Source organism: Sus scrofa, chromosome 10 (genome assembly GCF_054392235.1).
Source record: "Sus scrofa isolate SSC_HxYL_T2T_F1_AM1 chromosome 10, Sscrofa_HxYL_maternal_Yorkshire_Landrace_v2.0, whole genome shotgun sequence".
Classification (NCBI taxonomy): domain Eukaryota; kingdom Metazoa; phylum Chordata; class Mammalia; order Artiodactyla; family Suidae; genus Sus; species Sus scrofa.
Genome location: NC_139392.1, coordinates 36906588 through 36978676, shown reverse-complemented (window position 1 = coordinate 36978676; position 72089 = coordinate 36906588). Strand labels below are relative to the sequence as shown.

The 72089-nt window shown below is 35.2% G+C and overlaps 2 protein-coding genes and 2 pseudogenes across 2 annotated transcripts; all 4 read right to left on the bottom strand.

The window, feature by feature from the left end:
• Nucleotides 1-14853: 14853 nt before the first annotated feature.
• Nucleotides 14854-15778, bottom strand: LOC100622603 (olfactory receptor 4A47-like; annotated as a pseudogene).
• An 18921-nt stretch (nt 15779-34699) lies between these two features.
• On the bottom strand, nt 34700-35632 carry LOC102164683 (olfactory receptor 4A47-like). Its single transcript, XM_021081690.2, has one exon. It carries the CDS (start codon nt 35627-35629, stop codon nt 34700-34702), a length of 930 nt encoding a protein of 309 aa, XP_020937349.1. The 5' UTR covers nt 35630-35632.
• Nucleotides 35633-45236: 9604 nt separating this feature from the next.
• On the bottom strand, nt 45237-45638 carry LOC146398992 (olfactory receptor 4A47-like). The gene has a single exon (XM_084979567.1). It carries the CDS (start codon nt 45636-45638, stop codon nt 45237-45239), a length of 402 nt encoding a protein of 133 aa, XP_084835693.1.
• A 24882-nt stretch (nt 45639-70520) lies between these two features.
• Nucleotides 70521-71493, bottom strand: LOC146398991 (olfactory receptor 10AG1-like; annotated as a pseudogene).
• Between the last annotated feature and the right edge of the window lie 596 nt (nt 71494-72089).

The following is a 72089-nucleotide window of genomic DNA, read 5'->3' as shown; positions in this document are numbered from 1 at the left end:
CTGTACCAGTTTACATTCCCACCAATAGTGCAGGAGGGTTTCATTTTTTCCACACACCTCCAGCACTTGATATTGTGGACTTATGAATGATGGCCATTCTGACTGGTATAAGGTGGTATCTCATGGTAGTTTTGATTTGCATTTCTCTTATAATCAGCAATGTTGAGCATGTTTTCATGTGTTTGTTGGCCATCTGTATATCTTCCTTGGAGAACAGTCAGTTCAGGTCTTTTGCCCATTTTTCCATTGGTTGATTGGCTTTTTTGCTGTGGAGTTGTATAAATTGCTTATATATTCTTGAGATTAAGCCCTTGTCAGTTGCATCATTTGAAACTGTTTTCTCCCGTTCTGTAAGTTGTCTTTTTGTTTTCCTTTTGGGTTTCCTTTTCTGTGCAAAGCTTTTTAGTTCGATTGGGTCCCATGGGTATATTTTTGCTCTTATTTCTATTGCTTTGGGAGTCTGACCTGAGAAAATATTCATGATGTTGATGTCAGAGAGTGTTTTGTCTGTGTTCTCTTCCAGGAGATTGATGGTGTCTTGTCTTCTATTTAAATCTTGAAGCCATTTGGAGTTTTTTTGTGCATGGTGTGAAGGTGTGTTCTAACTACATTGCTTTGCATGCAGCTGTCCAGGTTTCCCAGCAATGCTTGCTGAATAGACTTTGTTTTTCCCATTTTATGGTCTTGCCTCCCTTGTCAAAGATTAATTGACCATAGGTGTCAGGGTTTATTTCTGGGTTCTCTAATCTGTTCCCTTAGTCTGTCTGACTGTTTTTATACCAGCCAATTACTGTGGCTTTGTAATATTGCTTGAAGTCTCGGAAAGTTATGCCCCCTGCTTGCTTTTTGTTTCTAAGGATTGTTTTGGCAATTCTGGGTCTTTTGTTGTTCCATATAAATATTTGGATTGTTGGTTCTAGTGCTGTGAAAAATGTCCTGGGTTATTTGATAGGGATTGCATTGAATCTGTAGATTGATTTGGGTAGCATGGCCATTTTTACAATATTGATTTTTCCAATCCAGAAACATGGATTATCTTTCCATTTCTTTACATCTTCTTTGATTTCCTTGATTAAAGTTTTATTGTTCTCAGCATATAAATCCTTTACCTCCTTGGTCAGGTGTATCCCGTGGTATTTGAGATTTTGAGGTGCAATTTTAAAAGGTATTGAATTTTTGTATTCCATTTCTAATATTTCATTGCTGGTATACAGAAATACAACTGACTTCTGAATGTTAATCTTATATCCTGCTACTTTGCTGAATTTATTATTCAGTTCATGTATCTTTTAGGTTGAGTCCTTAGGGTTTTCTATGTATAGTGTCATGTCATCTGCATTCAATGACAGTTTTATCTCTTCTCTTCCTATTTGGATGCCTTTTATTTCTGTTGTTTGTCTAATTGCTGTGGCTAGGACTTCCAAAACTATGTTGAAGAGCAGTGGTGAGAGTGGGCATCCCTGTCTTGTTCCAGATTTGAGTGAGAAGGCTTTCAGTTTTTCCCCATTGAGTATTATATTTGCTGTGGGTTTCTCATCAATGGCATTGATTATGTTCAGGAATGTTCCCTCTATACCCACTTTGGCGAGGGTCTTGATCATGAATGGATGTTGGACTTTGTCAAATGCTTTTTCTGCGTCTATTGTGATGATCATATAATTTTTGACTTTTGTTTTGTTAATGTGATGTATGATGTTGTTTGATTTGCATATGTTGAACCATCCTTGTGAGCCTGGTCATGGCGTATAATTTTTTTTTTTTTTGATATGTTGTTGGATTCGGTTGGCTAAGATTCTTTGAGAATTTTTTCTTCTATATTCATCAAAGATATTGGCCGATAGTTTTCTTTTTTGGTGGTATCTCTGTCTGGTTTTGGAATTAGGGTGATGTTGGGGTCATAGAGTGTTTTGGGGAGTGTTCCTTCTTCTTCAACCTTTTGAAAAAGTTTAAGGAGGATGGGCATCATTTCCTATTTATGTTTGGTAGAATTTGCCTGTGAAGCCATCTGGTCCTGGAGTTTTATTTGCAGTGAGTGTTTTTATGAGCTCTTCAATTTCATTTCTAGGGATCGGTCTGTTCAATTGGTCTGTTTCTTCTTGATTCAGTTTTGGCAGGGTGTAAGATTCTAGAGAACTGTGCATTTCCTCCAGATTGTCAAATGTGTTGGCATATAGTTGTTCATAGTATTCTCTTATGGTATTTTGCATTTCTGAAGAATCCATTGTGATTTTTCCTTTTTCATTTCTAATTTTGTTTATTTGAGTTCTTTCTCTCCTCTTCCTAGTGAGTCTAGCCAGGGGTTTGTCAATTTTGTTGACCTTTTCAAAGAACCAGCTCTTGGCTTTTTAATCTTCTCTATTGTTTTTTTTGAATCTCTATTTTATTGATTTCCTCTTTGATCTTTATAATTTCCTTCCTTCTGCTGACTTTAAGTCTTTTTTCTTCTTCTTTTTCTAATTCGTTTAGGTGGAGGGTTAAGTTGTCAATTTGAGATCTTTCTTCTTTTTAGAGGAAGGCCTGTATCACTATGAATTTCCCTCTGATCACTGCTTTTGTGGTCTCCCATAGATTTTAAGAGATTGTGTCTTCATTATCGTTTGTCTCAAGGTATTTTTTAAATTTCCTTCATGATTTCCTCATTGACACATTGGTTTTTTAGTAGCATGTTGTTTAGTCTCCATGTAGTAGGTTTTTTTCTCATTTCTTCTCCCATGGTTGATTTCAAGTTTCATGCCATTGTGGTCAGAGAAGATACTTGAAATAATTTCTATGCTCCTAAATTTGTTGAGATTATCTATGTGTCCCAATATGTGGTCAATTTTCAAGAATGATCCATGTGCACTTGAGAAGAATATGTGTTCTGATTTTTTTGGAAGTAGTGTCCTGAAGATATATATTAAGTGTTACTTTTCTATTTTTTCCTTTAGGATCTCTGCTGCTTTATTGGTTTTCTGTCTAGAGGATCTGTCCATTGATGTGAGGGGGTTATTAAAGTCTCCTACTATGATTGTATTCCCATCAATTTCTCCCTTTATATCTGTTAATATCTGTTGTATGTATCTGGGTGCTCCTTTATTTGGGGCATATATGTTGACGATAGTAATATCTTCTTCTTGGATGAATCCCTTAATCATTAGTGTCCTTCTTTGCCTTTCTTTATGTCTTTTGTTTTAAAGTCTATTTTGTCTGATATGAGTATTGCAACTCCTGCTTTCCTGTCATGTCTATTGGCATGAAATATTTTTCCCACCCCTTCACCTTCAATCCATATGTATCCTTTGTCCTAAGGTGAGTTTCTTGAGGGAAGCAGATTGAAGGTTTTTGCTTTTTTACCCACTCAGACACTTTGTGTCTTTTGATCAGAGCATTCAGTATGTTGACATTTAAGGTGATAATTGATAGATAATTATTTATTGCCATTTGAAACCTTGTGTTCCAGTTGATTCTGTGGTTCTCCATTCTTCCTTTATTTGTTGGTTGGATGGTGTCTGATTATTTTCTGCTGGAGTGTTGTTTTTTTTTTCCCTCATTTTCTTGTGAATGCAATGTTTTTTTTTTTTTGATTTGTGGGTGCCCTGTTTTTTATGTATGCTAACCCCTTCCTTTAATTGTGTGTTTTTGCCTGATGGTCCTGTAGGTTCAGACACTTCATTACTATACTAAAATTAAAAAGGGAAACAAACAAACAAACAATTTTTTTAAAGAGTCTATTAATTTCCTTACTTCCCTTGCCCACATTTTATGATTTTGATGACTCTTTTTTTCTTTTTAATTTTGTTTTTTTTTTTGAAACGTGTTCATGATTAAATCTGTATGCTTGATCTCTGATTGTGGATTCCTCAAACACCCTAGTTCTTCCTCTTTTTTTTCCCTCCCTTTACTTCCTTTCTTTTTGGTACAGAGAAGCCCTTACTATATTTATTTTAGCCTGGGTTTTGTATTTCTATATTCTTTTACCTTTTGTTTATTTGAAAAATTTTTATTTCCCCTTCTATTTTAAATTATATTCTTGCTGGATAGAGTACACTAGATTGCATATTTTTTCATTTTAGCACTTTAAATATCTCTTGTCATTCCCTTCTTGCCTGTAGAGTTTCTGTAGAGAAATCCACTGATAACCTTATGGAGGTTCCCTTATAGGTAACATTCTGCTTTTCTCTTGCAGCCTTTAGGATCCTATCTTTATCATTAAATTTGACATTTTTAATATGGAAGATAGAATAATGGAAATCACCCAATCAGGTCAGAAGACAGAAAACCAAATCAAAAAACAGGAGAGCAATATAAGAGACTTATGGGATAATATAAAGTGGTCCAATCTATGCATAATAGGAATTCCAGAAGGAGTAGAAAAAGATAAGGAGATGGAAAATATATTTGAAGAAATTATCAATGGAAACTTCCCAAATCTAAAGGATACTGCATTCAAGATACAAGAAGCACAGAAGGCCCCAAACAAACTGAACCCAAACAGACCCACACCAAGACACATCATAATAAAAATGGCAAAAGGTAGTGATAAAGAGAGGATCCTAAAGGCAGCAAGAGAAAAACAGAATGTTATCTACATGACATTTTTATTATGATGTGTCTTGGTGTGGGTCTATTTGGGTTCAGCTTTTTTGGGGGGGCCCTCTGTGCTTCTTGAACTCAGTGTCCTATAGATTTGGGAAGTTTCCAGTGATAATTTCTTCAAACAAATTTTCCATCCCCTTATCTTTTTCTACTCCTTCTGGAATTCCTTTTATGCGTAGATTGGTCTGCCTTATATTATCCCATAGGTCTCTTATATTGCTCATGTTTTTTCATTTCATCTTCTGTCTGCTGTCCTTTTTGGGTGATTTCAAAGATTCTCTCTTCCACATCATTAATTCGTTCTTCTGCATTATTCGTTCTGTTTTTTACTGCCCTTAGTTCAGTTTGTATATCTGTCAATGAATTTTCTAATTTTTCTTGGCTCCTCCTTATATTTTGTAGTTCCATTCTGAGGGTGTCTGGATTACTGTTCATATTTTCTCTTAATTCCTTCAACATTTTGACTATTTCCCTTTTGAACTCCAAGTCTGTTAGACTGCAGAGCTCTGTTTCATTACTGACTGCTTTAGGTGAGTTTTCCTGTTGGTTTAACTGGGGGTGGTTTCTCAGCTTCTTCATCTTGCTTGTTGTTTTCATTTTCTTATTGGAGTTGTACTCCCCGTGGCTGGGCAGTGTTTGCCTTGGCACTGGAATGGAATGTTTCTCGAGGGCTGGCATTTTTGGTCATCTTCCTTGAGGCAGGGTGGGTTTTCTTGGGGGTGGGCAGGGGTGACAGTGTTTCTCTGAAGCAAAGGAGGGCTTTCTGAGGGCAGACAGGACTGGGAGGTCACCACTGTGATGGAAGCAGATTTCACATGGCCATGTAGAGCTTGCTCTGGTGTTTTGTGGCTGTGAGGCTCTTCCAGGGAGCTGTTGGTACTGGGCAGCTGTTCCACAGGAGTGCTGCACCCCCCCAAGGGTGGAATCAGCTAGCTGGGCCACTGAGAACCCAAGGTCCTCTTCCACAGGGCAGCTGAATTGGCAGGAGTGCCTCAGGATGGAGGCAGATATTGCACGTTCAGGCTTAGCTTGTTCTAGCTTTTCTGGGCTACAGGGGCTCTTGTCAGGGGCTGGCAGTGCTGGGTAGATGTTACACAGGAGTGCAGCACCCCCCGATGGTGGGAGTGGCTAGCTGGGCTCCTGAGAACCCAAGGGGCTTTTCCTCAAGGCAGCTGGATTGGCGGGACTTCCTCGGGATGTAGGCAGATATTGCCAGGCCTGGCTGAGCTTTTTTAGATTTTCGGGGCTGCGGTCCTTTTCCAGGGGACTGGTGGTACTGGGTGTTGCTCTGCAGGGGTGTAGCCCCTCCAGAGGGCAGACAGACCAAGGCAGGCAAAGCCCTTGTGGTGGTTGGATTCCTGCAAATTGTGAGGCCAGCCCTCCAGGATGGCAGGCAGTCTCAGATCCAGTGTGTGAGCATGGGGGAGGTGAGGGGGAATGCACTGGGAAGCACAGTTTTCTGATAGCTAGTGGGCAAGTGAGCTTGCTATGGCATTGGGGAGTATTCTATGGTGGCCCACCCCTTCTCCTCTACCCTTCCCAACACTGGCACCTTGTCTCTCCTGTAGATCCAGCTCTTCTGCCAGGTTCTCTCTGATGTGGCATTCCACTCCCCAGCACTTAGCATATTGCCTCCTCCACCCATGAAGCTCTGCTTTCTAGACTCCCAGGAAGTCTCTGCTCCACCAATCTGATAGACTGCTTCCTACACCCTCAGTGTGGACTCTTCCCTGCCACCCCGACTGACAGGTTTCTAGTTCCCGAAGCAGCCGCAGCACCACCCTCCCCAGCCCATTCCCAGAGATTAACTTCCAGAGCTGAGGTCTCGGTGCCCAGCCCCCACCCAAGCCTCTCCGTTTTTGGTGACTGTGCCAGTAGTGTGGGTGATCTGTTTGGTTCTCACTCTGCTCTTTGGAACTCAGACTTACTGCTGTGCCCTTCTCTGCATCTGGAGATCCCTCTGATTCTGTTGATCTTTTTGTGGAGTAGGTGACTTTCCAGGATGTGGCATCACTTTCTACTCCACAGTTCCCTTTCTGGAGCACCCATCCAGCTCCAACTCCCATTCTCTCACTCTCCTCTTTTCTCTTGTTTTATTAAGTTATGTCACAAGATTCTTGTCATTATTGGAGTTTAGGTTCTTCTGCCAGTGATTATTGCTGTTCTGTGTGAGTCTTTTAACCTGTAGATGTAGTTTTGTGTGTGTGGTTTGTGGGAGAGGGCGAGAATGTCCCCCTACTCTTCCACCATCTCGCCTCTCCCCTTTTTTCTTTTAATCCAGATTCTTAATTCATTACTAATTTTAGATTAGTCAGAACTAAATCTGATCTAATTTAAATTAGATCTAATTTAATCTAATTAGATCAGATCTAAGATTTAATATTTAAATTGAAGATTTAAGATCAGATTAAATTCTGATCTAATGTAAGGCATTGCATACTATTTACTTACTCCCTAACTTAAATGCATACAACTTTTCTAAGTGCAGTGTTAAATTAGTTATTTAGTGTTTATAGTCTATGAGGGAGAATGTAAAAATAACACAACCATATGCTTCATACCTAAATGTAATCATAATAAATCCTATAGGGAAAAGGAAAATTTACCTCATATTTATGAAGACCTTTAAATTCCAAGATTAGCCAAAATGCAAAATTTTTCTCTTCATTCAGGATAATGAACTTATCCACCACATTACATTATATGACTTTTTTTTTCTTCAGTGCTTCATAGCATTAGTCAAGCAAGAATTTTTAGAGTGTAGATTAAAGCATGGGGGATATGACTGTACAAAACACACTGAATGATTTTTCAAAGGGGAAAGTCTTGCATACATGAAAATACAGGGAACAAATCTAAAGACAACCACAGTGATGTGGGAACTTCAGGTCTGGAAGTCCTTCTGCCTCCCCTACTGACTCAGGCAGGTTCTGTAGAGAGTGCAAAATGACTCCATAGGAGATGAGTAACAGCAGAAATTAAATAGAACAGATCAGCCCTCCATTGGCCACAACTAAGATGCCAGTACAGATGAGTTTCAATAAGGTGAATACATCACACACAAGGTGATCAATGACATTGTGGCCACAGAATGGGAGCGCATAAATACTGTTCAGTTGAATTACTGTGTGCAAAAAACTTCCAACCCTGGACACCACCAGGAGCACAACACACAAGCTTTTCCTCATGATCACCAAATAGTGAAAAGGCTTACATTTGGCCACATAGTGGTCATAGGCCATCACCAAGAGAAGGATGACCTCTGACCCACCAAAAAGATGTTCAGTAAATAGCTGGATAATACAGAATTGTAAAGATATGGTATTTTCTCCAAAGAACAAGTATGAAATCAATCTAAGTGTTATAGAAAGAGAATATGTGATATCCATTAATAATAAGCTAGCAAGAAAGAAGTACATTAGTGGGTTCAGTGTATTACTGACATTTATAGTTGCAACAATCAGCAGGTTGCCCACCATGGTCAAAATTAGAAGAAAAATAATTTAACACAAAGAACTCTCTTCTCCTTTGAATACTGTGAGAGGCCCAGGAGGAAAAAATAAGTCACGATGTTCTGACTAGTAGAGTAAGTGTGGGCTGTAAGTATATTCATACAATGCTAATTTTACAGTGTAGGAATATCTCCATCAAACTGGAAACTGAGGTGGCTTCCCAGAGGAATCCATGTTTTAACTGAGTTTTAAAGGAAAATTGAAGAACAAGAGAAGATGAGAAGGTAATTCCATGAAAATTTTCACCAGTTATAAAATCAAAACCACATAAAACTGAAGACCCATATAATTCATATATCCTATGTGAGTAGATAAAATTATTAATAGAAGAATATGTCCTGAATTTTCTGAAACCACACTGAGAATTCAATCCTAGGGTCTTGTGTTGTACATTCCTCCTTTTCCTGACCAGTACAAGCTGAGGCCCTTTCATTTGTGTCTCATACCCTAGTTTTTCACTTATTTCCAACTTTTTTTCAAGTAACATCTGCACCTTGGACATCTGTAATTGGATATGAATTTAGTATGTATAAAAATAAATTTAAAATTTTCCACAATAAAAACAGAGTTCCCCATTTCATTTAATGGTACTACTTTCCACATAATTGCTCAGACAAAAAAAAAAAACTAACCATTTTTTCACATATAATTATTATACCATTGTTCTATTAGTACTTATTGATACACTTATCACATGTCCCTGTCTTTACTTTAAAAATAAATCACAAATATAATCATTTCCCTAGTCCTGCATTTACCTCCTGGCCCATGGCAATAGCTTCACGCTATGTCTCTTCACTTTCATTGTGGCCTCCAACATTGTATTCTGCTGAAGCAGATCAGATGATTCTCTTTAAATCATATTCAGGTTTTAACACTACACTTCTTAAAATTACTACAGTGGATTCCAACCATAAACACAATTTAATATATCTGTTTTAAATTTATAGTAACATAAATTCTAATCTCTATTTCATAGCTGAAGAAACTTAATGCAGAAACTTAATTTTCCTGAGGTCATACATTTTTAAGTGGTAAAACTAAAATTTCATCTATATTTGACTTATTTTAAAGAAATTTAATTTCTTACCAAATAAAGAATATCACACATTAGAAGCATGATTTCCACTGTTTACTCTTAGTCTTATCTGTGGAGTCATGTTCACAATCTAAAGAATGAGTTTTAACTCAGTCATAAGTATATGGAATTCTTTAATCCAGTTTGACAACAGTGGGTAAAAGGCTGCATTATTACTTGAAGAAAAAGTTTAATTCATTTGCATTGTCTCCTCATTTTCTCCATGGATTTTTCTGATTACTGAGAATATTATTTTTACTTGCACTATATTTTATTTAAAAGAAGTTTCATGGTGCACACACAAAAAGACACACACAACAATTTACCATGTTAAATTATTTATGAAAAAGGCAAGTAAATCATATTTACATAGAAAGATAGCAAGCAGTCATTTCCCAAGAAACTGTGTCTCTAGTAATTTACTGTCTTACTAACTTCAAAATATAAAAATACCATTGAATTGTTCTGTCCTTTTCATTCTACCATGTTGATGGAGCCAGCAGAGTTTACTTAATATTTTGAGAGAAATTCTTGTGATTTTCCTTTCTCCATGCTATACTTTAAACCTAACAAAGGACGTCCTGAAAGTTTTATATCAGTTCTGAAAAGGATATCATCTTTTTCCTTGTATTGATCAGTGGACTTTTTATCCCTTCCAGTCATATTTATAATTGAGTTTTAGTATTGGAATATCCAAGACTGATTCATACTTAATTAAATTCACTGGGATTTCCAGTCACATAATCTGAGTTAGAAAGATGTAATGCAGGGAAAAAATGATCTAGAACCATGATGAGACCAATGTCAGTCAAGAATAAAATTCCAGTCCAGTCATTTGGTTCAAGTAGATGAGTTAATCAGACATTTACCAGCCTGACACAACAAGTGTTTCTTTTCCTTGTATTTGATATTAAATTTTTTCTGCCTTCAGGCTTGGTTAGATATACAAAATTTCCTTAACAATTTAGAAGTCATAACTAATATTTTAATCTATTAAATTATTGCTATTTTAAAATTAGGTACATGTTCAAAGGAAGAAACTGTGTTATGAATGAGAACAGAGCAATTAATAAATGGGAAGATGGGTGAAGGAGGAGAAGGGAATCATACAAAATTTCCTTTCTGTGTGGATCTCATGTTCTTATAACAAAGTAAAATAGTAAAGGAAAATTTTTAATATGGTAGGTATAGATTTATTCACTGCTTATAAATAACAGATTCCTGTTTCAGAAATTAGAGGAAGACTCCTACTCTGTATAAGGTAATCAGAAAAGGCCTTTCTAAAACTCTGATGATTAAACTGAGATACAAAAAAATAGGAAATGGCTATCATTAGAAGCACTGTTACAGAGTGTAAAATGAAGTAAAATTTAATTACTTAAATAAAATTATCTCTTTAGAGATGATATGATCTATATGAATAAATTCTAAAAATTCAAAGGAATTTCTTTTAGTAATGTGTTAACAGAAAAAGTAGTAAGAGTGTGTACTCTTGTCTTGTTCCTGATTTTTTTTAGGAAAGATTTCAACATTTCCATATAAGAATTAATATGAGCTGTGGAACTTTTATGTATGTCCTATTTTATATTCAGGTAATTCCTTCTGTACCAAATTTTTGGAGACATTTTTATCAATAAAGAATGATGAATTTATATGCCATCAGTGAACAACACAAAGAGGAAATTAAGAAAAAAATCCCACTTATAACAGCACTTATCACAACATTGTAAGTCAACTATACTAATAAAAATTTTTAAGATAAAATAATTAAGAGTAAACTAAAACAAAAGGCAATAGTCTTCTACAGGGAAAACTACCAAATATCACTGAAAGGTGTTGTAGAAATCTAAATAAAAAGACCTTCATGAGCGGAATACTTAATTTTTTTAATTTTGTTTTTTAAAATTATTTATATTTTAGGGTTATAGCTGCAACATATAGGAGTCCCTATGCTAGGGGTCAAATTAGAGCTGCAACTGCCAGCCTACACCACAGCTACAGCAACACAGGTCCCGAGCCATGTCTGCAAATTACACCACAGCTCACGCCAGATATTTAACCAAGTGAGTGGGGCCAGGGAATGAACTGTCATCCTCATGTGGGTTCAATACCCACTGAGAAAAAATGGTAACTCCCTGGAATACTTAATATTATTAAGATGTCAAGACTAGCTGAGATGATCTACATATTCAATGAAGTCCTATCAAAATTCAACTTTTTCAACTTTATCAATATATTCTTCCCCGAGTTTTCAACATTTAATTTTAATGTCTTTTTGTTTCTTTATATTGATAAATTTAAAATTTATCAATATATTGATAAAGTTGTATTTTTTTGCAGCAATAGAAAAATACATGTTAAAACTCATATTAAATCTCAAGGGAATTCAAAATTAAATCTTGAAAAAGAACAAATTTGGGGTTTCCTATTCATGAAACTAAAACATACTACAAAACTATAGGAATTCTAGAAGTATGGTTTTGGCCTATAGGCAAAAAATTTATATTAAGGAGTGATCAACATGGACTAGTAAGATGACCCTAAGCTCACTTCCTCCATTCAGGAAACCAAAATTACAACTATATACATAGCAATTACTGAAGAGAATGACCAACGACTGGCAAAAATATTTAATACATCTTATAACATTACTGTTTAAAACTACAACACAAATGTAAAGAAGGAACTACAACAAAACAGAGCAGGAGACAATACCGCCAAGACTCATACTCCCAAGTGGGGGATATGCAAACAAGAGAACAGTTGCAATTGCAGGGATTCTCTAAAAAATCTGAGGGGTCTGAGCCCCACTTTGAGATCCATAGCCAAGGAATCCTGCACCTGGAATCTGAGGACCCAAAATAATTTGCCTCACAAGGGCAGTGGAGCTGACTTTTGGAGAAGCCAGAAGATGGCTATGGGAAGTGGGCAGAAGCAGTCAGTTGAAAAGGGCTAGGGTCAGACTCACTGCTAATATAACAGAGCCTCCCAGAGAAACATGTAGCAATTGAGACTCACTCTGTGGATGTAGATACAGCAGCAGCCCTTTGTGGGAGCTTTCCTAGTATGGCACTGGTGCTGGCAAGCTCAATTTTGGAACACTCCTTCCAGCTTTATAGTGATGGGACCCAGCCCTGCCCACCAGCCTGTGTGCACCTGTCCTAGGAAGCCATAGACAAGATAGCTAGCTAGGCAGGAATACAACCCCACCTTCAGCAGCCTGGCTACTGGAGGAATACCTCAGGCCCTAGATACCCACAACCATCTTTACCTGCCCTGGGTGGCACCAGATCCAGGATCCCTTGGTCCCTTGAGCCATCTATGGGAAGGCTAACACCACAGTCTTGGACCTGCTGCCATGCAATCAGAGACCTATCCAGTATGTGCATAAGAAAAATAAGTCAGAAAGAGAATGATAAATACCACATGATATCACTTATAATTGGAATCTAATACACAGCACAAATGAATGTTTCCAAAGAATGGAAAATCATAGACTTTGAGAATAGACTAGTGGTTGCCTGAGGGGAGAGGGAGGGAGTGGGAGGGATCAGAAGCTTGGGGTTAAGTGATGCAAATTATTCTCTTGGAATGGATTTACAATGAGATCCTGCTGTGTAGTATTGAGAACTATATCTAGATACTTACATCAACATGAAAATGAGAGGAAATAGTAATTATACATGTATATGTAGCTTGGTACCCATGCTGTAGAGTGGGAAAAAATTAAAAAATAAAGGTAAGCAGTTAAAAATTTAAAAAAATAATTCAGAGTTCTCTAAACATACAAATACGTTCTCAATCAAATCTTATGCAAAATATCCACTAGATGTAGTTTTTAGCATACAAGTCTATTGGAATTTAGTTTCAAAACATGAATATGAAAAAAGTAATAGATCAGATAATGAATAGTATCAGTCCTAGGTTTATGAGATATCAAAATATATTTTAAAGCAATGTAATTATAGTCTTTGTTAAATGGCACATGAATAAAGAGATCCATGGAAGATGACAAGAGCCTGAAATGCCTCCAAACATACATCTATTATTAAAACACAAAGTTGGAATACCAAAGCAGTGGGGGGGAAATAACCATGAATCTATAAAATATCAATCTGGAAAAACAATTAAAATGTAATCTGTTCTTGACTCCTTGCATCAAAATGAAGTGTAGTAGATTTAAAAATTTTAAATATAAAATATAAAGAAACAAAAAGACATTAAAATTAAATGTTGAAAACTTGGGGAAGAATATATTGATAAAGTTGAAAAAGGGAAATTCTAAGCAAGACATTAATGCCATAAAATATTTATCAGTTTAATTACTTATGTATAAAAGTATTTCTTCATGGCCAAGAATTTTATGCACAGTATAAAAATAAGAAAAAAAACAAATCATAAGATAGAAAAATAATTCTATGTACAAGGTATAGGAGATAATTTATTTATTATATATTTAAATAATAAAAACTATGGAAAAAGATGAGTGATCAAATATAGTACATAAAATCATTAATAGGCAATTCATTAAAAAGGAATACAAATCATTTTAAGCAGGTAAATAGATGACAAAATTCAACTGCATTTATTTATACATGATATAAAAATACAAATGAAATAGTTTAGTTAATCAAAATTTCATATATCATAAAGTTTCATTAATCATGTGTTGTTCAGAATGTGGTCAAAAAGGTATTTTCCAGCCTGAAGGAAGTAGTCAGTTTGGTCATACTCATGAATGATATTTTGGCAATGCTCTGAACATGGGCAATTTCAATATGTATACCAATTGTCTAAGCAATTCCACTGATGGGAACTCACACTTAGAAAATTTCAAAAAAGATTTGAAAGAATTTTTTTCGTAGAAAAAGACTGAAGACACCAAAAAGAAGACTAAATACGCCAATTTTAATATGTCTTTGTAGAAGAGTTAAGCACATGAGGAAACAGTAAGTGGTAGGTCTATATGGAGTCATATAAAATTTTCAGGAGGCTGAGAAGTAAAATGCAAAAAATAGAGTCATAAAGGCAAACATATATATTCAAATATACTTATTTCTGCAAATATTATTACTTGAAGAGTTTTAGATACAGACTAGAGTGACTGCCTCTGAAAGAAATGGGAGACCCTAGTAGGGGATGGGTATGAGATTTATTCTACAATATTTTATTTTGCATAAATTCAATTTTTAAATGTCCTACTATCCATTATACTTTCAACTTTTTAACAATTAAATATGATGGTCAAAATATCATATGCAAATGAAACTGAACAAAAAAGGATAATCTGTATAGCATTACATATTTTAACAATTACAATAAAATTAATGAAATTAAAACAAAAGAATATGCCTAACATAAAACAGAATTAGAAAGCATTAAAAGCAAATAAGTAATTACTGAGAAATGAATGTAAATTTATGAAATTTTATTGACTAATAAATTATATGACTTCCTATTTTAAATGAATTTCATGTTTCTATGTGCAGTGATAAACAACACATTATAAAATCTAAAAAAGGAAACCACTATTAGTAACACAAACCTATAGCTGTTTTTTAAATTATAATTATCACAAATCCTTTAGAGAAAAAGAAGATTTGCATCAAATTTATGAGGAATTTTTGCATTCCAAGAAGATAGACCTGATGTTGTATTACTCTTCTTGATGAATAGTGAACTTATTTACTACTTAATATGATATGATTTTTTCCAGAGCTTCTTCATAGCATTAGTCAACTCAGAATTTCTTAGACTGTAAATTAATGGGTTCAGCATGGGGTTTATGATGGTGTAAAACACACTCACCAATTTGTCAATTGGTAAGTTCTTAGCAGGTCTCACATATATGAAAATACAGGGAACAAAGAAGCAGACAACCACAGTTATATGGGAACCACAGGTCTGGAGAGCTTTCCATCTTCCTTCCTGAGGCTTGGGTTCTCTAGAGAGTGCAAGATGACTCCATAGGAGATAAGTAAGAGCAGAAAAAAAATAATGCACATCAGTCTTCCATTGACCACCACTAAGATGTCAATGAAATAGGTTTCAGTGCAGACAAGTTTCAATAAGGGGAACATGTCACAAACAAAGTGATCAATGACATTGGGGCCACAGAATGGGAGCCCATAAATAGTGCTCCATTGGATAACTGAATGCAGAAAACCTCCAATACAGGACAACACCAGCAGCACAACACACATTCTTTGACTCATGATAACCAAATAATGCAAGGGCTTAAAAATGGCCACATAGCGGTCATAGGCCATCACCAACAGAAGGGAGATTTCTGATCCACCAAAAAGGTGCTGGGTGAAGAGCTGGGTCATACAAGATTCAAAGGATATGGTATTGTCCCCAAAGAACAAGTCTGAAATCAATCTTGGGAAATAGAAGAAGAATAAATTAGATCTATAAATGATAAGCTAGCAAGAAAGAAGTACATTGGTGAGTTAAGTGTTTTACTGACAGTTATCATAAAAACAATGAGCAGGCTGCCCACAACAGTCAAGATGTAGAAGAGCAAGAATATAACAAAAAGGACTTTCTGCTCCTTTGGATTCTGTGTGAGGCTCAGGAGGATAAAGAATGTCACATTGTTCCTTGGTTCCATCTAGTCTGTACAGAAGCTGACTTCACATATTAGAAGTAGTTTACCTACAAAACAATGGGGGAAACTTTTTAATATGTTATAAGTTTCATCTTTTACTTGTCAATTCAATTATAATAATATGTATGAGATACCTACTTCTGTCAAACTCATAGACATTGTGATTAGTAACCTGAATAAGGCACAGTTCCCTGTTCTCAGTGATGTGATACAAGGCAAGGGATCAGACAATTCCACACCCACGTAGTCAGTGCAGCTGTGAGGATATTCCTACAATGATAGACTCACAGTGTAGGAATATGTCAATAAAAATGGAATCAAAGAAAATCTCCCAAAGGAAGCAAAATTTTTTCACAGTTTTAAAGGAAATATGATAAACAAGAGGACATGAGAAGGGAATTCCTGAAAATTTGCACCATGTATAAGGTCAAAAACATGTAATACTGAAGACACATATAAGCAAATTTCCATATTTGGTGTGAGTTCATGAAACTATGAATAGAACATTACAGTTGTGGATTGTCTGAAACTAAACTGAGGCATCTTTCCTAGGGTCTTGTTTTGGATATTCCTCCTTTTCCCAAGCAACAGATGCTGAAGCATTTTTGCTTTGTATTCAGCCCCTAGCTTTCCACTTATTTTCAACCTTCTAGAGGCAACATCTCCAACTTGAACATCTGTAGTTGGATATCAATTTAGTTTATATAAAAACAAAATTAAAATTTTTCACAATAAAAAGGGAGTTCCACATCTCATTAAATGTTGCCACCTTACATGTAATTGTTCAGACAAAAAAAAGGAAAAAAATTAAAAAGTTTTTCACTCCTTATTGTTCTCATATTACTTATTTATACATTCATCACATCCTCTTGTCTTTACTTTCAAAATATATCCCAAATTTTACCATCCCCCTTGTCCTGCATTTCTCTCCTGGCCCATGGCAGTAGCCTCCTACCATGTCTCTTCACATTTATTCTGGACTCCAACAATGTGTTCTCCTGAAGGAGCACAGATGATTTTCAGAATGTTTTACATGCTCTTATTTATCACTACATTTCTCAAAATTCCTACAGCAGATTCCAACCATGCACACACAATTTAATATATCACCTTGAAATTTACAGTAACAAGCAATCTGATCCCCATTTCATAGTTGAAGAAAATTAATGCACAGAATATCCCAATTTTGGAGTTCCCATCGTGGCACAGTGGTTAACGAATCCCACCAGGAACCATGAGGTTGTGGGTTCAGTCCCTGCCCTTGCTCAGTGGGTTAGTGATCTGGCGTTGCCGTGAGCTGTGGTGTAGGTTGCAGATGCGGCTTGGATCCCGCATTGCTGTGGCTCTGGCGTAGGCTGGTGGCTACAGCTCTGATTCGACCCCTAGCCTGGGAACCTCCATATGCCGCAGGAGTGGCCCAAGAAATAGCAAAAAAAAAGACAAAAAAAAAAAAAAAAGAATATCCCAATTTTCCTAAGGTCACACATTTTTAAGTGGCAAAACTAGAATTTAATCTAAATTTGACTTATTTTAAAGTAATTCAATTTCTTACATAATAAGTCACAGAACTTTGAAGCATTATTCCAACCATTAATCTTACCTGTGGAGGCTTAATCACAATCTGAAAAATGAGTTTTTAATTCACTCATAGGGATGTGGAAATATTCTTTCAATCCAGTTTGACAACATGAGGGAAAGGCTGTATATTACCTGAAGAAATAGTTTATTTCATTTGTATATCTGCTTATTTTCTCCACGGATTTTTCTGGTTACACAGAAGATTGTTTTTATTTGCACTATATATTATTTAACAGAACTTTCATGGTGCACACAAAAAGAGGGACAAAAATACTATGTTATAGGATAATTTATCAAAAAGACATGCAAATCCTATGTTTACATTGGAAGATATTAACCAGTCATTTCCCCCAAAAAAATGGGTCTCTAGTAACTTATTGTCCTACTAACTTCAAAAATAGAAAACTTCCTTTCAATAATGCAGTACTTCTAATTCTATCTTGTTGGGAGAGCCAGCATAATTGACTTGAGATTTTGAGATAAATTCTTGTGCTTTCATTTTCTTCATGTGATACTTTAAACCTAACAAAGTACCTCCTGAAAATTTGATATCAGTTCTTAAAAGGTTATCATCTTTTTTCCTGATATTGGCAAAGATACCTGGACTTTTTAATATTTTCTAAAGATATTTATCATTGAGTCTTAGAATTGGAATATATCCAAGAGTGATAATTAATTAAACTCACTGGGATTTTTCTAGAAAAATTTATAAGTACATGTACATGTAAAAACACTACTAGGTTACATCATAGAGGGTTAGAAACAGGTAACACAGAGGAAAAAATGCTTTAGAACCATGATGAGACAATTGTCAGTCAAGAATAAAATATTGCTCAGTTATTTGGCTGCAGTTAAATTAATTAACCAGAGATTCCAAACCTGCCACACTGAGTGTTTCTTTCCTTTAATTTGATACTGAATTTATTCTTCCTTCAAGTTTGGTTAGATATCACTGATTTAGATGTGATGTCTTTTTTTTCTATTACATTATTTTTTTAATTTAAGACACCTATTCAATGCTACTAACTGTGTTTTGAGTGAGAACACAACAATTAATAAAATGGAGGTTGGTGGCGAATCATGTAAAATTCCTTCCTGAGTGGATTTCAAATTCTTATAACAGTGTAAAACAATAAGGTAAAACATTTAATAAGGTAAGAATGGAATTTTTCAATGCTTAGAAAATAGCAAATAGAGTAGAGTTACAGAAGTTAGAGGGAAAATCCTACTATGGATAATATAATCAGAAAAAGCCTTTCTTAAAATGTGATGATTACACTGAAATCTAAAGGATAGGAAATAGTGAGTTCCCATCATAGTTCATCAATAAGGAAACTGACCAGCATCCATGAAGATGAAGGTTTTGTCTTCAGCCTAGCTCATTGGGTTAAAGATCTGACATTGCCATGAGTTGGGATGTAGGTCTCAGAAGCAACTCAGATCCTGAGTTACAGTGGCTGTGGAATAGGTCAGCATGTATAGCTCAGATTCAGCACCTAGACTGGGAACTTCCATATTCCATGTGTGCAGCCCTAAAAAAATTTTTAAAAAAAAGATAGGAAAAGGCTACCATGGGAAGCACTTTTACAGACAGTAAAATAAAGTAAAATTTAATTAAATAACATCTTCTTACTTCAGAGATAATATGATCTTGTTAATAAATTCTGAAAATTCAGGAATTCTTGTCGTGGCTCAACAGAAATCTACTCTGACTAGTATACATGAGGATACAAGGTTGATCCCTGGCCTCACTCAATTGGTTAAGGATCTGGTGTTGATGTGAGCTGTGGTATAGTTTGCAGATGCAGCTCAGGTCTGGCACTGCTGTGGCTGTGGCATAGGCCAGCAACTATAGCTCTGATTTGGCCCCTAGACTGGGAACCTCCACATGCTTTATGTGCAGACCTAATGAATAAGTAAATAAATAAATACAAATTTAGAGAAATTTTTTTAGCAATGTGTTTTTGTGGGGAGCCGAGGAGATGCAGAGACTCGAAAAAAGGACCTTGCCTGATGGCAAAAAAACAAAAAACAAAAAACAAAAAAAAACCAAAACAAACAAACAAAAAAAAACAGAAGGCAGGTTCCTAACCAAGGAAGGGAGCTCACCTGAATGGTACAAGCCAAACGTGGGCTTCTGGTCAGGATAAAAGTTCACCTGAATGGTGCATGACTAAGGTGGGCCTCTGGTCAGGATGAAAGCCTGCCTGCATGGTACAACCCAAGGGCAGGCCTCAGGTTACACAGCTCTCATTTTGATGATTATGGGGAAGAATTGGGGCTTTCCTGGGGAAACAATTTCCATGTTTGCACTGGAGAACATGGATTGTTTCTCTCCTGGGCTACCTAGTCTTTCCTGTTGTCTTATTTGTTATTTAGTTTTCCTCAGTCTTTCCTGATTATTTACTTATTGTTATTATTTTCCATTTCTATTTTCCTGTGGTTATTTGTGATTTATCAAAGTTACAACAATAATATAATAAGAATTTCATCCTGAAGGACTTTCCCCCATTTGAATCCAACTTAGTTAAAACATAGTGTTTATCTATTAAGTAGTTATTTAGTAAACTTTAGAGTTAGGATCTTAATGAGGTTCATAACAGTTAGACATATATTATCCAAAAAATCTAGCTGTGAGTTTTGTCTTTGATTTTAAAAGCTTTTAAGTGATAGCTAGTTTAGTTAAGTTGGTTTATATTTACTTACACTGTCTCCCTCCCCTAATGCTTTGAAGATAAGCACCAGTCTACAAACAAGGTCTGTGAATGCCAAATTATTGTGTCTATGGCCTCTTCAAAGTACTCACTAAGTTTAGTTAAGATAGAGATCTTAAAACATGATGTATTGTACCTGATTGTCCCTAAATTCTCCCCACTAAATTTAGTTAAAACAAAGATCTTAAAACATGATGTATAGCTGCTATACCATGTAATAGTTAACCAATGTACTTTTAACGCTGTGATGTAATTTGTAGCAAAAATCTGTCTATATAATCAATCACTTATGCTAATTAAATTTGAGCAGTCCATCACCCTGAAAGAAGGGACAAAGAGGCTGTCTCCATATGTACATTTGCCAATGCCAAATCCCTCTCCTATCGGGAAGAAGTGTACACCCCCTCGCCACCAGAGCTGGCCTCCTGCATGTTTCCAAAAAAAGTAGTGAGGGATATACTCTTGTTCCTGATTTTAGCATGAAAGATTTCAGCATTTCAATATTGAATCTAATGTCAGATGTAGAACTGTTATATAGGGCCTTTCTAATGTTCAGATACATGCTCCTGGATCCAATTTTTGGACAGTTTTTATCATTAAAGAATAAAAAAACTAAAACATCAGTGAACAATACCAAGAGGAAATTAAGAAAAAAATCCATTTATAACAGCATAAAAAATAAGAGAGTTCCAGTTGTGGCTCAGTGGTAACTAATCCAACTAGTATCTATGAGGACAGGTGTTTGACTGCTGGCCATGCTCAGTAGTTTAAGGATCCAGCATTGCTGTGAGCTGTGCTATAGGTTGCATATGCACCTCATATCCTGTGTTGCTGTGGCTATGGTGTAGGCTGGCAGCTACAGGTCTGATTAGACCACTAGCCTGGAAATTTCCATATGCCATGGTTTGGGCCCTAAAAAGACAAAAAAAAATTAAAAATGGAAGAAAAATAAAGTAATTATCACAATATTGTAAATCAACTATTCTTTAATAAAAAATTGTAAAGAATAAAATATTTAAGGGTAAACTTAAGCAAGAGACAAAATTCCTCTACAATGGAAACTACAAAATATCACTGAAAGATGTTACAGAAACATAAATAAAAAGTCATGAACTCATATAATTAATGTTATTAAGATGCCAACAATAGCTAAGGTTATATACACATTCAATCAATACCTATCAAAATCCCAAAAATGTATTTTGCAGAAATGGAAATATCCATCCTAAAATTAATATGAAATCTCAAGGGAACTCAAATAGCCAAGTGGTCTTGAAAAAGAAGAACAAATTTAGGGCACTCTTATTCCTCATTCTAAAACATATGACAAAACTATGGGAATCTCAGCAATATGGTTTTGGGTATAAAGGCAGACATATAGGAATCTTTGGCCAACATGGCAGAGTAGGACCCTGAGCTCACTTCCTCCCATGGGGACACCAAATTTACAACTATTTACAGAGCAGTTACTTAAGAGAATGACATGAAGACTAGAAAAAAAATTCCTGTATAACAGAAATATAAAGAAGGAACTACAAAAAAAAAAAAAAAAAAACCAACAACAACAACAACAACAACAAAGCAGATAGGAAGAGACATGGTATAGAGCCATACTCCCAGGTGGGTGATCAACAAACAGGAGGATAATTACAATTGCAGGGATCCTCTAAAAAATGTGAGGAGTCTGAGCACCACACTGAGATACCTAGCCATTAATCCTGAACCTGGAAGATGATTAACCAAATGATTTGCCTTTGAAGACCAGTGGGGCTGACTTTTGGAGGAGCTAGATGATGGCTGTTGGAAGTGGGCAGAAGAAGTCAACTGAAAAGGGCTTGGGTCAGATTCACCTGCTAATATTGCAGAGCCTTCCAAAGAAGCAGGGAACAATTGAGATTCACTCTGGGGATATAGATCCAGGCAGCCGTCCTTTGGGGGAGTTATCTTGGGATGAGGCTCCTGATGGAAATCTCCATTTGGAACTCTCCTTCAAGCTTTGTAGTGATAGAACCAGCCATGCAAACCAGCCAGTTTATGCCAGCCCTAGGAAGCCCATAACATGCAGCCAGCTTGGTACCAGATCCAGGATCTTTTGGTCCCTGGACCCAGGTATGCATGAGCAGACCAACAGGACATTCTCAATGTACTGGTCTTGCCAGCAGAGATCTACCCAGTTTGTGGATAAGAATTCACAATTCTCTAAATACACAAATTCTCTCTCAATCAAATATTCAAAATACTAGATCCAACCATGTTGATGCAAATAGAATTATTTTGTTCTTTCTTATGGCTGAGTAGTATTCCATTATGTATATATATCACAATTTCATAATCCATTCAACTGTCAATGGACATCTCTGTTGTTTCCATGTCTTGGTTATTGTGAATGTGCTGCAATGTATAGCACAGGGAAGTATATCTAGTCACTTGTGATGGAACATGATGGAGGATCATGTGAGAAAAGGAATATTATTTGCTGTACTGTAGAAATTGACAGAACCTTGTATATCAACTATGATGGAAAATATTAAAATCTTAAAAAAATTAAAAAACACAAAATACACAATAGATTAGTTTATATCATACTAGTGTATTGAAATTTAATTTTAAAATATAAATATTCAAGAATAATAATAGTTCAAATAAGGAATAGTAATGAAATTGCCATAGGCTTATAAGATATCAAAGTGTATTTTAATCAAATGATATGTTATCTTATGTTAAATGGCGCATAAATGAAGGGATCCATGGAAGATGATAGAGGCCTGAAATGGCTCCAAACATATGCCACATATTAGAATGCAGTATTATCAATCAAAACCATGAGAAAAAATAATCATACATCTATAAAAAAGCAATCTAGGAAAATAATTAAAATGTAATCTGTACTTGACTCCTTGCATCAAAATGAAGTGTAGATGGTTTAAATTTTTTAAATATAAAATAAAGAAACAAAAAACACTTTAAAATTAAATGTTGAAAACATGAGGAAGAATACTCTTGCAACATCTAAATGGGGAAATTCTTTGCAAGATATAAAAGCCATAAAATACTGATTTAATTATATATATGTTAAAAAAAAATGTTTCATGGCCAAAAATATTAAGCATGTTATAAAAATAAGGAAAGCAAATCACAAGCTAGAAAAATAATAATGAAACACAAGGTCAAAGAGAAAACTCATTTATTATATAATTAAATCATAAAAATCAGTATGGAAAATGATCAGTGATCAAATTAAAAAATAAAATCATTAACATATAATTCAACAAAGAGAATACACATCACTTTAAACATGTAAGTAGATTCCAAAATTCAACTATATTTATTTATTTATAGTTAGAATATACTAGTGAAATAATGCATTAAATCAAAGCATCATAAATCATAAAATTTCTTCAAGCATGGATTGTTCATAATGTGGTGAAAAAGGTATTTTCCAGACTGAGAGGAGTAGTAAGTTTGTTCAAGGTCATGGATGGAATTTTGACAATGCTATGAAAATAGACAATTTTGACAATGCTATGAAAATGGACAACTATTCCACTTCTAGGAACTCACACTGATAAAATTTCAAGAAGAATTCCTTGCAGAATTATTTCTAATAGTAATAAACTGAGGACAACATCAAGAGGACTGGATACATCAATTTCAATATATTTTTGTGGAAAAGTGAAGCAATATGAGGAAACAGAATGAGTTGGGTTTGTATAGACTGGCACATAAAGATATCCAGGAAGCTGAAAAGTAAAATGCAAAAACAGATGAGTCATAAAGGCAAACATATATATGAAAATATAGTTATTATGCAAAGATTATTACTCAAAAAAATTTAGATATGGACTAGAGTGACTGCCTCTAGAAGAAGTGGGAGACTCTGGCAGGGGATGGGTATGAGATTGATTCTAAAATATTGCATTTTGCATAAATTCAATTTTTAAATGTCCTATTATCCATTATACTTTCAATATTTTCTTTTATAAATTAAAAATTACAGTCAACATATCATATCTAATGCAAATGTAACTGAATAAAAAAGGAAAATCTGTACAGAATTAAATATTTTAACTATTACAACAAAATGATTGAAGATGAAACAAAAGAATATGCTTAAAATAAAATATAATTAGAGGAGTTCCCATCATGGCTTAGCAGTAAGTATCTATTAGGAAGTAGGTTCACTGGCCTCACTCATTTGCCTGTGAGTGTAGGTCATAGACATGGCTCAGATCTGACATTGTTGTGGCTGTAGCATAACCCAACAGCTAAAGCTCAATTCTAACCCTAGACTGGAAATTTCCTTGTGACATGGGTGTGGCCCTAAAGAGACAAATAAAAATAAACTAAAAACAAAAATATAAAGTATTAAAAGGAATGCAGACATTAAGTGAAAATTAGCATAACTCTATAAAAATATCATAAATAACACATTATTTACTGACTCCCTAATTTAAATTCATTTTAATTAAAGAAAAGTGTAGTGAGTAGTTCCTGCTGTGGTACAAAGGGATCCACAGAGTCTTGGGAGCACTGGACATAGGTTCAATCCTGACACAGCACAGTGGGTTAAGGATCCAACTTTGTGGCAGGTGGGGCTTAGATGGCAACTATGTTTGGAACTTATCCCTGGTTCAGGAATTCCATATGTCACAGAGAGGACAGAAAAATAATGTACAATGATAAGCCAGACACTGTAAAGTGTACACTCCAGCAGGGAAATTACTATTAGTAGCACAAACCTATAATTCTTTTTTAAAATTATAATTATCACAAATCCTTTAAAGAAAAGGAAGTTTTTCATCAGATTTGTAAGGACTTTTAAATCCCAAGATTTACTCTATATCTAAATTACTGCCTTCATGAAGGAAAATGTACTTATTTACTACTTGATAGGATATGTTTTCCTCCAGAGTTTTTCATAGCATTGGTCAACTCAGAATTATTTAGACTGTTAATTAATGGGTTCAGCATGGGGCTTATGATGGTATAAAACACATTCAATAATTTGTCAATAGAGAAGGTATTAGCAGGTCTTGCATACATGAAAACACAGGGAACAAAGAATCAGCCAGCCACAGTGATGTGAAAAATACAGGTGTGGAGGCTTTCTGCCTCCCTTCCTGACTCAGATTCTTTAGAGTGAAAGATGATTCCATAGGAAATTAGAGCAGAAACAAAATAATGCACATCAGTCCTCCACTGGCCACCACTGAGATGCCAAAGATGTAGCTGTCAGTGCTGATGAGTTTCAATAAGGGAACATGTCAAAAATAAAATGGTCAATGACATTGGGAGCCCATAAATAGTGCCCAGTTGAATAATTGAGTGCAGAAAACTTCAAATACAGAACAAAACCAGTAACACAACACACAGCATTTGTCTCATGATAACCAAATAATGCCAGGGCTTACAAACGTTAGTCATAGGCCATCACTAACAGAAGGAAAATCTCTGATCATTGAAAAAGTGCTCTGTCAGGAGTTCCCATCATGGCTCAGTGATTAACAAACCTGACTACCATCCATGAGGATGCGGGTTTGATCCCTGGCCTCACTCAGTGGGTTAAGGATGCGGCATTGCCATGCACTGTGGTGTAGGTCACAAATGAGGCTAGGATCTGGTGTGGCTGTGGCTGTGGTGTGGGCCAGCAGCTGCAGCTCCAGTTGGACCCCTAGCCTGGGACCCTCCATATGCCATGGACGTGGCCCTAAAAGACCAAAAAGAAAAACAAAAATAAAGAAAAAGTGCTCTGTAAAAAGCTGGGCCATGCAAGATTCAAAAGACATGGTATTGTGCCCAAAGAATAAGTCTGAAGTCAACCTAGGGGCAATAGAAGAAGAAATTTGATCTATAAATTATAACTAGCAGGAACTCAGGGTCTTACTGACAGTTATCATCACAACAATGAGCAGGTTTTTCCTCATGTAAAAATGTAGAACAGTGAGAACCTAATAAAAAGGACTTCCTGCTCCATTGGATTCTTTGTGAGGCCCAGGAGAACAAAGAAACCACATTGTTCCTTGGTTCCAACTAGTCTGTACAGGACCTGACTTCACATAATAGAAGGAATTTATCTACAAAACAAGGGATTAAAGTTTTAAAGGCATTATAACATCTTTAACTCTCTTTTAATCTATTCCATTGAAAGAATGTGTGTGACATATCTATTCATCCCAAATGTGTCATAAATATTGTGATTCCATAACTGAGTAAGGCATATTCCCCATCTCAGTGATATTATATGGGATAAGACAATACCAAATCTATGTAATAAATGGCATTATAAGTATTTTCACACAAGAATCACAGTGCAAGGAGATATCAGTCAAACTGGAAACAGAGGAGTTCCCTGGTGGCTCATTGATTTCAGACACCAGCATTGTCATTGCTATGTGCAGATCACTGTTATGCCATGGGTTCAGTCCCTGGCCAAGAACTTCTGCATCCTGTGGGTGTGAACAAAGGAAAAACACACACACACAAACTGGAAATAGAGAAGACTTCCCAGTGCAAGCAACCCTTTAGCTGAGTTTCTTTTTAAGTAAAAGAATAAAAAATAGAGAATGGATTTCTATGAAAATGTATGTCATTCATAAAGTCACAAACATGTAATATGTGAGCCCCACTAAATTAATTTACATAATCCGTGTGAGCAAACATGAGTAGAACATCACTGTGCCAAATTGCCTCAGACCCACTGATACTTCTTAGGGTCTTTAGATAGATATTTACATTTTTCTAACCAATAAATGCTACAGCAGTCCTATTTTGTGCCTCCAGCCGCTATCTCTCCCCTAACATTCAAACCTGTATATGCAACATCTCTAACTTTGGACACCCAATTGAATGGTAATTTAGTATTTATAGAACTAACTTTTAAAATGTCCATTTTCTATATAGATTATAAATTAAATAGGTGTTCCCTACTTTTTAAAGTGTATCTTTTCTTAAATTTAATATTTTTGGAGTATTAGCTATGTTGTACTGATTTCAGGTATACAGAAAAGTGAATCGGTCATATGTATAAATATATCTATCCATTCTTTTTTCCCATACAGATTAGTACAAATTATTGAGTAGACTTTCCTGTGCAGTACACAGGAATAGGTTCTTGTAGAGATTATCATACTAAGTGAAGTCAGACAGAAAAAGACAAATATCATATATAACATCACATAAATGTGGACTCTAATAAAATGATACAAAAGAACTTATTTAAAACACAGAAAAAAACTCACAGATTTCAAAACCGATCTTATGGTTCATAGGTGAAGCCATTGGAGGAGGGAAGAATTGGAAGGGTGGGAATAACATCCACACTGCTGTATATAATAGATGATTAATGATAATAAATGGTATCATTTTTTAAAATTTCAATGTTCTTTACTCATTTGATACTGATAAAATTTCTAACAAATCCTATTAACTCTACTCTGAAAATATATCACAAATTTGATCATTCCCTACTTCTTCTTTCCTTCCTTGCCCACAGAAATAGCCTCCTGCCAAGTTTCTCCTCTCTTATTCTGACCTCTAAAAATTGGTTCTCTTTGAAGCAGACCAGTGTCCTTTTTAAATCTCATTCTGATGACATGTATCTGCAGTTTAAAATTCTATAGAATATTGCAATCCTGCACTCATAATTTAATGTACCACATTTAATATTTATAGGAAAAAGAAGTATAATTCCACATTTTATAACTGAAGACACAGAGGCTTAGAATATCTAATTAATTTGCTGAAAGTTACAGATTTTAAGTGATAAATCAAGAATCAAATCTGTTTGATGTACTTCAAAGTACTGTAATTGCTTACATAATAAAACTGTCACATAATCATGAGCATGATTCCCAATATGTACAGCTAGTCTTCCCTTGTGGTAGCTTGTTCACAATTTGAAGACTGTTTTTAACTCAATATGGAGTCCTAGAGTTCCTTCATCCAGGTCAAAAGGCTGCATTATTATTTATAGCAAAATAATTTATTTCATTCAGATAGCTGTCCATTTCTTTCCACGGAGTCTTTGGATTATTCAGAAGGTTTGAATGCAATGTAGATTATTTAAAGGGAATTCCATGGCACATACACAAAAGTGAAATCTTACCACATTATGAAATTTATCAAAATGACAAATACTATTTTATATAGGAAGATAGCAACTAGCCATTTCCCATGGAATTTTTTCACACATAACTTCTTTCCTACTAACTACAAACAGAAAGATAACATTGAATTGTTTAGCCCTTCCTACTCTGTCATGCTGACATGACAAGACTGTTGATATTTTGAAAGACATTCCTGTGATTTCTTTTTTTCTGGCATGTTTTAAGTGTAAGAAAAGTTTATGTATGTTTCTAAATGGATAGCATCTTCTTTCTGATGGGGTGAAGATAATGGAATGTTTTATCCATTTAATAAACTACATTTATCATTGAGTCTTAGAATGTGTCCAAGTCTGATTCTTGCTTAATTAATTGACTGGGATTTTCCACAAGGTTTTTTAAGAATATCTATATGGAAAGATATTACAAAAAAATCACCTAATTAGGGTCAGAAAGATGTAACTTGGGAAAAATAGCTTTAGTATTATTATGAGACTATTGCCAAGTAGTCAAGAATAAAATATCAACCTAGTCATTTTGTCCCAGTGACTTAATTGAGATGTATTTCTCCATCTGCCTTAGCAAGATTTGCTTTCTTATTATTTAATACTTGATTTATTCATATGAAAGTCTGATTAGACATAATTTTTATTATCAATTTATATGTAAGAAGTAATTATTTATCCAATTATTATAATTTTTGAAATTATGACAACTCTGTTATACCAGCAATTGTGCCAAGATAGAGGAAATGACAGTTAATAAAACTTGGGGGAAGTCACATAAATTTTTTTTCATGTATGGCTCTTATTTGTTTATAATAGTCAGAAAATAAAGAAGGAGCCAACTTCATAAAGTAATTGTAGTCTTGTTCAAAGTAGTATGGCAGAAATAAAAAGGAAAATTAAACTATTAATAACACAGAGAAAATATTTATGTAAAGGGATGGGCATTATTGAAAAGTGGATACCATCAGAAGCACTGTTACAGGCAGTAAAATTAAGTAATGATTAATAAATAAAATTACCTCACTTCAGATATGACAGGAGCTATACTTAGAAAACACTACAGTTTTCCCAAGAATTTGTATTGCAGTAGTACATTAAAAAGGACCAGTGAGAGTGTGTCCTTTTATCTTATTCCAGATTTTAATGGGAAAGATTTCCACCTTTTTTCCTGAGTATGACATTAGCTGTGGCTCCGTCATATATGGCCTTCATTATTCTGAGGTTTGTTCCACCTACATCCAATTTTTTTTAATCATGCAAAGGATGTTCAATTTCTCTACTATCATGAACAACTCAAGGAGAAAGTAAGAAAATAATTGTATTTACAACATCATCAAAATATTAAAACACTTTAGAATAAAATTAACCAAGGAGATGAGAATAAGTCTTGTACATCAGAAACTACAAAATACTGCTAAAAAATATGATAGAACACACACATACATAGGAAGAAATTTATGATCTGGAATATTTAATAATACCAAGATATGCATAAAAATGCAAGTGATCTGAAAATTCAATGCAATTCCTATCAAAATCTGAAAAGATTTTTTGGCAGAAATTTAAAAAGCCTATGCTAAAATTGATATGGATTCACAAGGGACTCCAAATTTCAAAAACAATCTTGAAAAGGAAGAATAAAGTTGCAGAACTCATACTTTCTTATTCTAAAACACCCTGTGGTAATCACAGCACTAGTATTTGAATAGACATGGACATACAGATTAATTTACTATAATAGAGAGCCTAGAAATAAAACTTTGAATATGCATTTGAATAATTGTCAACAAAGGTTCCAAAAACATTATAATAAGTGAAAAAAAGGAAGTCACACACACACCAAAAACAAGCAGTGTATGATTCCACTTACAAGAGGCACTGAAAGTAGTCATACTGATAGACAGAAAGTAGAATGGTGGTTGCCTAGGGCTCAGTGAGAAGAAATGAGGAATTTTGTTTTGTGTTTTTTTTTTTTAATTTTCAGTGAGAATTGCAAGGATTTTTAATTTTTATTTTTTATTTATATTGTATGTATGGATGTAATTTTCCTTTTAGGACCACATCTGTGGCATATGGAGGTTCTCAAGTTAGGGGTCCAATTGGAGCTACAGCTGCTGGCCTATGCCATAGCCATAGCAGTGCAGGATCTGATCCACATCTGCAACCTACACCACAGCTCAAAGCAATGCCAGATCCTTAATCCAATGAGCAAGGCCAGGGATAGAACTCACAACCTCATGGTTCCTAGTTGGATTCATTTCTATTGTGCCACATGGGAACTCTGAAATGAGGTGTTTTGTTTAATGGATTTGGAGTTTCAGTTTAGGGAGTGGAGAAGTTCTGGAGATGGACATTAGTAATTGCATAACAATGCAAATTGATTCAATGACACTTTAAAATGGTTAACATGGTAAATTTTGTCATGTATACTTGGTCACAATATTTAAAATAATTTTAAGAACTAAGGTGATATGACCCAGAAATCCCACTCTTGGGCAAATATCTGGACAAAACTTTCCTTGAAAAAGACACATGCTCCTGCATGTTTGTTGCAGCTCTATTCACAATAGCCAAGGGAAACAACCTAAATGTCCATCAACATGTGATTGGATTAGGAAGATGTAATATATATACAATGGAATACTACTCAGCCATAAAAAAGAATAAAATAATGCATTTTGCAGCAACATAGATGGAAATAGAGACTCTCATACTGAGTGAAGTAACTCAGAAAGAGAAAGACAAATACCATATGATATCACGTATATCTGGAAACTAATATAGAGCACAAATGAACCTTTCCACAGAAAAGAAAATCATGGACTTGGAGAATAGACTTGTGGTTGCCAAGGGGTAGGGGGAGGGATTTGGATGGACTGGGAACTTGGGCTTAATAGATGCAGACTATTGCCTTTGGAATGTATAGGTAATGAGATCCTGCTATATAGCATTGGGAACTATATCTAGACACTTATGATGGAGCATGATAATGTGAGATAAAAGAATGAATACTTGTATGTATAACTGAGTCAACATGCTGTATGGTAGAAAATTTGACAGAACACTGCAAACCAGCTATAACAAAAAAATAAAATCATTATGAATTAAAAAAAAGAACTAAGATGATCTCATTCATATTTTTATGATGTGACTATAAACTATAGCACAGTAGCCCAAAATATAGGCAAAAATATCATTGGATTCAGACTCACCTGGGTCATTTGAAATTACCCAGAGGTAAATAAAAGGTAAATATTTACCTTAAAAAAGATAAAGATGTCAATCCAATAACAACTAAATTAAAATCTCTAGAACTGCATCTTGAATCCTTCTGCATTTTACAAGAATTCTCACTAATTAGATTTTAACCAATTGGGCAATATAAATCTAAGTAAAATTTTTGTAATGGCAAATAATTCCCTATTTGGAAATTTCCTCAGAGTGATAAATAGTTCTGAGTTGGCTCTGAACCATAAAGTTATTTTCTTTTCTCCATTTAAAAGCCAAATTCAGAGTTCCCATTGTGGTGCAGCATAAATGAATCAGACTAGAAACTATGATGTTGTGGGTTCCCTCCCTGGCATTGATCAGTGGGTTAAGGATCTGGCATTGTCATGAGCTCTGGTATAGGTCACAGACATGGCTTGGATCCTTCATTGCTGTGGCTGTGGTATAGGCCAGCAGCTGTAGCTCTGATTAGACCCCTAGCCTGGAACCTCCATATACCACAGGTGCTACCCTAAAAAAGGCAAAAATAAAATAAAATAAAATCATAAAATAAAAATAAAAGCCAAAGTCATTTTATATCATGGTCATTTCTCAAAGTCACTTTTTCACTCCAGAACTTCCTCAGAGCATTTTTCAGCTCTAAATTTCTGAGAATGCATAGGTTAAGAGGTTTAGCAAAGATGTTATCATGATGTAAAATATAGCCATGACTTTATCAATGCAGTCAGTGGTGGTTGGGTACAAATATACAAATCATCATGGCCCAAAGAAGAAGATGATCACTGTGATGACAGTGATGTGAGAGAGACAGGTAGAGAGGACTTTGCATCTCCTCTCCAAGCTGTAGGACTTTAAGGAGTACAAGATGACTACATAGGAGTCCATCAAGAGAAAATATTTTAATAAGTAAACGAACCCAATGTTGACAGCAACAGAGACCAAGGGTATGTGTGTCCATGCAAACAAGTTTCAACAAAGGGTTTAAGTCACAACTAATGGTCTATATCATTGAAACTACACTGTAAAGAGGATTTGAGTGGTTCAAGGACAAATCCTCTAGCTCATGTCACTTGAAAGAGGAAGCCATATTTCTGTCACTCATGATGCTTTCATGCTACAGGGTTTCACACATGGCCACACAGCAGTCATTGGAAACCACTGTGGAGGAGAATGATCTCACAAGCACCAAAAGATGCCCATCAATGATGTGAATTCAGGGAGCTTCTGTTGTGGCTCAGTGGAAACAAATCTTACTAGCATCCATGAGGACACAGGTTTGATCCCTGGCCTTGCTCTGAATTGGTGTTGCTCTGAACTGTGGTGTAGGTTGCAGATGCAGCTTTGATCTGATGATGCTGTGGCTGTAGTGTAGGCCAGCAGCTACATCTTGGATTTGACCCCTAACCTGGGAACTTCCATATGCCATGGGTGTGGCCCTAAAAAGCAAATTAAAAAAAATGGGTTCTGAATAGCCCTAAAGAGATGAATTATTCTTATAGCAGGTATCAACTAGCACTGTAGAGGTCATGGATGAAGAACAGCAGCTATATACATGGAATAAGTGACACAGATAGGAAATGTAAGCACTACCCAAGATTATAAATGTGACTTGTTAACTAAAAATACATATTCTGACTGGATAACAGGTTTTTTTTTTCTTTTCTGCTATTTCTTTGGGCCGCTCTTGTGGCATATGGAGGTTCCCAGGCTAGGGGTCCAATCGGAGCTGTAGCCAATCGGAGCTGTAGCCATCGATCTATGCCAGAGCCACAGCAACGCAGGATCCGAGCCGTGTCTGCAACCTACACCACAGCTCATGGAAACGCCAGATCGTTAACCCACTGAGCAAGGGCAGGGACCGAACCTGCAACCTCATGGTTCCTAGTCGGATTCGTTAACCACTGCACCACGACAGGAACTCCCAAGGATAACAGTTTTTAATACTTCAAAAATATAAAATCTTCTGAAATTAATCTCCCTAATTGAATCTTATTGAAAATAAATGTTAACATTGTTTTATGACTTAACCATTTTAAACTTATTTTAAATTAATTTTAATTATAAAGTTATTTATCTTATTTATACTTGAAATTATTATTTTATTTTTAATAATTTTGAAATAGAAATATGCAAGTCTAGGGATTATTCTAAAAAATATGAATGAGGAACTGCTAATCTCACATATCAAAATGTGTTATATGTCAACCTGCATATGTAAAGAGATAAGTGAAACAGAAAAATTTTGAATTGAATGCAAGTACATTGGAAATTCAGGATAAAATAGTCAGGTTTTCAAATAAACGGCAAAAAGATAAATATGCAATTCTTTTTTTAAAACTAAAATTTAGAGAACCAACTAAAATTGTCTCTTTAATACATATATCAAAATACATTCAAGATGAATCAAAAGTTTTCATATAAAACATGTCATCAAAATGCTTTAAAAATTAAATTCTTAAAAAATTGAATCTTGGCATGAGTTAACCAGAATTTTTTTCCCAAGTAAGATGAAAAAACAAAAAATTGAATATAAAATGTAAACAAAATTGACATGCAAAAGCAGTCTACATAATATAAAAATTTAAAAACTATAACAAGCAAATATACATATGTTAAACACACTCATATTTGCAAAGAGTACTACCAGATCAAAATTAATAAACAAATTTAGGACCTTAACTCTGGGAAGGAAAACTGGAGAAAATGCTGAGAGAAACACAGGAACTTTATTCTAAACTTCATACTGTATTGTTTGGTTTTCATTTATGCTATTTCATTTTGGTTTTCATTTATGTTATTGTCTACTATACTCTAATTTTTTTGTCAACAAAAGAATTAAACTAAAATATGTGGATAATAAAACCAAAATATAGTAAAGAGGTCACCATATATAAAATTAAATATTTCAAATTGTATAAATAAAAACTTAAATGACAAGAATCTAAATAAAATCATACTGTTTCTGAACAAAGTAAAAAATATAAAGGCATAATATGAATAAAAATTAGTGTAATTATTTAATGATCTCCTCACTACTTCATTATGTATTGTTGGCACCTTACTGTATAGACTTTTACCTTTCTAGGTACAGTAAAGCGATGGTAATTATGTTCCTTACATCCTAGCATGGAAGGAAACTTACGAAAAGCACAGCTGTATAATTGTGTTCTTTAATTACAATTATCATAAACTCTCTGAAGAATAAGAAATCAGAATAAGATTTTAAAATGGCTCCTGCATTCAAAAGAAATGTATCTTGAGATCAAATGTCTCCCTTCATTGTGGATGTCGGATTTATTTACTATAATATATGAAGCTTTTTCTCCAGATCTTCTTCATAGCATTAGTCAACTCAGAATTTCTTAGACTGTAGATTAATGGATTCAACATAGGCGTTACAATTGTATAAAACACACTCAATGATTTATCAATGGGGAAGGTCATAGTAGGTCGTACATACATAAAAATACAGGGAACAAAGAAGCAGACAACAACAGTGATGTGGGAACCACAGGTCTGAAGGGCTTTTCGCCTCCCATCCTGATTCAGGTTCTGTAGAGACTGCAAGATGACTGCATAGGAGATGAGTAAGAGCAAAAATGTAATAGAACAGATCAGCCCTCCATTGGATGCAACTAAGAAGCCAGTCACATAGGTGTCAGTACAGACAAGTTTCAATAAGGGGTACATGTCACATATAAAATGGTCAATGACATTGGGGCCACAGAATGGGAGCCCATAAATAGTGCTCAGTTGAATTACTGAGTGCAGAAAACCTCCAACCCAAGACACCACCAGCAGCACAACACACACTCTTTGCCTCATGATAACCAAATAATGCAAGGGCTTACAGATGGCCACATAGCGGTCATAGGCCATGACCAACAGAAGGACAATTTCTGACCCACCAAAAAAGTGTTCAGTAAAGAGCTGGATCATACAGGATTGGAAGGATATGGTATTTTCCCCAAAGAATAAGTCTGAAATCAATCTAGGGGTAATAGAAGAAGAAAATGTGAGATCCATAAATGATAAGCTTGCAAGAAAAAAGTACATCGGTGAATTCAGGGTCTTACTGACAGCTATAGTCACAACAATCAGCAGGTTGCCCACCACAGTAAAAATATAGAACAGTAAGAACATAATGAAAAATACTTTCTGCTCCTTTGGATTCTGTGTGAGGCCCAGGAGGACAAAGTATGTCACATTGTTTCTTGGTTCCATCTAGTCTATACTGGAACTGACTTCACACATTAAAAGCAGTTTACCTATAAAACAAGGGGGATAACACCTTTTATTTATTGATACATTAGAAGAATATGTATGGAGTATATTCGTGTCCAATAGGTCAAAAATAATTGTGATTAAGGCCACATTTCCTACCCTCAGTGATGTTATACATAATGAGGAATCAGGCAATTCCAGATCCTTGTAATGAGTGTCATTAAATGTGTATTCACAAGGTGCTGAGTCATAGTGTAAGAATATATCAAGCTGGAATCAGAGAAGGCTTCCCAGAGGAAGTAAGCTTTAGCTGATTTTTTTTAATTGAAAGAATAAAAAAGATGGCTTACATCTGCTAACCCCAATTATAAATGGAGGGGAAAAATAACCTTTTACTGTATATCTCTGACAACAATATTCAATGTTCTATGATAAAACATAATGGAAAAAGAGTATTTTAGAAAATAGTGTATCTGTGCCATATTTTAGATTCCACATACAAGTAATATCATATGGTATTTGCCTTTCTCTTTCTGACTTACTTCACTTAGTATTAGAATCTCTGTTTATATCCAGGCTGCCATACCTATCTACAAAACAAAAACAGACTCACAAATATGGAGAACAAAATTATGGTTGCCAAGGGGATTGGAGGGAGTGGGATGGATTGGGAGTTTGGGGTTAGTAGTATTACATTTAGAATGGATAGGCAAAGAAGTCCTACTGTATAGCACAGGGAACTATATCCAGTCTCTTGTGATAGAATATGATGGAATATATCATAATAAAAAGAATGTGTGTGTGTGTATATATATATATATATATATATATATATATATGTGTATATATGTATGACTTTGTCACTGAGCTGTAGAGCAGAAATTAACACAACACTGCAAATCAATACTTCAATTTAAAAAAGAAAATTTCTTTAAATTTTTCATAAGAAAGGATTAAAAAAAAGATGGTAAAGGAGTTCCATGATAAAGTACACCATTTATAAAGTCACAATAGTGTAATATTTGAGACCCACTTAAGATAATTTACATAATCAGCATGGGTAGATCAAACCATGAATGGAAGATCGCTGTCCTGAATTTCCTCCAACCCCATTGATTACTCTTAGGGTCTTTAGGTGGATATTCCTCCCTTTCATGACCAATAAATGTGGAAACAGTTCAGTTGTGTGTCTCCAGCCCCTATCTCCCTCTTAATTTTCAAACCTATATATGCAACATCTCTAATTTTGGATATCTCTAGTTGGATATCAAGTTAGTATTTATAAAGATATATTTAAAATTGTCCACAATAAGAAAATGTATCCCCATCTCCTTAAATAGTAACACCTCTGTCGGGAGACATATTTCTACAATATTATTTTAGCCTAGTTGCTTTTATTTTCTATGCTGAAAACTTCATCTTATCCTGCTTTACTTTAACCCATATTCCTGCTTGAAAAGAAGTCACAGTGCTGGCAAATAACTTAAGCTTAAGAACAAAGACCTAAAGGCATAAGTTATTCATGTTGTCAGCTGAATGAGGACATAATGCATTGGTCTAGACATGCCAAACCTGTGCAAATTGGTACACCAGTTGCACAGCATGATATGTCCTATTAAAATAAGAGAGAGAGGAACATCATGGCCCCAAGTGGTTTATGAGCCATCATTAGCAGAATATGCATCAGCAAGGAGAACCAAGGTGCAAATCTAGACCTGTCTGGTTGCTACAAATAGGCATGCTGTTTGCTGAAGCACAAAGACTATTCTCTAGATGCTATGCAGAGACAGATAATGCCAACCTTCCTCAAATGCTAATGATTATTAAATGCCTAAATGTCAGAGTAAAAGCTTACCCATCTACCAGCTATGTGACTTTTAAAATAATAAAAAACTATATCCTGCATCTATAGCTCCCCTTGACCTAATCCTAAAGAGCACAATAAAAGCAGTGTGGTTTCTTCAGGTGGTGCTCTTGGTCCCTGAGACCTTGAGTGCCCCTGGTTCCCACCTTTAAGATAAATGTCTCTGTATCTTGTTTTATGTTAAATTTTTCTTAAGTTTCACAGCACCCATCTTAAGCCCTCACCTGCTAAGCTGTTCTCTGCAACCTTCTACATGATTGCTCAGACAAAACAATCTCACAGTGTTTGTTCTTCACTCCCAGATTGCTCTCATATTATTTATCGACTGTTAAATCCTATTGTCTCTACTTTCCTATTATATCACAAATTTTATCATTTTCTACTGCCATATTTCCTTCCTGGCCCACTGCAATAGCCTATTGCTATGTCTCTCCACATTTATTCTGTCCTTCAAAAACTATTCTCCTGAAGCATCCAAATGATGCTCTTTAAATATTACCTAATTATGTCATTCCACTGTTCAAAACTCCTGGAGTGGATTCCAGTTATGCACCCATAATTTAATGTATCACATTTAAAATTCGTAGTAGCAAGAAATGTAATCACCATTTCATAGTTGAAAACACCAAGGCTCAGAACATCTCATTAATTTTCTCTATGTCACACATTTTTAATAATAAAAGTACAACTGGACTCTAAATTTGGCATATTTCAAAGTGATTTAATACATTTTATAATAAAGAAAGTTACATGATTAAGAAGGCTGGTTCCCATTATTTGCCATTAGTCTTACCTTGTGGAAGCTTCTACTCAATCTGAAGGAAAATTTTTTAAAAAATTACTCATAAATACTTTGAATTGTTATTTTATCTAGTTTTATGACAAAGGGAAAAAACGCTGCATTCTTACTTGAGGAAATATTTTATTTCATTCAAATATATCTCCGTTTTGTCCATGGTGTTTTTTGATTATTTAGAAGAATGTTTTTAATTGGACTGTAGATTATTTGAAAGAAATTCCATGGTGCCAAAGAAAAAACAAATTTTTACAAAGGCAAAATGATGTATCAAAAAGATAAACAAATCCAACTAGAGATTTTCATAGTATTCATTTAAGTCAGAAAGAGAACGAGAAGTAACAGATGATATCACTCATATGTGGAATCTAAAATGTAGCACAAATGAACCTATGCACAAAACAGAAACACATTTATGGTCATAGAGACCAGACCTGTCTCTAGTGGCCACGAGTGATGTGGGAAGGAGTGGGATGGACTAGGAGTTTGGGGATTAGTAGATGCAAACTAGTACATTTATAATGCATAAGCCGTGAGGTCCTACCTACTGTATAGCACAGGGAACTATATCCAATATCTTGTGATAGAACATGATAGAAGATAATATGAAAAAAATAATGTGTGTATGTGTATATATATATGTGTGTGTGTGTATATATATATATATATATATATATATATATGTATATGTGATATATATACATGACTTGGTCCCTTTGCTGTATAGCAGAAATTGGCACAACATTGTAATTAAACTAAACTTTACCTTAAAATATATAGTACATACAAAAAAAAAAAAAAAAGACAAGCAACACCTATCTTTAAGTAGGAAGATAGCAACAAGTCATTCTCTGGGAAAATTTATCTCAAGTAAGTTATTTTCATACTGACTCCAAAGTAGAAAAATATTCCTCAGTTGTTTCTCTTTCTTACCCTTGTCATGTTTATGTGGCCAGACTAGTTGACCTGAGATTTTGAAAGACATATTTGTTCTGTTTTTTTTCTTCCCTTCATGAATTGCTTTATGCATAACAAAGGACCTCTTGAAAATTTGATATCAGTTCCTAAAGTGACATCACCTCTTTTTCCCAATATGGGTGAAGATCTCTGAATATTTTAAGACTTCTTAACATATGTATCAATGAGTCTTGGAATTGGAATATATCCAATTCAGGTTCTTACTTAAGTAAATTCACTGGGATTTTTCACAGCATTTAAAAGAACATCTGAAGGTAAATTTATTATTAGACCAAATAACATAATTATGGTCAGAAAGGTGTAACATCGAAAAAGAATAGCTTTATAACCATGATGAGACTATTGCCAGTCAAGAATAAATTACCCAGTCATTTTGTTCCAGTGAAGATTAATTTAGTAAATACATTCCCACTTGCCATAACACATTTTACTTTCCATTTATTTCATGCCCAGTATATCCCATCTTGACATTTGGTTAGATATATAAAAAAAAATTGTCATAGGAGTTCCTGCTGTGGCACAGTGGGTTAAGAATCCAACTGCAGCAACTCCATTTTCTGCAGAGACTTGGGTTTGATCTCTGGCTAGGTGCAATGGGTTAAAGGAGTCAGTGTTGCCACAGCTATGGTGTATGTTGCAATGGTTCAGATTCAATCCCTGGCCTAGGAATGTCCATACGCTGCAGGGGCAGACATAAAAATAAATAAATAAATAAATGTGAAAAATAAAAATGTATCATCAATTTAGATGTGATATCTAATTAATGTATCCAATTGTTTTTTTTTTAATTTAGGGTATCTATTTTATACCAAGAACTGTGTTATCTGTCATTTCACAGCTATTAATAAAAGAGGGAAAAACATGTAATAGATTTTCCCTGCATGGAATTTATATTCTTATGATAGAGTCAGACATAAAGAAGCAGACAGTTTAATAAAGTATTGGTAGTCTTATTCACCACTTATAAGGCAACAAATTGTGTACTGTGACAGGAATTAAGAGGGAGAATTCTATAATGGATAATGTAATCAGAAGAAGACCTTTGCTAAAAGGTGATATTTAAGCTGAGATTGAAAAGCTAAGAAATGGCTGCCACTGGAAACACTGTTACAGACAATGAAAGTAAAATTAAGTAAAGTTACCACACTTCAGAGATCAGGGTATATATATTAGAAAACTCAAAGAATTTCCTGGAAGTTTTTATTGAAGTAATTCATTAAAAATGAGTGAGAAGAGTGTGCAGACCTGTATTGCACCTGATTTTAATGGGAAAACATCCAACCTTACAACGTTGAGTCTGAGGTAAGCTGTAGATCTGTCATATATAGCCATTTTTATGTTGAGGTACATATCTTTGTTTGTTGAGAGGATTTTATTATAAAATTATTTTTAACCCAAAGAACATATTAAGGAAAAATTACAAACCTTAACTCCTACTAAAGAAAGTTTACTTATTCTTCCCACACTAGGAAAGAAAACAATTCCATTTGCAAATGCATCAAAATAATAAAATAATTAAAAATAAACTTAACCAAGGAAACAAAGTCTTATGTGCTGAAAACTGCAAAGCATTGCTGAAAGATATTATGGAAGACACATATAAATGGAAAATGTTAATGAACTGCAGTATTTAGTGTTATTGACGTGAATACTCCCTAAAGCGTTCCACAGATTCAATTCAATCCATACTAAAATCGCCTCAAAATAAATTTTAGAATAGGTTTTCCTTTTTTTAATTTTTTATTACTCAAATTAATTTATCACATCTGTATAATGATCACAACAATCTGTATAATGATCACAACAATCTGATTTCACAGGATTTCCATCCCACAGCCCAAGAACATCCCCCCACCCCCAAACTGTCTCCTCCAGAGACCATAAGTTTTTCAATATCTGTGAGTCAGCATCTGTTCTGCAAAGAAGTTCAGTCTATCCTTTTTCACATTGCACATGTCAGTGAAAGCATTTGATGTTGATGTCTCATTGTATGGATGACTTCACTTAGCATTGATAGTAAAAAAAAAAGAAAAGAAAAAAAAAGAATAGGTTTTCCTATTTCTGAAAAAAAAAAACAAACTTCAAAAAAGTTTTTTGCCAAAATAGAAAAATCCATCCTAAAATCTATGTGAAATCTCAGGGGATTCCAAATAGCCAAAACACTTTTTGATAATTACCAAAGTTGTTAATCTTATACTTCGTGATTCTGAATTGTTATGAAGCCATGGTATTCAAAACAGTAGGGTCTTTCCATATGGAGGGGAGTGTTTAAAGAGGATGGAGTAGGAAAACCCTGAGATCACCTCCTCCCTGAGCTACAACTATTTACAAGGCAACCGACCGACTACTGAAAACAATCTGAAAATGAGCAGAAAAAATCCCCTACAAATAAAAATAATTTTTTTAAAAGTAACCACAATAAGACAGGTAGGAGTGGTAGACACATGGAATGGTCAAATCCCATCCTCCAGAATCAGTGACCCACAGATGGGAGAATAACTACTATTCGAAGAGTTTCTCCCTAAGGGGGCTGGAACCTGAGCCCCACATCAAGCTCCCCAGTCCATAATTACTGCACCAGGAATATTATCCCCTAAAACATTTAGCTTTGAAGGCCATCATGGTTTACTTTGGGGAGAGTCAGAAGGCTGTGCAAAATAGATTCAACACTTAAAGGGCACACACAAAATCACACAGGTTCCAAGACAAAGGCAGAAGCAGTCTTTGGAAAATGCCTGGATCAAACCCACTTGTTGATCTTGGAGGATCCTCTTGGAGAGGTAAAGAACAACTGTGGCTTACCTGGGGAGATATATGCTGGCAGCATCCATTTTGGGGGGCTTCCAAAGAAAGGACACTGGTGTTAAGAAGCACCATTTTGGAATCCTCCCTCTAGCTTTTTTAAAATGATTTTTTAACCTTTTCCATTATACTTGGTTTACAGTGTCCTGTGAAATTCTACTGTGCAACAAAGTCACCCAGTCTTATCATACTTTTTTTCCTCACATTATCCTCCATTGTGTTCCATCATGAGTGACTAGATATAGTTCCCTATGCTAAACACAGGATCTTATTTTTTATTCACTCCAAATACAATAGTTTGCATCTATTAATCCCAGACTCCAAGCCCATCTCACTTCCTCACCCTCCCACTTGGCAACCATAAGTGGTAGCCCAACCAATAGCCACCAGCCCTGCCCAGCATTATTCCTAGGTAGACTCAGGCCAAACAAGTACCTGGCCTGTGACATAGCCCCAACCACCAGGAAGCCAGCTAATAATGTAGGAACTGTTGAGCCTTCAGACATCCCTGGGACCAGGATCTACTCACCAGTGGGCCAGCACTAAACCTAGAATCAACCCCACTCAGAGGTGCAGGCACTGGGCCTGGGAACACCTGGTCCCTGAACCCACCCTCCTACATGCATGTATCAGCTCCAAGACCTGAGACCCAAAAGCAGAGACTCTAGGACATGACTCCATCCATAGGTGAGACAACCGTAACCCCAGGACCCACTGAACCACTGTCTCCCCACTAGACACCAGCCATGAGACAATCAATTCTCTTCAGCCAGCTATATTAGGATTAAGTCCACTCACTTGTGGGAAGACACCAGCCTCAGAACCCCTGGGATCTTGCACCATCTATCAATGAGACAACACAAGCTCTGGGACCCTGGCCCCACAGCCAGAGACCCTAGGACCTGGCTCCACCTTCAGTGGGCTAGCACTGGTCCTGTGTCCTGTTCTTACCCACTAGTGGGAAAGCACCAGCCCCAGGATACACTGTGATAAAACTCCCCTCCCACAACAACAGCCACATACCATCATGGCCCTGCTGCCAGTCCTTTCAATCCCACCCACTCACCAGGCCAGCACCACCCTGGCCTGACCCTTCCCACCAGCAGAATGACATCAGCTCCTGTATATATTTCTTTGTGACTAGACTGCTTTAAACTTAATTTTTGGTTGTTGAAGTTTTGTTTATAACTTTTGGTTGTTGTAGTTTTGATTTTTTTTTTTTTTGAGAAAGAAAAGTGAGGACTTATTTAAGTAAGAAATACACCTCTTGAAGAGAAGCAGGCAGAGAGCGAATGCACTATCCTGTATTTCTCTGGCACACCAGTTATAAGGGGCATCCAATTGTATAGGCAGAATATTCACTGGGAAGGTGGAGTTTGAGAGTCATATTCCTTAATTTTAGAGAGTCATATTCCTTAATTTTCATTTCAGCTCCACCTTCCCAAAGGGAGGAAGGATTTTTTTGCCCTTATTTAACTTTGATCTGAAGTGCCATTCTATCAGTGGAGGATGGGTACTTCTTATCTGCACATTTAATTTTATTATAATGTTATTATAACGAGGGCTTCATGAGATTAACTTAACTGTAAGCTTAATTTGATCTTAAACTATAGTATCTAACTTATTTAAATTTAAACTTAATTTGTTTTTAATAATATTCAACCACAAATATGGAGGACTAGGGATAATTCTGAAAAATAATAGTAATGAAAGACTGCCATATCATGCATCAAAATCTGTTATATATGAAAACAATTATATTATGCATCAACCCACACATAAATAAAGATATCATTGAAACAAAATAGAGGTATTAATTTGATTCAGATATATTAGTACTTTAGTATTCAATAGCCAAGATTTCAAATAAATGGCAAAAAGATGATGATGCAACTTTTTTTGTCTTTTTATCTTTTTAAGGCCGCACCTGCAGCATATGGAGGTTCCAGGCCAGGGGTCCAATCAGAGCTGTAGCCACTGGCCAATGCCAGATCCACAGCGACTCAGAATCTGAGCTTCATCAGCTTCCTACACCACAGCTTAAGGCAATGCTGGATCCTTAACCCACTGAGCAAGTATTTATCAGCATTTATCAGGTACTAGTTGTTGAGAATGTAAACAAAATCATTCTCACAGACTGTGGGCAGGAGTGTAGCTGTACTTACTACAACTTCAAAGATGGCAGAAACTATGAATATATGCATTTTAAATGCATATATTACCTGACAATTGACTCAAATATGTATATCAATAGTTCAATTTCTAGGAACTTATACTTACACATGAAAAATATATACTTATTGTGAAATTTTATGTAATAGAAAAAATTCAGGGGCAACATGAAAAGGAATGGTAGATTAATTTTACTGTATATTTATAAGGAAGTATTGTGCACTATCAGAAAAACTAAGAATTAGACCTACATGGACTGCTATTGAAATATCATCCAGATATTGCACACACAAAAAAATAACTTTACATATGCAGAATAAAATACATATATTTAAACACAATTACATTCACACAGATTATTATATCATGGATCTTAAACAGATTAAGTGACTCCCTCTGGAGAAGTGGAATGAAAAATATACTGAGACAAATAAGAAATTTATTCTATACTTTATCCAATTTTCTATGGCTTTCATCTTTACTATTTAGTATTATCTATTACATTTCAATTTTTCTTTAAAAAATAGAATTATATTACAATTGTGTATATTACACAACTAAAATTTATAAAGCCTTATATACCATTAAATATCTTATATGTCATAATAAAAAGAATAACTTAACTGGTAAGAATAACAAAAATAATACACCCTCTGAAAATAAGTAAAATACAAAATGCATAAATTGGTTAAAAACAGTGTAACTATATAAATATGTCCTCACAATTTGTTACATCTTATTGATTCTTCAATATGGGCATTACACCATTCTAGGTTATATGATAAACAAGACATTATAGACCTTACATTGTACCATAGAGGGAAATGGTTATTAATAATACAATTGTAGAACTGTATTCTTTAATTGTACAGTTGCACTATTTAATTATAATTATCATAAATTCATTGATGGAGAGGAAATCAGAATCAGACCTAAGAAGACTTCAGCATTCCAGGAATGAAGTCAAATGACCCCTTTCATGGTGGATTATGCACTTATGCACTAGGAGATATATTTCTTCTCCAGAGATTCCTCATAGCATTTTTCATGTCTGAATTTCTCAGAGTGTAGATTAATGGGTTCAGTATGGGGGCTATGACTGTATAAAACACACTTACTGACTTGTACATGGAGAAGGTCTTATCAGGTCTTCCATACATGAAGACACAGGGAACAAAGAAGCAGACAATCCCAGCAATGTGGGAACCACAGGTCTTGAGGACCTTCTGCCTCTCTTCCTGACTCAGGTTCTGTAGACCGTGCAAGATAACTCTATAGGAGATGGGTAAGAGCAGAAACACAAAACTGCAGATAAGTCCTCCATTGACCACCAATAAGAGATCAATGATAGAGGTGTCAGTGCAGACAATTTTCAGTAAGAGGTATATGTTACACATATGTGATCAATGATATTGGGGCCACAGAATGGAAGCTCATAAATAGTGCTCAGTTTAATTATTGAGTGCAGAAAACATCTAACCCTGGATACCACAAGCAGCATGACACACCCATTGTCCCATGATAACTAAATAATGCAAGGGCTTACTAATGGCCACATAGCAGTCCTAGGCCATCACCAACAGAAGGAAGACTTCTGATCCACCAAAAAATTGTTCAGTAAAGAGCTGCATCATAGAGGATTGGAAGGATATGATATTTTTCCCAAAGAACAAACTTGAAATCAGGTAGGGAAAAATAGATGAGGAATAAATGACATCCATAAATGATAAAGTAGCAAGAAAAAATTACAACGGTTAGTTCAGGGTCTCACTGTAAGTTACAGTCACTACAATAAGCAGGTTGCCCACCATAGTCAATATATAGAAGACCAAGGACATCACAAAAAAGACTTTCTGTTCCCTTGATTTCTGTCTGAGGCCCAAGAGGATAAAGTGAGTCAAATTGTTCCTTGTTTCCATTTCTTTGGTTTCATCTCTTCTATATAGGAGTTGATGTCAGATATTATAAACTGTTTACCTATAAATCAAATGAATTTTTTAAAAAATTACATGGATTATAAACTTAAATTCATTTGACCAAAAATGCACCTAGCAAATTTATTTGCATCAAATCTGTCATAGATATTATGATCACCATGTTGAATAATACATGGTTCATTGTTCTCAGTGATAAGATATATAATAAGAGTTCCACTCATACAGACTATTTTAATAAGTGTCAGAATAGAATATTCACATGGATATGGGGTCACAGTTCAATAACATCTAAATCAACTCTAGGATCTGGGACAGCTTCCCAAGGAAAGCAATACCTTTGCTGGGTTTTAAAGGAGAAAAAATAGAACAAGAGTGGATGGAAAGGGCATACCATTAAAGATGCAGCATGTATAAAATCACTTAAATTAATTGACATATTTAAAGTGAGGAGAACAAATGTTGAATGGATCTGTGTATACAACAACCTAATTGACATCTCCAAAGGGGTATCAATTTAATATTTATTAAAATAAATTTTTAATTTTCCAAAACAAATCTATTCTTTCCTAGGTGTTCTCCATCTCATTACATGGTAAAGAATAGTTTCATGAAAGGGAAAGTTAATATTCCAAGAATACCTATCAATTTTATGCAAAACTATATGTCATATGCTATGTTCATTCTTAGATGTTTTATATATATATATATGCAGCTATCTATACATATATATGTGCATCTATATAATACATATACTTATAAAATCACACAATGTATAATATTTAACTTTTAGAGTAACAGGTATTACTATCCTCAATTTTTAATGGAAAAAACAGGCTTAGAATATATAATTTCCTCAAAGTAATATATTTTTCAGTGAGAGAAATGGAATTATAATCTGACTTCAAAACGTCTCTCATTCCAGAAAAAGGTTTTCAATTTTTCAATTGTTATAAATCCTAGTGTATAATTTCCTACATTTTGAATTTATTTACACAACAGAAAAGTCTGCCATCCACTGTCAATTATTATAAGTTTATCTTTTGGATTCTTGTTCACAGTCAGTAGGGAGTCTTTTTAATTACCTCATAAGGATCTGGAAGTGTCTTTTCAAATCAGTGCAACCACCAAGTATAAAAACCTGCATAAGTTCTTAAAGACATGCTTGATTTCACATGATTATGTCTGCCCATTTTCTTCAGAGTCTCCTAAATATTTAAGAAAATTGTTATTACTCACACTGTAGATTTATCTTAAAAGAATTCCACAATGCTCACATGAAAAAAAATCCACATTAGGAAAATTAATCCAAAGGGCAAAAAATCATCATCATATATGAAGTTAACAAACATATATTTTAAAAGGGAAATTGTTCTCTGGTAAGCAGTTTCTTTCCTTATCTCTTCAAAAATTTAAAATAAATAAAGAAAATTTACCATGGAGTTTTATTTGCCACCTCATTCTATGTGTTACCAAGGAAAAATAAATTTTACTGAGATGTTAAGAAGACACTCTTGAAAAACCTCACATTTCTGGAAAGGATAGAACTTTCTCTCTGAAGGAGGCAAAGATTCTGGGTCATCTTGTACCTTCTAACCATATATAGCAACTCATGTACTTGAAGTGTGTCCAAGATTGATTCTTGCATAATTATATTCACTGTGATTTCCATAAACTCTTAAAGGAACATCTCTGTGTAAAGAGGCTGTTAGATCAGTCACATAATTTGAGTCAGGAAGATGTAATAAAGAGAAAAAGAAAGCTTCAGAAGCAATGTCAAACTTTTGCCAGTAGAAAATAAAAACTACCCCTGTCATTTTGTTCCAAAGAAAATGAATTTATCACTTTAGCCATAGGAAGATTTCTTTCATTTTATTTAATACTCATTTTTTCTCCCTATAAGTTAGGGGTTGGGTATGTTAAAATTATACCTCCAATTTAGATGCAATAACAGTATTTGTGCATTTTTCAAATTTAATTCAGGACCTACTTTGTGTCAGGCTTTAAGCTATGAACTGGAGATAAAGCACTTAGTAAACAGAGAAAAAAATCAGGATAAAAGTACCTCCTGCATCAAACTTATAATGCAGTCATTTAAAAAGTGAACAAATTATTAAGGTAATTATAATCTAATCATGCAAATAAAGCAAAACCCATGGTACTGTAATAAAATAAGAGGGTGAGTCTACTGTGGATAATAAGTTAGTAAAGAGGAGATCTTCATAAAAGGTAGTATGTTAGCTGAGATCCAAGAGATGAAAAGCAGCCATCACATGAAGCTCATGGTTTAAGCTCCAACATTGAAAAGAGCCTGGAGAGTTCAAGACACTGGAAGGTCATTGTACCTGAAGGAAAATAGGAAAGGGAGAGAGAAAAACAAACTGAGTTTGAAGAGGTGGACAAGACTAGAACCCTGCTGAGTTGTACAGATCTTGGTCATGAGTATGGATTTCACTTAATCTTCCTTTAAGATTAGAGAAAATAAAGTAAGAAAAGCACATTTTTATTTTTAGTTATAGAAAGTGTCCATCTAATGAAATACTTCAAAATTAATTTAAACGTGCTCCTTGAATGTTCTACCAAGTCCTGTGCTACACTCTGCTATTGCCAGAAGGTGAAGGACTATTCCATCATTTGTGTTTCTGTATCAGCACTAAACATAGTTACTACACAGCAGAAGTTCCATAAAGATAAATATAGTAATAGCTTTTGATGGTATCCATAAATTTTCTATCTGTAGATTCTTTGTGGTTCTTTATCTGTGTATTTCTCTCTGTCTGAAATTTTCTATGGATGAACTAGTTATTAGATAAAGGAAACTCATTTTAAGAGATGCTAAGCCCAATTGTAGTGAATATTGAGAGTGAGTTATTACCCCAAAATTTCTTAAATGCAATCTTCACAGACTATTCATTTTCAAAGTGTGAATCTGTTTTCCAAAAATAAAAGCCAAAGAGCTACCTTTCTCTATATCTCTGCAAATTGGGTGAAGATATGTGATGTTGTCTGATCGCCAGGAGCATTTTTCAAGTCTTTGTGTGGGTATAGTATTCTTAGTCTAAGGAGTTCTGAGAATCAGAGTGGTTCTGAGGAAAGTGGTGATGCCTCTACAGTTTAGCCAGTGGCGGCCTAATCTTGACTCCAACAGAACACTATCTCCCTGAACACTGTCTCCTGTTGGTTGTGATTCTGTAATTCTTAACTGCAGCTCAGACTAAAATCTATGACTCAAGTCCTTCCAAATCTTCTTCAAGCCAAGTATTTGCATATACTAAATACCTTCTTCTAAGCTAAATAGATGTGATTCTTTGTCTTCAGAGAAGAACCTTCACGTGTACCAAACAGACCTAAAATTATCCATTTCAATTTATCACAATTAATGCAATGTCATCAATTTCAGAAGCATTCCAGTGAAAGAGTCACACCACTAAAAAGTAAAAGGGGGGGTTCCCATTGTGTCTCAGCAGTAAGAAACCCAACTAGTATTCATGAGGATGAGAGTTCAACCCCTTGCATTGCTCAGTAGGTTAAAAATCTGGCCTGGCTGTGGCTGTGGCATAAGCTGGCAGCTACAGCTCCAATTCAACCCTGGGAACTTCCATATGCCATGGATTCGGCCCTAAAAAGGGCAAAAAAAAAAAAAAAAAAAAAAAAAAGAAAGAAGAAATGTCCCTCCTTTTTTTTTCTTACAAAAGAAATTACTCTTAAGAGGGTAAATAAAGGTGATAGTCATTAACTCAATAAATATTTTTTAAGCATTAATTCTGTACCAAGATTTTTTTCTAGGTTCTGTGCATGTGATAGTGAACAAAGCACACATTCTATTTCTCTTCTGAATAAATACCTTCCTGCTTTTCATTTTGCGTATTTTGCCTGTATGCTAAATTGACTTCACATTCTCAGTAAAATAATGTTTCAACACACACATAACGGTGTTGTCAGCGGAATAAGACCTACACCTGGATCATCTCTCAGTTTTTGGAAGTACAAGGCCAATTTAGAGCAGAGAACAAGAAAGAGGGCTTCCAGTAAGGCCAAGGAGAGAGGGAACCATTCCAGCACCAAGACAGCTCATAAGGCCAATTAGCTTTCAGAGTGTTCTTCCTCTCAGTAAACACAGAGGAATTAGACACAATCTTTTCTAAAGCTAAGTATATGTATTAGCTCAATGTTCAGCCAAGCAAGAAATTCTATTACAATTTAAAAGATTCCAATATGTCCATTATACCTAACATTCATGAGCATTCCATTGTCTAAAATCTTATAGATTATTTTATTTCATCTTGAAAATTTATCCATAATTCCCACTCACTTAAATTTAATGAAGCTGTGTTTTCCAAAGTTTACATTGTAAGTGGCAAAGCTAAGATCTGAACTCAAACCATCTTCCTCAAACACTATGCTCTTTACCATTATAGTCCACTACACCTTATCACCCATTCCTCAAAGATGTACATATGATACATAAAATCCCAATCAACAGTTAAAACTGTAAAGGTGAAGTTCTTAAAATAAGAGACTAGGTTATAATAACAATATTTTTAGATGATCGTTAGAGAAAAAACAGATGGTAGACTTTATCTTTTGGAGGAAGAAATACAAAATAGTGACTCTGATAAAATGTGCCAGTATGTTAAGTGCCAGTCTAAAATTTATATTTTCCCAAATGCTTTATTTTTGCTTTGCAATTTCATAGGTAGTTAACAATGCCTTTTAACAATAAATCATACTGGTTCTGACAGAACTCAAAAATTTAACCAACAAATAGGTGATAAATACATCTACATGGGATGTTTTTATAATGATGATTTCTTATTAAGGCCACTTTTCAGATTGCCTAATGCCAGCATCAATATATTTTTGACAAATAGTGTTCCCTTGGTCCTGAAAAATAGAAATTATCTTCAACTCTTCACCATTTAAAGGATAAATGTTATTTACATTGTTCTCATTATTTACCCATTAAAGTCATCATTTGACTTAGCTTCTTCACATCTTTTTTTTAACTTCTGCAATTCTGAAGTTATACAATAAAGAATTTAACATAGGAGTCAGCATAATATAAAATACAGTTATAGTAAAATTGATATGAAAGTTAATGATTTTAGGCAGATACACAAATACATGGGGCACAGAGAATAAATTGACCAGAGTAATGTGAGAGATTTAGATGGAGAGGTCTTTCCACCTACCATCCTAGCTGTGAGATTTCATGGTATATGACATCACACTAAGAGACCATCAAAAAGAGTAAGTTCAACAGGCAGATGAACCTGTGTTGGCAGCAGCAACAACAACAAAAAATAAATGTATGAGTGTCCTTGATGAGTTCCAACAGAGTTCAAATCACACACGTATGGATCTATATCATTGGTACCAAGAAAGGGAAGCCAATAGTGAAGAAGATCTCAAGTGTGGCATAGACAAAGCCTCCAGCCAAGGTGATTCCTGGGAATGGGAATGGCCTCATCTACTTCAACTTATGATGGTCAGGTAGTACAGAGAGGCACATAGTAGTCAGAGGCCATGCCTGTCACCAGAATGATCTCAGCAGCACTGAAATGTGATCAGCAATGTTTGGAATCATGCACTTACGAAAAGAGAGGATTTTTCCTTCAGTAAGTGTGTCAGTTAGCATTGAAGGAGTCAGGGAGGAAGAGCTGCAGCTATCTGGAAGAGATAAATAACACAGAAAAAATATGTAAAGCACTACCAAGGAGCATAAAAAAGACTAAATGAAAACACCTACTCTCTTCATGGATCGGAATTGTGAAACTGCTAAAGATATAAACCCTTGCAAAATTAATCTTGCTAAATCAAAGCAAATGGAAAAGTATAGAAATATTTGTGACTACCTTGGCTTAATATAAATTTAATTTGACAACAAAAATATGCAAGAACAGACATTATTCTGAAAAAGAAGAGTAATGAGGAAATATTAGGCTCATTGAATTTTAAAATGTATTATAGGTGATTTATAATTATATCATGCATTAAGTGGTTCATCACTGAAGACAATAGTGGGACAAAATAGAGTCCTGAATTGCATCCAAGTATGTATGGAGCTTTAGAAACAGTAGTTAGGATTTCAAATCAGTGGTGAAAGGCAATTATGCAACCACAAAAAAAATAGTTTATTCATAAAACAACAAAATCTGTATTTCACTCCTCATATATCAAAATAAATATCTGATGGCTAAAAATTTCATATATAAAATCACAAAAGTGCTAAAATTATTAACTTCTAAAAAGACATGGGAACTTGGGGTTAAAGATGCAGACTATTGCCTCTGGAGTGGATTAGCAATGATATCCTGCTGTGTAGCAGTGGGAACTATGTCTAATCACTTATCATGGAGTGTGATAATGTGAGAAAAAAGAATGTATACTTATATGTGTAGGTGGGTCACCATGCTATACAGTAGAAAAAAAATAATGTATTGGGGAAATTAAAAAAAGGACATGGGAACTAATTTGGTTAGGGGGAAATGAGAAAAATCTTTAAAGATGATACAAAAATCACATAAAATATTCATAAAACTGACTAGATAAATAACAAAAAATATATAGCCAAAAAATTCTGTATTGCTTAAGAAAGTCAAAATCAAGTCACAAACCAGAAAATTAAGTACATAATGATTTTTGAAAGATTATTTTCTTAGTATGCAATTGCTCATAAAAACCAGTATAGAAAAGACTAGAAATCAAAGGATCTAGGTTAAAAACATTAATACATAATTCAGAGATAATGACGTTTAACTTTAAAATGGGAGAAGTGGCTTAAATAAATTATATTTTGAGAATTTCAACTAATGTACCCAAAATAATTAAAATCTTTTTAATGAGTTATATTGCTACATACAAAAAATGTTTAGCACTGGTTGTTGAGAACACAGACAAGCAGATATTCTCAAGGACTATAGGCAGAAATGTAGGTACGAACTCATGAATCACATTTTGGCAATAAATGTGACTGTCAATGTTTTAAATATGTATTCCCTGTGACCCAAAATCTCTAATTTCTGAAACAAATATTTATAGGAACACATAATCCAGAAAAAATATATTGACTGCAGAATTATATGTGATAGTAAAATTGAGAATGAGTTAGATCTACATAGACTGGTATGGAAAGATCCACAAGTTGTAGAGTAAAACACAAATTTTTACATGAAGACATCTATTCACATACCCACATGTAAATATGCCTGTATTTACAGAGATTAATACTCAAAGAATCATAAAACAGAAACTTGTGTGTCTACTCTGGGGAAAAACACTGGGAAGCACCAAAAAAGATGTAAATGAGGTTGGGTTTGGTTTGATTTTCTTTGGTTTGTTTTCATTTCATTTTATAAGATGTTTTTCTAAGATTTTATGTAACAAATCAACCCAACTTTTTATGAACACCTCCTATTAATTTCAATCCAGTTTGTAATTGCCTTTTTGCTTTCTTTGAGTTGCATTTGTTGAACAAAGTTTCTTAATATAGTCAAATTTATCATTCTTCTTACCTTTTTTAGAAATATTTTTCAGAAGTCTTTTCACTCACAATATTTCAATTTTTTTCATTTTTATTTTTTATTATTATCCTTTCTTTGTGTTTTGTTTGTTTGTTTTGTTCTTTTGCCAGACCTGTGGCTTATGGAAGTTAGTAGACTAGGGGTGGAATCAGGGCTTCAGATGCCAGCCTATACCACAGCCACAGCAATATGTAGTCCCAGCCACATCTGGAACGTACACTATGGCTCATGGCAACACAGGATCCTTAACCAACTGGGCAAGGCTAGGGTTTAAACCTGCAACCTCATGGATCCTAGTCATGCAGAGCCATAATGGGAATTTTTCTTTTGCATTTTAAAAAGAAAATTGTCACAGACAGGATATTTTGTATGTAATGCAATTGAAATTGAATAAAGAGACCATTACATATATAATACATATATGTGTGTATATAATAAATATAATTAGATATACTTACCTATAGAATTAAATATTTTCAACAGTAAAATAAAAAGAATGGACAGGAGAAGGATCAAAACGGTGGAGGAATAAAATGTCACACTCACCTTCTCCACAAACACATCAAAAAAAAAAAAAAAAAAAAAAACCACTAACTGTAGAACGAGTCACACAGAACATCTACTGAACACTGGCAGGAGAACATAAACCTCCCAAAGGGGCAAAAACCCCTCCACATAACTGGGTAGGACAAAAGAAAAAAGGAGAGAGAAAAGGAATCAGGACTGGAGTAGCATTCCTGAGAGGGAGCAGTTAAAGAAAAAAGGAAACCACACCCTGGGAAGGTACCTAACCAACAGGGAGATCAGCCAAAATGGAAGGATCTAAAAGTAGCCAAGAAAAGTGCATCAGCTGGACTGAGGAGGGAAAAGCAAAGTGAGAACCACACAGATTGTCTGCACCACCACTCCATACAACACAGACTTAGATGCTAGGGCAGGGTGTAGGTGCTGAGTCTCAGGCTCCAGAGGTCAGTTCCAGGGAGAGGGCTACAATTCACTGTAAGGAGACAGCCTGAGAGCATAGAGAGCAGTGTGCCATGGACTGGGGAGCAGAATGCCACATTCAAGGGAACACAGGAGTATGTCTGGGCCCACAGGAGAAGCAAGGCACCACAGTTGGGGAAGGTGAGATGAGGAGGGGTGGACCATCATAGGACACTCTCCCTGTGTACATACAGACACTTGGAGTATGGGGCACCTCTGGCACAGGATACAGGTGGTGAGAGGCCACTTGCTTGGGCTACGGGAGACTGTGTGCCTCTTGTGTGGGATGAGGGCAGCAGGGGGCTAAGAAGGACACAGTTATTCTTTCATGATCTATAGGCAATATGGATGAACCACAGTAGTCATCTCAGAAACTAAAGTGGGTTGTGGCCCACTACCACTAGGCCTCTGTGAACAGTCTCCACCCACAGCCCCAGTCACATCAGTGTCAGACAAAAAAGAGGGCACTACAACTGAGTACTCTCACTCCTATGGGAATATACCTACCCTTCTGCTACCACTGCTAAAAGCTCCAGGCAGCACTAACACATGCCTGATCACTGATAATTCCAAGGACCCTGCTATTAGGAGCAGACTGTGCAGCACCTCCTGCATGGGCTGAGAGGAATGGGGTGCTTCTTGTGTGATCTACAGGTGGCAGGGAAAATCATCACAGTTATCTCTGACTCCAGAGGTGGGCATGGCCTTCCACCACTAGGGGCCTGTGAACATGAGGCCCCAGTCACCTCTGAAGGCATCACAGAGGAGGGCATTGTGACTGAACACAACCCATTTTTGCTCACACTCCCCTGGGAACATGCACGCCCTGCCACTGCCACTGACAAATGCTCCAGGTACTACCAAAATCTGCCTGAAGCTCATTACCATTCCCCAGGGCCATGTAACTAGGAGTAACCTGTGCCACCTTCCTGCTGATCCTTGCTGTCAAGAGCCCAGCAACTAGGCACAGACTATTAGACCTGCCCATTGCCTCATTCTACCTGGAAACTGCTCACACAGAAGAAAGAGACAGTAAATATAAAAATACACATGCCAAAAATAAATAGTAACCCCCCAAAAAATACAAAGGGCTTCTCTTGCATAGAAAGAGTCCTCCTAGACTACAGTAGTTGGTTTCCCTAAATGTATGGAAAAAGAAAAATATAAGTGAAGTGAAGAAACTCACGAAACATTCCCATTTAAAAAACAGGAGAATTCACCTGGAAAAGCAAACAATGAAACAAACCTATGCAGTCTAATAGACACTGAGTTCAAAAGGAAGATAGTGAAAATGCTGAAGGAATTAAAGGTGAATATGAAGAAAATATGAGCAGATATAAAAAGTAGCACAGATTACTTCAGAAAGGAACTTGAAATTATGAGTAGCCAAGAAAATTTTAAAAAATAATTTTAAAAGATGCAAACTGAGTTAAAGACACTAAAGAGCATGATGAATAACGCATAGGAACAAATTAGTGACTTAGAAGATAGAATAACAGAAACCATAAATCAGGACAGCAGACAGAGAACACAAATGAAAAAACAAAAAGCAATAGAAGAAATCTATGGGATAATATAAAGTAGCTCAATCTATGGATAATATGAATTTCAGAAGAAGAAATATAAAAGTGGATTGAAAGTATATGTGAAGAAATTATGTCTGAAAACTTTCCAAATCAAGAGGATACACATATCAAGATACAGGAAGTACAGAGGGCCACAAACAAGGTGGAACCACACAGGCCCACACCAAGACATAGTATAATAAAAATGCAAATGTTAAAGATAAAAGAGGATTCTAAAGGCAGCAAGAGAAACAAAAACCTTTAAATACAAGGGAACCCCCACAAGGCTATCACCTGATTATCTACAGAAACACTACAGTCCAGAAGAGAGTGGCATGATATATTTAAAGTTCTAAAAGGGAAAAATGTGAAGGCTAGAATACCCAGCAAGAATATCATTTAAAATACAAGGAAAAATAAAGAATTTATCCAACAAACAAAAAGTAAAGAGTACAGCAGTACTAAACCCATTCTAATAGAAATACTGAAAGTGCTTCTCTACACAAAAAAGGATTAAGAAGAAATAGGATGTAGGGAATCACAATTGGAAAGTGATTCATTAAATAAGCCAGTACACAGATTAAAAAAATTATTGCAAAAGTGACATTTAACCCAGGGTACAACAAAAGCACGAATGTGAAGATATTAAAAAAGAACTACAAAATTAGAATATGTGGAAAGAAATTAAGGAAATTTAGATTCTTTTTTTTATAATGTGTTTTAGACTATATGACTACCAGGCTAAAGCAAGCAAATATAGAAGGGGCATATATGTATATATAAATAATACCCCAAGGACTCAAACCCAAGACAATTTGAAGTGACAAACAAATTCAACAAAGCAGCAGAATATAAGATTAATATTCAGAAATCAGTTATATTTCTATATACTAACAATGAAATATTAGAAAAGGAATACAAAAATAAAATGCCTTTTAAAATTGCAGCCCAAAAATTTAAATACCTGGGAATATACCTGAACAAGGAGGTTAAATGCTGAAAACAATAAAACATTAATCAAGGAAAATAAAGAAGATGTAAAGAAATGGAAAGGTATTCCATGCTCCTGGGTTGGAAAAATTAATGTTGTAAAAATGGCCATACTACCCAAAGCAATCTATAGCTTCAATGTACTCCCTATCAAATGACCCACGACATTTTTCACAGAATTAGAACAACCAATCCAAAAAATTATATGGAACCACAAAACACCCATAATTGCCAAAGCAACACAGAGCAAGAAATAACATGCAGGAGGCCTCACTCTCCCAGACTTCAGGCAATATTACAAACACACAGTCATCAAGACAGTGTGGTAATAGAGACCAGTAGAACAGAATAGAGAATCCAGAAATAAACCCATAAACCTATGGTCAATAAATCTTTGACAAGGGAGGCAAGAACATAAAATGGAAAAAAGACAGTCTTTTCAGCAAGCATTGCTGGGAAACCTGGACAGCTACATGCAAAGCAATGAAACCAGGACACACTCTCATGCCATGCACAAAAATAAACTCAAAATGGCTTAATGACTTAAACATAAGACAAGATACCATCAAATTCCTAGAAGAGAACATAGGCCAAACATTCTCTGACATCGACCTTATAAATGTTTTCTCAGGTCAGTCTACCAAAGCAACAGAAATATGACCAAAAATAAACCAATGGGACCTAATCAAACTGACAAGCTTTTTGCACAGCTAAGAAAACCAAAAATAAAACAAAAACACAACTCACAGAATGGGATAAAATAGTGTCAAATGATGCAAGTGACAAGGGCTTAATCTCTAAAACATAAAGGAACTTATAAAACTCAATAGCAAAAAAACCCAACAACCCAATTTAAAAATGGCAAAAGACCTGGTTAGACATTTCTCCAAGGAAGATATACAGATGGCCAACAAGCACATGAAAAAAATGCTCAACATCACAGATTATTAGAGAAATGTAAATCAAAACTACCATGACATACCACCTCACACCAGTTAGAATGGCCATCATTAATAAGTCCACAAATAACAAATGCTGGAGGGGGTGTGGAGAAAAGAGAACTCTCCTGCACTCTTGGTGGGAATGTATGCTGGTAAAACCACCATGGAGAACAACATGGAGGTACCTTAGAAAATTGTACATACAACTACCATATGACCCAGGAATCCCTCTCTTGGACATATATATCCAACAAAACTTTCCTTGAAAAAGACACATGCACCCGCATGTTCACTGCACCACCAATCATAAGAGCCACAACATGGAAACAACTCAAATGTCCATCAACAGATGATAGCATTAGGAAGACGTGGTATATTTACACAATGGAATACTACTCAGCCATAAAAAAGAACAAAATAATGTCATTTGCATCCACATGGATGGAACTAGAGATTTTCTAGTTCTCTAGAAAGAGAAAGACAAATACCATATGATATCAGTTTTATCTGTTATATAATATATGGCAAATGGTCCTTTCCACAGAAAAGAAAATCATGGACTTGAAGACTTGTTTCCAAGGGGGAGGGAGTGGGATGGATTGGGTGCTTGTGGTTAAAAGATGCAGATTATTGTCTTTGGAATGGATTAGCAAAGAGATCCTGCTGTGTAGCACTGGGAACTAGTCTGGTCACTTATGATGGAGGCAGATAATGTGAGAAAAAAGAATGTATAGCTGTATGTGTTGTCCCAAGACATGTTTCTTTGAAAACTCCATCTTGTCCTTCTTTACTTTATCCCATCTTCTTGCCTTACTTTATCCCATCTTCCTGCTTGTAAAACAGTAAATGACTTAAGCTTAAGAACTTTTATGTGCTTAGAGGTCAGAGTAAGAGCTTAACCTTTTACCCCAAAAGTGGCTTTTAAAATAGTAAAAAAATCTTATATAATAGTAAACAAACCCTCCTCACTTGATCTCATCTAAAGAGCACAATAAAAGCAGTGTGGTTTCTTGAGGCAGGGCTCTTGGTCCCTGAGACCTTGAGTCCCCTGGTTCCCACCTTTACTTAGGATAAATGTCTCTGTGTCTTTTTTTATGTTAAGTTCCACAGCACCCATTCTTCAGCCCCATCCTGCTGAGCTGATCTTGGCAATGTGTAACTGGGTCACTTTCCTGTACAGTAGAAAATTTGACACTGTACACAAGCTATAGTGAAAAAGTAAAAATCATTATATAGAAATTTTTCAAAGAAGGAAAACAGAGCAACCACAAATCAAAACCAAACATTACATTCACAAAAACTAACAAGAAAAGTACACAAGCATAAAATAAAAGCAAATCATCCAACCACAAAAATGGAACAAAGAGAAACATAGAATGCACTGGAAAGCAATGTTTAAAATGGTAATAAATACATATTTATCAATAATTACCTTAAATGTCAATGTACTTAATGCTCCAATCAAAAGACACAGAGTGGTAGACTCAATTAGAAAGCAAGAGCCTACAATATGCTTTCTACAAGAGACTCACCTCAGGGCAAAGAACACATATCGACTGAAAGTGAAGGGAAAGGAAAAGATAGTTCATGCCAATGGAAAAGATAGGAAAACAGGAGTTTCAATAGTCATATCAAACAAAATAGACTTGAAAATGAATGTCACAAAGAAAAAGAAGGACACTATTTAATGATAAAAGAAACTGTTCATGAATAGGATATTACGATCATCAATATATATGCCCCTAATGTAGGAGCAACAAGATAAATACTAACAGACATAAAAGGAGAAATTGATGGGTATCAATAATAGGAGACTTTAACATCCCACTCACATCAATGGACAGATCCTCTAGCTAGCAAATCAATAAGGCAACAGATATCCTAAATGACACAGTAAAAAAAGTTATACTTAACTGATATTTTTAGGATATTATATCCAAAGAAAATGAGAATATACATTCTTTGCAAGTACACATAGAACATTCTCAAGGATTGACCACATACTGGGGCACAAAAATAACCTCAACAAATTTAAGAGGCTTCAAGTATCTTATCTGACCACAATGGAATGAAAGTAGAAATCAGCCACAGGAAAAGAAATGAGAAAAAAATATTAACTACAAGGAGACTAAAAACATGATACTTAAAAAAATGGGTCAATGAGGAAATAAAAAGAAATTAAGAAATATATCAAGACAAATGATAATGAACACACAACTTTTCAGAACATATGGGATGCCACAAAATCAGTGCTTTGAGGGATATTCATAGTCCTTCCTCAAAAAAGAGGAAACATCTCAAATCAACAACTTAATCCACCACCTTAATGAATTAGAAAAATAACAAAAAAACCCTAAGGTCAGGAGAAGGTAGGAAATCATAAAAACTAGAGAGGAAATCAATAAAATATAGATTCAAAAAACAATAGAAAAAAATCAATAAAACCAAGGACTTTTTCTCTGAAAAAGTAAACAAAACTGACAAACTTCTGGCCAGAATCATCAAGAAGAGGAGAGAAAAAACCAAGAAAAAAAAAAAAAAGAAGAAATGAAAAAGGAGAAATCATAACAGATACTACAGAAATACAGAAAAAATGTAAGATAATGCTATGAACAATTAAATGCCAACAAATTTGACAACCTAGAAGAAATGGACAATTTTCTGAAGAATTAAAGCCTACCAAAACTGAATAAAGAAGAAATAGATCAACTGAACAGACTGATCACTAGAAATGAAATTGAATATGTCATAAAAACACTCCCTACAAACAAAAGTCCAGGACCAGATGGCTTCACAGGTGAATCCTACCAAACATACATGGAAGAAATTAGACCCATTCTTCTTAAACTTTTCCAAAAGATTTAGAGAAAGGAACACTCCCAAGGACATTCTAATTATGCCACCATCTCCCTAATACCAAAACCAGACAAAGATACTACCAAAAAAACAAATTGTAGTTCACAATATTTGATGAATATTGACGCAAAAATTCTCAGAAAAATTTTAGCTAACCAAATCAAACAACATATAAAAAGATCATGACCAAATGGGATTCATCCCAGGTTCACAAGGATAGGTCAACATATGAATAAAGAGATACATGGAAGATGACAGAGGCCTGAACTGGCTCCAAACATATGCCGTGTATTAAAACATAAAGTTGGTATATCAAAACAATGGGGAAATATAACCATGCATCTATAAAATATCAATCTAGAAAAACAATTAAAATATAATCAGTTCTTGACTCCTTGCATCAAAATGAACTGTAGTTGATTTAAAGTTTTTAAATATAAAATATGAAGAAACAAAAAGATGTTAAAATTACCTCTTTTATTTTGGGAATAATATATTGATAATGTTTAAAAAGGGACAAAATGAACGTCTTTGCAGAAGAGATACTGATTCACAGACTTCGAAAAACTTACACTTTCCAAAGGAGACAGGTTGGTGGGTGTGGGGATGGGCTGGAAGGTTAGGATGGAAATGCTGTAACACTGAGTTGTGATTATCGTTGTACATCTATAAATGTAATAAAATTCATTTAGTAATAAAAAAGAAAAAATAAGGAATTTGGCAGAAAGTGACAAGGTCAAGAGTGTTAAGTAGGGATCTTGTGTTTGGAAATTGCAACTAATGTGATATAGAAAGTCATCAGAAAAAAATATATGGTGCTTTCAGCCAAATACCTACAATGCTCACCATGAACCAGCCTTAAGAATACAGACTTTCCCAGCAAATGCTCTTTCACATTGGCATTTCTAGAGAATGAATGAATGAACCTAAAAGTGCTTCCCATTTGTCAGAGAACCTAGAGTTTTTACCCCTTTCAGACAGCAGATGGCACCAGAGACAACTATATAGTCATCTGGTTAGTAAGTAAATCTCAATCAACCATGAAGAATTTTCTATTTTTTTCAGTGTTTCTAGAGATCCTTGGTGTAATCAGGGTATCTAATTATGCTATACAACATTATTTTTCTCATTCCGCACATATGTTTTCTAGATTTTTAAATTTTCTTTTAAGAAACACTTTTGAAACTTCAGTAAGTTGATTTGTCTTCTCTCTTCTACTTGAAACTCTGACTCTCAGGCTACAGTAAACTATCACCAAACTGAAAGCTCTTATTCTATACTTCTCATACTTGGTATAAATATCCCAACTGTCCTGGATTAACTTTACAGCAGACCAGTTAAGTAAAATTTATTTAAAGTTAAACAAGCATCAAACTAGCAAAGGCTAAGTAAGGATAATTTGACTCGTAAGTCAGTCCTAGAGAAACTGTAAATCAAGAGGAATGTGTACTAGCAAATATCTTGTAGGAGGGGAACTCTTCTTTATGGAATATGACCGGGTAATATAAATTCCTGTTGCTGAGCCTAATTGGGATCCTAATAACGGAGACATTCCACTCCTAGAGCATTATGGGAAGAGTATCTTAGTGCGTCTTTGAAAGAGGGTTCCTAGGCAAAAGAACTTAAAAACCAAGAGTTACACCAAAAAAAAAAAGTAAGGGTCCATCAGAGTATCTAAGAAGAATATAACAAGCTGATAGGTGTTATACTGATGCAGACTCTTTAGGACTCTACATGAGAGTAGTAAATATGAACTCATTGGGCAAAATATCCCAGATAGAAGAAAATTATAAAAGTGATATGGTACATTTGGCATGAACTCTTCTCAATCAGTAGATGTTGCTTTTATAGTGTTCAACAGCAGGGAGCAATGACAGAATAAAGAAGATGAAAAAGGGAATGCCACTATTCTGGAAGCAGGAAGGATTCCTGGAAGGTAAATGACACCAAAAAAGGTAAGCCACCACGGGGGAAGGAACAAGGTGACTACTATTAGGAGGAAGGGAATTGCATAAAAACACTGCTCTAGGTTAAAGAGATAAGAAGGAAAACAAAAGAAAGATAGGAGCCTCTTCTATGTTATAGAGAAAGGATCACTCTAATGAGGAATGATGAGGCCCAAGGGCTCCCTGGGACTTGAGGCACCTAATTCCAATTTCCTTGTAGGTGGCCCCAGTAACTTTGACATTGAGGGAAGATTTGATTGATTTTCTAATAGATACAGATGCAACATAGTCCATGATAAACACCATGGTGGCACGGAAAACATCTCAATCCATGCCAGTCACAGAAGTTTCTGGACATATACTAATTTTTTCATCGTTATAACTTCTAAAATGCCAACTGGGGGAATTCACCCTGAAACACAGTTTCTTTTTTTAATGCTTATTTTTTCCTATTTATTTATATGTAACTTACATTAATATACATTTACTATTTTTAAGTATTTTATATTATAGTCGATTTACGATGTTGTGCCAATTTCTGCTGTAGAAGAAAGTGACCCACATTATTTTTTTTTTCCATCATAGTCTATCCCAAGAGACTGGTTAGAGTTCCCTGTGCTGTCCAGTAGGACCTCTTCACTTATCCATTTTAAATGTAATAGTTTGCATCTACTAGTTCCAAATTTCCCTTCCATCCCACTCCCTCTCCCCTTCCCACTAGCAACCAGAAGTCTCTTCTCTATGTTTGTGAGTTTGTTTCTCTTTTGAAGGTAGGTTCATTTGTGCCATATTTTAGATATCACATATAAATGATGTAATATGTTATTCATCCCTCTTTTTATGACTCACTTCTGTTAGTATGCAAATCTCTAGTTGCATCCATGTTGTTGCAAATGGTATTCATTCTTTTATATGTTTCAGTAGTATTTCATTGTACAGATGCACCACATCTTTTTAATGTATTCATCTGTCAATGGACATTTAGGTTGTTTACGTATATTGGATATTGTGATGTACAGTTTCTTTTGTATGCCAGAAGGTCCAACACTTCTTTTGGATTGAGATTGGCTTTGAATTAAATGCTCAAGTAACTTTTTTTTGCCAGATAAGCTTGACATCATTGTCCCACAAGAGCACTCATTAAGCCTACAGATGGTGCTCATGGAAACCCCAGAAAAGGAGACAGAATTTTTCCCACCCCCATGTCTATAAAAAGGTAATGCAAGATGTGTGGACTTGGAGCTTCCCAGGGAAGGAAAAAAATATGTACAAAATTCAAATTCCACCAAAAGTGTCACTGGGACACCTAATCTAAAACAGTATCCTGGAGAGTTCCCCCCATGGCTCATCAGAAGAGAATCTAACTAGTATCCATGAAGATGCAGGTTCAATACCTGGCCTCCCCCTGTGGCCTAAGGATCCAGCATTGCCCTAAGCTGTGTTGTAGGTCACAGATGCATCTCATACCCCATATTGCTGTGGCTATGGTTGTAGGCCAACAGCTACAGCTCAGATTTGACCCCTAGCCTGGGAACCTCCATATGCCACAGGTGCAGCCCTAAAAAGACATAAATATAAAATAAAATAAAAATAAAACAGCATGCTGAGGCAAGAGGATCACTTCTCCCCTAGATAGACTTGTCAAAATATGAGCCTGTCTATTCAGATAAGGACAGAGAGGGACAAAGATTGGAGTTTCACATGGATCACACCTCACTGGAAATGCAGTGCACAATGAATTGTTTTCATCCATGAGGTGCTCTTGGACACAGTGTGCAGCACATTCACAATAGAGAGATACCACCATATAATGGATTCAAAAACATATAATGTTCCTAGCCTACAAAAATCCAATGAGTCACCCTGAATTGTATGACTTGTGCTAAAAGAATACACACCCACCTTCCACCCCAGAGGAACCTGGCTCACTGAGGACTGGCAAAAGGGCTTTACTCAAATGCCTCAAGGTACAGGAAATTTCAGATACTGGTTATTGTTTGTGAATACTTTTTCAGGATGAATGGAGTTATATCCTACCCATACAGAAGAAGCCTTCAAAGAGGTTAAAGCCCTACTTGAGGGAATTATTCACAGATTTGATAATGGGAATACTTTTGTCTTGAATGTCTTTCAAAGTGGTAATGGGCCTGCTGCTGTCTTGAGTATAACCTAACAATATTGCAAATTATTTGGATGAATTTGTAAATTAATCTTCATCCTTGAGACCACAATCAACAGGAAAAATGGAGAAAATGAATCATATAATTAAAAGAAACATTACTGAAATAGGTGAAGAAACTAACTTAACCTGGGATAAGTTTTGGGCAGTTGCCTGCTAATGATCAAATTGTTTCCCAGAAGCAGCTTAAATCAAGCCCGTTTGAACTATTGTATGGTAAGACATTCCAGATATTTGCCTAGGGCAGGAACATTATAGATGCTCAGAAATACCTAGCTGTTGACAATTATGTTAAAACTCTGGGACCTCTACTGGCCTCTGTTCATGAGTTTGCCCCCTACATGTCTGATTATCCAACTGAAGTAACCTTACATCCTTTCTGACCTAGAGAGTGAGTTGTCATTAAAACCTGGAGAACAAATGTTTGAACACCAACTGATTGCAAAATGGGCAGGACCTGATGTGGTATTATTATCATGCACTCATCTGTCAAATTAGCTGGATAAGGCCATGGGCTCGTCACACACAGATTAAAGCAGCACCGCTGTCATCAAAATATAGCCCAACTCCTGAGAGGAATGGGAAGCGATGGGTTTGTGAATACTTAAAAGACATAAGGTCCCTCTTTAAAATATATAAGGATTGAGATTGTAATTCCATTATAGCTGGAAAAGGGTGATCTTTTTTGTTTAATCCTATACAAACGAATAACACAAGAATATTCTGTAAACATGGCTCAGTCAGAAAGGTAAAATTAATGGGAATGTATTGGGAACTGGAACTAAAACCACAAGTTCAACCAAGTACTGAGGTTTTTCCTCAGGTTCAAGTAGTTGTAGGTAAAGAAGAAAAGAAGATTGCAATAAAGAGTCTAAGAAATATTCCCTGTCCAGGTCCAATCAATTCCATTTCAAGATCATCCACTCATCACCCCCATTCAACAAGAAGTAGCCAGAGTGGCCTTCACCTGTTTTCCTCCACAAGATTGTGGAATGGACATTGAAAATTGAGAATTGCAATACAGAACAAATCTATATCTCTAATTTAACATTTGCATTTTATTGCTTTTGCTTCAAGTTAAGAATGTTGCAGATAAAGGCAAATATCATATGATATTACTTACCTGTGGAGTCTACAAAAATGATACAAATGAACTTATTTACAAAACAGAAACAGAATCAAAGACTTTGAAAATAAATTTATGGTCACTGAAGAGGAAAGGTGGGGAGGCACAAATTAGGAATTTGGGATTAACATATACACACTACCACCTATCAAAGAGATCATCAACAAGGACCTACTATATAGCACAGGGAACTCTACTCAATATTCTGTAGTAACTTACATAGGAACAAAATCTGAAAAATAATGAATATATATATGTATAACTGAATCACTTTGCTATACACCTGAAATTATTGCAATATTGTATCATCAATACAAAATAAATATTAAATTAAAAACTGTTGCCTACAGCCTGAAATGTACATCAGACATTTCTAAAGGCTCTGAATTTTAAGGATATGACAGTTTTCCAATCATATAGAGATAAAAACTTGCAGAACAGAGAATAACATTTGTCTTATTGGAGGTTTGTAGGAATAGCATGACATGACCTAAGCAGACAGCTGCAAGAAGAAAAGGTTGAGACACCAAGAAATTTGAAACAATGATCCCCATATCATCCATTTAGTATAAAAGAAGCCTGAATTCTGACTTGAGTTAAATGGCTTTCTAAGACACTAGTCCACCTTTTTGTTGGTCTGCTGGCTTCCAAAATACAGTCACTATTCATGGTCCCAACACCCCATCTCCCAATTTATTAGCCTGCTGTGTGTTGAGCAGAATGAGTTTGGACTGGGTAACTATAGAACTGTTCTGTGTCTTGATTGTACTTTTGGTTACACAACTATACAGATTTGTTAAAGTTTTCACAGCAAAAAAAAGTTACATTTTAATTTACATGTAAATTTACAATGTACTATATGCTAGTTAAAAACACTTTTAAAAATACTATCAATTAACAAAATCATCATTATGATGCTATGCTTGGTCAATCCCCTGATCCAGTCTAAAGCATGCATTTCATCCTCATTTACCGACCAATCTCCCTTGACAATTCCACTTCCAAGGTCAGCCTGCATGTTTAGAAGTAATTAGAGTTGGTTATGACTGGAGGTGTTTGTTGCTGCCCAGAGTCATTTTGTTAGTTTGTTTGACATAGATACTCTCATGCTCTCTGTCAAAACAGACTATAGAGAGGGACACATAGGCAACATTCAATGATGTTAGAACAAAATACATGCCATTTGTTATGTCACATGTTACAGTATTTGCACAATTCTGTAAAATTGTGCTGTGTTTCAAAAACAACAAATTAAAACACATCAAGATGGGAGAACAATTCATTCTTCTTTACAAGGCCTTTTAAAAATAATTAGCAAACTTTGTCTTAATTACAAAATTTTAGAGTTTATTATTGTGATTGTGTGAATGTTCAAATGAAAGTTTGATACACAGATATTGTACTGATAGAGTTATTATTAATCATAACCTCTTGAAACAGTTTTCCCAACTCTGAGATACTATTTCAAATGATGGAAAAAGGAATCATATTCTTTGTGAGCCAATTTGTAAAGAAAATGTGCAAAACCTGCAGATTTAACAAGGCTTTATGATGTCAAAATCATATAGGAGCAGCAACAAAGTTGATGACAAAATGCAGCATTGTTTAAATGTAAGATATGCAGCATATCTTACATATACATGCACAGCAAAAAAAAAAAAACCCAAATATTAACACTGTAAATACTTCCTCTTTTAAAATCACATTCAAGCCTTTACCATAAAGCATGTATTTACTTCACACAGCCACATTTCTGGGGGGATGATAAGAACACTACTTGTTATTTTAAAGTAATAACATCAGAGAGCCAAGTTTCTTACATCTTCCTGCTTTTCCAGCTATAACATCTGCATCCTTCTAAGAACAAAAGGAAAGGCAAGCTCTTCTGGATATCCACTTTCATCTCATTAGCAAGACTTGAGCCATCTCCTCACATCAGCTGTAAAGAAGTCTCAGAAATTGAATATCTCAAATATACAACTCTACAGTTAAATTTTTTTGTTTCAGATTTTACTTTTCATTACAACCATTTAAAATGAAAGAAAACCATTATTTGCTCATGAGTCTTATGAAAACAAGACACAGGCTGGATTTGACCAAAAATCCATAGTAGGGCAACTCAGGTAGTAGACATTAAATTGTGTGGAGATAGACAATTTCACACCTTAAGAAAGTTAATTTTGTTAGGGTGATCAGGGAAGGTCCCAAACTTGGGCCTCCTAGGACTTTTTAGACCCATACTATCTCTGACATAGGAATCAAGAATATCATACCATACTCTGAGGAGACCCACTGAGGTTCTTGGATTATTTAGTGATGATGGATGTCATGTACAGTTAAATTTGTTTGGAGATAAATGATTTACACTTGTATATCCTCATCATGTCTACAACATCTTATAGATCTTTTTGAATCTCTGTATTAGTTTTGTCTTTCTGTTTTAATAAATTACCACAAATTGAGTGACTTAAACCAACACACACCTATTATCTTATAGCACTTTAGGTCACAGGTCCAAAATGTGTCTCACTGACAAAAATCATTTTTGGCAAGGCTCCTTTTCTTCTTGTGTGCTTTAGTCGGGATGCAGTTATTCTTGTTCAGTTAGATTATTGGTCAGGTTTTGTTCCTTGAGGTTCTAGCACTGAGACATTGTTTCCTTGCTGGCTGCCAGCCAAAAGTCATTCTCAAGTTCTGGAAATGATGGCAGTACTTGAGAATGAAATTGAGAGGATGACTCTAACTGATAGAAGCTCATTTTCTTTCTAAGATCAGTCCAAAGGCTTAAATATTTTAAAATCTATAAAAAGAGGGAGTTCCCATCGTGGCACAGTGGTTAACGAATCCGACTAGGAACCATGAGATTGTGAGTTCGGTCCCTGCCCTTGCTCAGTGGGTTAATGATCCGGCATCGCCGTGAGCTGTGGTGTAGGTCGCAGATGTGGCTCGGATCCTGCGTTGCTGTGGCTCTGGTGTAGGCTGGTGGCTACAGCTCTGATTCTACCCCTTAGCCTGGGAACCTCCACATGCCATGGGAGCGACCCTAAAAAAGGCAATAAAATAAAAATAAAATAAAAAATAAATAAAAAGAGTTAAGTCATGGAAAAGAGGCAAGGCACATTCATTTAATACAATTGGCTGGATTGTATAATTTAAAAGATAATTTCTATCATATTTCTACATTTTAAAAATTAATAGATGTGTTAAAATATGTAAATTAGCATAGGATTGTTTGTGGTACAGTGATGAAAAAGATGGAATAATTCAAAGTAAATTAATATGGGGCCAAAATTGCTAAGTAGAATATAGAGATATCTGCCAAGTAAATGAGTTGGGTCTGGTGGAAGATTCTGGTATAACATGCACTTAGAGAGAGAACAAAGTGCCTGAAAGCTTTTTTTTTTTTTTTTTTTTTTGGTATTGTGATTAGAGTAATTCCACATGAGTATACAGTGGGTTAAAGTCCGTTTGTCCTCTGAAAACTCTAGATTTTGTCAGTAGCCTGAAGTAGGGGAGAGCAATATCCACTTGCCCATTCATTCAGTCCCTCCTTCAAACATTCATTACTTAGAGGCTTTTGGCCATTTTCATGTTACAGCATCAAAGAATGCAAAACATACACAAGTGTGAAGATATAGGTAGTAATTTGGATAAATAATATTGCATATTTTCAGTATAATTTAATCCAAAAACATTTTAACAGATTGAATTATGTTTTTTTAATGTAAAATGTGATTCACATTTGACTTTTATTCATAAGACAGGATTACTATTTAGGCCTAGAGTATTAAAGATACTTGCCTAATTAAGTGCAGTAAATGGTGGATTAACATTTAAAAGTATATCAAGGATTTGCTGTTGTGGCTCAGTGAGTTAAGAACCTGACTAGTATCCATGAGGATGCAGGTTCCATCCCTGGCATTTCTCAGTGGGTTAAGAATGTAGCATTTCCATGAGCTGTGGTGTAGGTTGCAGGTGTGTCTCAGATCTGGCATTGCTGTGGTTATGACATAGATTAATAACTGCAGCTCTTTTTTGATCCCTGGCCTGGGAACTTCCATTTGCTATGGGTGGGGCCCTAAAAAGACACCAATACATATTTTTAAGTACGTTAAAGTACCTTAAAACTAATTTTTATAGTGATGAGCTTCTTAAAAAGAGAGTGTAAAGATATAAAATGCTTCTCTGATACTGTGTGGCAAACAGCTAAAATGCCTATAAATAAACTCATCACATTACTTTCTAAGTAATAATTTCCTGAGTGCTACAATCACATCCATGTTCCTAAGACTGTATGTCAGAGGATTAAACGTCAGAGTCATGATGATGTAAAACAGATAAAGCAGTTTATCAATTCCTGCAGAATGACTGGATTTGGGCCTGACATATGTAATGCTAAGAGAGCCAAAAAAAAAAGAGAACAACCAGCAGGTGAGAAGAACATGTGGAGAAGGCTTTGTCTTGACCTCTGGCTGAGGGCAACCTCAGAATAGTGGAAATGATTTTGCTATAAGTGGCAAATATCAACATGAAAGGGATAGCACCAAACAACAGAGCCACTACATAGACAGACAGTGCATGCACAGATGTGTCTCCACAGGTGAGCTTCAGAATTTGAGGAATGTCCCAGGTGAGCTTCAGAATTTGAGGAATGTCCCAGCAGAAGTGATTAATTTGGTTAGAATGACAGAAATGTAGAGAGAAAATCTGGCACATTTGCCCTATCTGCACTGGGATTCTACTGATCCAGGAGCCAACAGCCAGTTGGATGCACATCTTGTGGTTCATGACCAGAAGATAGTGCAGAGGATTACAGATGGCAAGATAGTGGTCATAGGCCATCACAGCTAGGAAGAAACTTTCAGTGGCTCCCAGTATAAGGAAGAAGCACATTTGAGTGGCACAGGCCAGTGTAGAAATGCTTCTATCCTGAGTCCAAATGTTAACTAGTATCCTCGGAAGAGTGACAGACATAGCAGATTTCCAAAGAGGAAAAATTTGCCAGGAAAAAATACATGGGTTTCTGGAGTGTAGTGTCAAGCTTAGTTATTGTAATTATGAGGCTATTTCCAAATAAGATAATGATGTAAATGATGGATAACACTACAGAGAGTAACTCTTGGAGGTTTGAAAAATCAGAAAATCCCAGGAGTACAAATTGCATCACTGTGGACACATTGTCTTCACTTCCATCTCTTCATATTTCATCTGTGGGTATGATTCAATCAGGAGATAAAGTTATTTAATTTTCTCAATCTCTTGTTTTCTTACAAGATGCTATTCTTTCAAGATTTTCAATTCCCTATGAAAACCAAACTTGCTAGGTGCTCTAATATATGATGAAGTGTATTTTACATTATTTTAAATCTATCTGTAAGTAAAAAGTAATCCTTTCAGCTTATCATTTCTGCTATATGTTATCATATTTCTTTGTTTCTTAAGACAAGTGATTGTAATTTTGGTAATGATCTGAACTTTTTATTTAAAATTTCTAATCATACCACTCAATATTATGTGATTATATTTAATTTTTAAAATTGTATTTCAATGTAAGGTCTGTAAATTCACTCCTAATTTTTGCTCAGATTTTTCAGCTGGGAGAAAAAGATCTTTAAATTGGTCTTTCTGCCCAGGAAGACTCTATAGGTAAGAGGCAGGTTCATCTACCATTTATTATGTTTGCAAAAGAAATTCTAACTAGAATGTACACCCCTCACTCACTTATTATGAGACACATCCATACACTCATCTTTGACATATTATTATTTAACCACATTCTCAATTGTTGTTTTGTTTGTCCTTCT

What these genes read in the sequence shown, in the direction of transcription:
- LOC146398992 (XM_084979567.1), bottom strand. Translation starts at nt 45,638, where the DNA reads ATGTGTAACATATACCTCTTACTGAAAATTGTCTGCACTGACACCTCT.
- LOC102164683 (XM_021081690.2), bottom strand. Translation starts at nt 35,629, where the DNA reads ATGGAACCAAGAAACAATGTGACATACTTTGTCCTCCTGGGCCTCACA.